General features: G+C 53.2%; 3 long non-coding RNA genes across 6 annotated transcripts; 1 reads left to right on the top strand and 2 right to left on the bottom strand.

Moving 5' to 3' along the window:
- Positions 1-24,482: 24,482 nt before the first annotated feature.
- LOC140405611 (uncharacterized) lies at positions 24,483-29,955 on the top strand. The gene is made up of 2 exons (XR_011938713.1): positions 24,483-24,638; positions 29,808-29,955. It is a non-coding gene; the product is annotated as an uncharacterized lncRNA (long non-coding RNA).
- Positions 28,769-29,077, bottom strand: LOC140405610 (uncharacterized). The gene is made up of 2 exons (XR_011938712.1): positions 28,982-29,077; positions 28,769-28,948 (listed from the first exon to the last, which is right to left on the bottom strand). It is a non-coding gene; the product is annotated as an uncharacterized lncRNA (long non-coding RNA).
- LOC140405612 (uncharacterized) lies at positions 29,766-62,352 on the bottom strand. Of its 4 annotated transcripts, none has more exons than XR_011938715.1 (5): positions 62,237-62,352; positions 61,567-61,700; positions 61,121-61,227; positions 59,804-59,909; positions 29,766-29,898 (listed from the first exon to the last, which is right to left on the bottom strand). It is a non-coding gene; the product is annotated as an uncharacterized lncRNA (long non-coding RNA). The 4 variants fall into 4 exon arrangements; XR_011938716.1 differs by lacking the exon at positions 62,237-62,352 and adding an exon at positions 61,865-61,988; XR_011938717.1 differs by lacking the exon at positions 62,237-62,352 and having other exon boundaries at positions 61,535-61,978.
- Positions 62,353-70,267: the final 7,915 nt, after the last annotated feature.

The raw sequence follows: 70,267 nt of genomic DNA, 5'->3' as shown, positions 1-70,267 counted from the left end.
TATTTACAGTGTGCCCTGGGTAGTTTACCATTATTTACAGTGATCCCTGGGTAATATATCATTATATACAGTGGTCCGTGTGTAGTGTATCATTATTTACAGTGGTCTCTGGGTAGTGTATCATTATATACAGTGGTCCCTGGGGAGAATATCATAATATACAGTGGTCCCTGGGTAGAATATCCTTATATACAGTGGTCCCTGGGTAGAATATCATTATGTACAGTGGTCCCTGTGTAGTTTACCATAATTTACAGTGGTCCCTGTGTAGTATATCATTAGATACAGTGGTCGCTGGGTAGTGTATCATTATTTACAGTGGTCTCTGGATAGTGTATCATTGTATACAGTGGTCCCTGGGTAGAATATCATTATATGCAGTCGTCCCTGGATAGTGTATCATTATATACAATGTTCCCTGGGTAGAATATCATTATTTACAGTGTTCCCTGGTTAGAATATCATTATTTACAGTGGTCCCTGGTGAGAATATCATTATTTACTGTGGTCCCTGGGAAGCATATCGTTATTTACTGTGGTCCCTGTGCAGTATATCATTATGCACAGTGTTCCCTGGGTAGAATACCATTATATACAGTGGTCCCTGGTTAGAATATCATTACTTACAGTGTTCCCTGGGTAGAATATCATTATTTACAGTGGACCCTGGTTAGAATATCATTATTTACAGTGTTCCCTGGGTTGTATATCATTATTTACAGTGGTCTCTGTGCAGAATATAATTATTTACAGTAGTCCCTGGGCAGTCTGTCATTACTTACAGTGGTCCCTGGTTAGAATATCATTATTTACAGTGTTCCCTGGGTAGAAAATCATTAATTACAGTGGTCTCTGGTTAGAATATCATTATTTACAGTGTTCCCTGGCTAGAATATCATTATTTACAGTGTTCCCTGGGTAGAATATCATTATTTGCAGTGTTCCCTGGTTAGAATATCATTATTTACTGTGTTCCCTGAGTAGAATATCATTACTTACAGTGGTCCTTAGGTAGTATACCATTATTTACAGTGTTCCCTGGGTATGATATCATTCTTTACAGTGGTCCCTGGGTAGAATACCATAATTCACATTGGTCGCTGGGTATTATATCATTATCTACAGTGGTCCCTGGGTAGAACATCATTATTTCAAGTGGTCCTTTGGTAGTATATCATTATTTACTGTGGTCCCTGTGCAGTATGTCATTATTTACAGTGGTCCCTGGGTAGAATATCATTATTTACAGTGGTCCCAGGGTATTATATCATTCTTTGCAGTGTTCCCTGGGTAGAATATTATTATTTACAGTGGTCCCTGGGTATTACATCATTATATACAGTGGTCCCTGGATGGAATATCATTATTTTACTCTGGTCCCTGGGTAGTATGTCATTATTTACTGTGGTGCCTGAGTAGAATATAATTAATTACAGTGGTCGCTGGGTCTTATATCAGTATTTACAGTTGTCTCTGGGTTGTATATCCTTATCTTCAATGGTCCCTGGGTATTATATCATTATTTACAGTGGTCCCTGGGTAGAATATCATTTTTCCAGGGGTCGCTGGGGAGCATATCATTATTTACAGTGGTCCCTGGGTAGAATATCATTATTGTCAGCGGTCCCTGGGTAGTATATCATTATTTACGGTGGTCTCTGTGTAGTATCTCATTATATACAGTGGTCCCTGTGGAGAATATCATTATTTACAGTGTTCCCTCGGTAGAATGTCATTATTTACAGTGTTCCCTGGGGGGTATATCATTCTTTACAGTGGTCCCTGGGTAGAATATCATAATTTACATTGGTCCCTGGGTTTTATATCATTATCTACAGTGGTCCCTGAGTAGAATATCATTATTTACAGTGGTCCCTGGGTAGAACATCATTATTTCAAGTGGTCCTTTGGTAGTATATCATTATTTACTGTGGTCCCTGTGCAGTATGTCATTATTTACCGTGGTCCCTGTGCAGTATGTCATTATTTACCGTGGTCCCTGGGTAGAATATCATTATTTACAGTGTTCCCTGGGGGGTATATCATTCTTTACAGTGGTCCCGGGGTAGAATATCATAATTTACATTGGTCCCTGGGTATTATATCATTATTTACAGTGGTAACTGGGTAGAACATCATTATTTCAAGTGGTCCTTTGGTAGTATATCATTATTTACTGTGGTCCCTGTGCAGTATGTCATTATTTACCGTGGTCCCTGGGTAGAATATCATTATTTACAGTGGTCCCAGGGTATTATATCATTCTTTGCAGTTGTCTCTGGGTTGTATATCCTTATCTTCAATGGCCCCTGGGTATTATATCATTATTTACAGTGGTCCCTGGGTAGAATATCATTTTTTACAGGAGTCCCTGGGGAGTATATCATTATTTACAGTGGTCCCTGGGTAGGATATCATTGTTTACGGTGGTCTCTGTGTAGTATCTCATTATTTACAGTGGTCCCTGGGGAGAATATAATTATTTACAGTGGTCCCTGGGTAGAATATAATTATTTACAGTGTTCCCTGGGGAGTATATCATTATTCACAGTGGTGAATGGGTAGAATATCATTATTTACAGTGGTCCCTGGGTAGAATATTATTATTTACAGTGGTCCCAGGGTATTATATCATTATTTGCAGTGGTCCCTGGGTAGAATATTATTATTTACAGTGGTCCCTGGGTATTACATCATTATTTACAGTGGTCCCTGGGTAGAATATTATTATTTACAGTGGTCCCTGGGTATTACATCATTATTTACAGTGGTGCCTGGATGGAATATCATTATTTACTGTGGTCCCTGGGTAGTATGTCATTATTTACTGTGGTGCCTGAGTGGAATATAATTAATTACAGTGGTCGCTGGGTCTTATATCATTATTTACAGTGGTCCCTGGGTAGAATATCATTATTGTCAGCGGTCCCTGGGTAGTATATCATTATTTACGGTGGTCCCTGGGGAGTATATCATTATTTACAGTGGTACCTGGATAGAATATTATTATTTACAGTGGTCCCTGGGTAGAATATCATTATTTACAGTGGTCCCAGGGTATTATATCATTCTTTGCAGTGGTCCCTGGGTAGAATTTTATTATTTACAGTGGTCCCTTGGTATTACATCATTATTTACAGTGGTCCCTGGATGGAATATCATTATTTACTGTGGTCCCTGGGTAGTATGTCATTATTAACTGTGGTGCCTGAGTAGAATATAATTAATTACAGTGGTCGCTGGGTCCTATATCATTATTTACAGTTGTCTCTGGGTTGTATATCCCTATCTTCAATGGTCCCTGGGTATTATATCATTATTTACAGTGGTCCCTGGGTAGAATATCATTTTTTACAGGGGTCCCTGGGGAGTATATCATTATTTACAGTTGTCCGTGGATAGAATATCATTATTGTCAGCGGTCCCGGGGTAGTATATCATTATTTACGGTGGTCCCTGGGTAGAATATCATTATTTACAGTGTTCCCTGGGGAGTATATCATTATTCACAGTGGTAACTGGGTAGAATATCATTATTTACAGTGGTCCCTGGGTAGAATATTATTATTTACAGTGGTCCCTGGGTATTATATCATTATTTACAGTGGTCCCTGGATGGAATATCATTATTTACTGTGGTCCCTGGGTAGTATGTCATTATTTACTGTGGTGCCTGAGTAGAATATAATTAATTACAGTGGTCGCTGGGTCTTATATCATTATTTACAGTTGTCTCTGGCATGTATATCCTTATGTTCAATTTCCCTGGGTATTATGTCATTCTTTACAGCGGTCCCTGGGTAGAATATCATTTTTTACAGGGGTCGCTGGGGAGTATATCATTATTTACAGTGGTCCCTTGGTAGAATAACATTATTGTCAGCGGTCCCTGGGTAGTATATCATTATTTACGGTGGTCTCTGTGTAGTATCTCATTATTTACATTGGTCCCTGTGGAGAATATCATTATTTACAGTGTTCCCTGGGTAGAATATCATTATTTACAGTGTTCCCTGGGGAGTATATAATTATTTACAGTGGTCCCAGGGTATTATATCATTCTTTGCAGTGGTCCCTGGGTAGAATATTATTATTTACAGTGGTCCCTGGGTATTACACCATTATTTACAGTGGTCCCTGGATGGAATATCATTATTTACTGTGGGCCCTGGGTAGTATGTCATTATTTACTGTGGTGCCTGAGTAGAATATAATTAATTACAGTGGTCGCTGGGTCTTATATCATTATTTACAGTTGTCTCTGGGTTGTATATCCTTATCTTCAATGGTCCCTGGGTATTATATCATTATTTACAGTGGTCCCTGGGTAGAATATCATTATTTACTGTGGTCCCTGGGGAGTATATCATTATTTACAGTGGTCCTTGGGTAGAATATCATTATTTTCAGCGGTCCCTGGGTAGTATATCATTATTTACGGTGGTCTCTGTGTATTATCTCATTATTTACAGTGGTCCCTGGGGAGAATATCATTATTTACAGTGGTCCCTGGGTAGAATATCATTATTTACAGTGTTCCCTGGGGAGTATATCGTTATTCACAGTGGTAACTGGGTAGAATATCATTATTTACAGTGGTCCCTGGGTAGAATATTATTATTTACAGTGGTCCCAGGGTATTATATCATTATTTTCAGTGGTCCCTGGGTAGAATATTATTATTTACAGTGGTCCCTGGGTATTACATCATTATTTACAGTGGTCCCTGGGTAGAATATTATTATTTACAGTGGTCCCTGGGTATTACATCATTATTTACAGTGGTGCCTGGATGGAATATCATTATTTACTGTGGTCCCTGGGTAGTATGTCATTATTTACTGTGGTGCCTGAGTGGAATATAATTAATTACAGTGGTCGCTGGGTCTTATATCATTATTTACAGTGGTCCCTGGGTAGAATATCATTATTGTCAGCGGTCCCTGGGTAGTATATCATTATTTACAGTGGTACCTGGGTAGAATATTATTATTTACAGTGGTCCCTGGGTAGAATATCATTATTTACAGTGGTCCCAGGGTATTATATCATTCTTTGCAGTGGTCCCTGGGTAGAATTTTATTATTTACAGTGGTCCCTTGGTATTACATCATTATTTACAGTGGTCCCTGGATGGAATATCATTATTTACTGTGGTCCCTGGGTAGTATGTCATTATTAACTGTGGTGCCTGAGTAGAATATAATTAATTACAGTGGTCGCTGGGTCCTATATCATTATTTACAGTTGTCTCTGGGTTGTATATCCCTATCTTCAATGGTCCCTGGGTATTATATCATTATTTACAATGGTCCCTGGGTAGAATATCATTTTTACAGGGGTCCCTGGGGAGTATATCATTATTTACAGTTGTCCGTGGATAGAATATCATTATTGTCAGCGGTCCCGGGGTAGTATATCATTATTTACGGTGGTCCCTGGGTAGAATATCATTATTTACAGTGTTCCCTGGGGAGTATATCATTATTCACAGTGGTAACTGGGTAGAATATCATTATTTACAGTGGTCCCTGGGTAGAATATCATTATTTACAGTGGTCCCAGGGTATTATATCATTCTTTGCAGTGGTCCCTGGGTAGAATATTATTATTTACAGTGGTCCCTGGGTATTATATCATTATTTACAGTGGTCCCTGGATGGAATATCATTATTTACTGTGGTCCCTGGGTAGTATGTCATTATTTACTGTGGTGCCTGAGTAGAATATAATTAATTACAGTGGTCGCTGGGTCTTATATCATTATTTACAGTTGTCTCTGGGTTGTATATCCTTATGTTCAATTTCCCTGGGTATTATGTCATTCTTTACAGTGGTCCCTGGGTAGAATATCATTTTTTACAGGGGTCGCTGGGGAGTATATCATTATTTACAGTGGTCCCTTGGTAGAATAACATTATTGTCAGCGGTCCCTGGGTAGTATATCATTATTTACGGTGGTCTCTGTGTAGTATCTCATTATTTACATTGGTCCCTGTGGAGAATATCATTATTTACAGTGTTCCCTGGGTAGAATATCATTATTTACAGTGTTCCCTGGGGAGTATATAATTATTTACAGTGGTCCCAGGGTATTATATCATTCTTTGCAGTGGTCCCTGGGTAGAATATTATTATTTACAGTGGTCCCTGGGTATTACACCATTATTTACAGTGGTCCCTGGATGGAATATCATTATTTACTGTGGGCCCTGGGTAGTATGTCATTATTTACTGTGGTGCCTGAGTAGAATATAATTAATTACAGTGGTCGCTGGGTCTTATATCATTATTTACAGTTGTCTCTGGGTTGTATATCCTTATCTTCAATGGTCCCTGGGTATTATATCATTATTTACAGTGGTCCCTGGGTAGAATATCATTATTTACTGTGGTCCCTGGGGAGTATATCATTATTTACAGTGGTCCTTGGGTAGAATATCATTATTTTCAGCGGTCCCTGGGTAGTATATCATTATTTACGGTGGTCTCTGTGTATTATCTCATTATTTACAGTGGTCCCTGGGGAGAATATCATTATTTACAGTGGTCCCTGGGTAGAATATCATTATTTACAGTGTTCCCTGGGGAGTATATCGTTATTCACAGTGGTAACTGGGTAGAATATCATTATTTACAGTGGTCCCAGGGTAGAATATCATTATTTACAGTGGTCCCAGGGCATTATATCATTCTTTGCAGTGGTCCCTGGGTAGAATATTATTATTTATAGTGGTCCCTGGGTATTACATCATTATTTACAGTGGTCCCTGAATGGAATATCATTATTTTACTGTGGTCCCTGGGTAGTATGTCATTATTTACTGTGGTGCCTGAGTAGAATATAATTAATTACAGTGGTCCCTGGGTCTTATTTCATTATTTACAGTTGTCTCTGGGTTGTATATCCTCATCTTCAATGGTCCCTGGGTATTATATCATTCTTTACAGTGGTCCCTGTGTAGAATATCATTTTTTACAGGGGTCGCTGGGGAGTATATCATTATTTACAGTGGTCCCTGCGTAGAATAGCATTATTGTCAGCGGTCCCTGGGTAGTATATCATTATTTACGGTGGTCTCTGTGTAGTATCTCATTATTTACAGTGGTCCCTGTGGAGAATATCATTTTGTACAGTGTTCCCTTGGTAGAATATCATTATTTACAGTGTTCCCTGGGGAGTATATAATGATTTACAGTGGTACCTGGCTGAATATCATTATTTACAGTGGTCCCTGGGTAGAATATCATGATTTACAGTGGTCCCAAGGTATTATATTATTCTTTGCAGTGGTCCCTGGGTAGAATATTATTATTTACAGTGGTCTCTGGCTATTACATCATTATTTACAGTGGTCCCTGGATGGAATATCATTATTTACTGTGGTCCCTGGTAGTATGCCATTATCTACTGTGGTGCATGAGTAGAATATAATTAATTACATTGGTCGCTGGGTCTTATATCATTATTTACAGTTGTCTCTGGGTTGTATATCCTTATCTTCAATGGTCCCTGGGTATTATATCATTATTTACAGTGGTCCCTGGGTGGAATATCATTTTTTACAGGGGTCCGTGGGGAGTATATCATTATTTACAGTGGTCCCTCGGTAGAATATCATTATTGTCAGCGGTCCCGGGGTCGTATATCATTATTTACGGTGGTCTCTGTGTCATGTCTCATTATTTACAGTGGTCCCTGGGTAGAATATCATTATTTACGGTGGTCCCTGGGTAGAATATCATTATTTTCAGTGTTCCCTGGGGAGTATATCATTATTCACAGTGGTAACTGGGTAGAATATCATTATTTACAGTGGTCCCTGGGTAGAATATCATTATTTACAGTGGTCCCGGTGAAGAATATAATTATTTACAGTGGTCGCTGAGTACTATATCATTATTTACAGTGGTCCCTGGATGGAATATCATTATTTACTGTGGTCCCTGGGTAGTATGTCATTATTTACTGTGATGCCTGAGTAGAATATAATTAATTACAGTGGTCGCTGGGTCTTATATCATTATTTACTGTTGTCTCTGGGTTGTATATCCTTATCTTCAATGGTCCCTGGCTATTATATCATTCTTTACAGTGGTCCCTGGGTAGAATATCACTATTTACAGTGTTCTCTGGGGAGTATATCATTATCTTCAATGGTCCCTGGGTATTATATCATTATTTACATTGGTCCCTTGGTAGAATATCATTATTTACTGTGGTCCCTGGGTGTTATATCATTATTTACAGTGGTCCCTGGATGGAATATCATTATTTACTGTGGTCCCTGGGTAGAATGTCATTATTTAGTGTGGTGCCTGAGTAGAATATAATTAATTACAGTGGTCGCTGGGTCTTATATCATTATTTACAGTTGTCTCTGGGTAGTATATCCTTATCTTCAATGGTCCCTGGGTATTATATCATTATTTACAGTGGTCCCTGGGCATCCACAGCCCAGCCCTCCCTACCCAGCCCTTCCCACGGCATCCACAGCCCGTCCCTCCCCACCCAGCCCTTCCAACGGCACCCACAGCCCTCCGCCACCCAGCCCTTCCCACGGCACCCACAGCCCTCCGCCACCCAGCCCTTCCCCCGGCACCCACAGCCCTCCGCCACCCAGCCCTTCCCACGGCACCCACAGCCCTCCGCCACCCAGCCCTTCCCACGGCACCCACAGCCCTCCGCCACCCAGCCCTTCCCACGGCACCCACAGCCCGGCCCTCCGCCACCCAGCCCTTCCCACGGCACCCACAGCCCTCCTCCACCCAGACCTGCCCACGGCACCCACAGCCCTCCGCCACCCAGCCCTTCCCACGGCACCCACAGCCCTCCGCCACCCAGCCCTTCCCACGGCACCCACAGCCCGGCCCTCCGTCACCCAGCCCTTCCCACGGCACCCACAGCCCTCCCCCACCCAGCCCTTCCCACGGCACCCACAGCCCGGCCCTCCGCCACCCAGCCCTTCCCACGGCACCCACAACCCGGCCCTCCGCCACCCAGCCCTTCCCACGGCACCCACAGCCCTCCGCCACCCAGCCCTTCCCACGGCACCCACAGCCCGGCCCTCCGCCACCCAGCCCTTCCCACGGCACCCACAGCCCGGCCCTCCGCCACCCAGCCCTTCCCACGGCACCCACAGCCCTCCGCCACCCAGCCCTTCCCACGGCACCCACAGCCTGGCCCTCCGCCACCCAGCCCTTCCCACGGCACCCACAGCCCTCCGCCACCCAGCCCTTCCCACGGCACCCACAGCCCTCCGCCACCCAGCCCTTCCCACGCCATCCACAGCCCTCCCCACCCAGCCCTGCCCACGGCACCCACCGCCCGGCCCTCCCCCACCCAGCCCTTCCCACGGCACCCACAGCCCGGCCCTCCGCCACCCAGCCCTTCCCACGGCACCCACAGCCCTCCCCACCCAGCCCTGCCCACGGCACCCACAGCCCTCCGCCACCCAGCCCTTCCCACGGCACCCACAGCCCGGCCCTCCGCCACCCAGCCCTTCCCACGGCACCCACAGCCCTCCCCACCCAGCCCTGCCCACGGCACCCACAGCCCTCCGCCACCCAGCCCTTCCCACGGCACCCACAGCCCGGCCCTCCGCCACCCAGCCCTGCCCACGGCACCCACAGCCCTCCGCTCCGCCAGCCACCCGAGTGGAGATTGGCGGAGGTGCGGATTCCTGAGCAGCGCCTCCCTTCCGACAGCCGCCACTCCTGACGGGGGAGAGCTGCGGCGCCTGGAGACCGTGTTCCAGACTTTGAGGAGGTCCTGGTACAAGACGGGCAGCGCCAACAGAGAGTTCCGAAGACCCTGCTGGTCCACAGACAGGAGCTGCACGTCGTAGTTCAGGCCGAGCCCCTGGGGGGAGAAATCCGTCGCCAGGGCCCCACCGTGGAGGAGGCTCAGCGTACAGGTAACGCTGCAGAGTCTGAGGGTGGAAAGTGGCAGTCTGGGTGCGGAGGCACACCAGCGCCTGACCGCCCTCCGCCATCGGGAGACTCCAGACCTCCGCAGCGACCCCGTGCAGTCGATTGTCCCGGAGGAACCGAAGCCGGGCTCTCTGGATGGTGGGACAAAGCCAGGGGGGGGGAGTCAGTGACCAGCCGGGACCACAGCATGGAGGCGATCAGCTGGTTTATGACGAGAACTCGGCCCCTGTGGGACAGCACTCGGAGCCGTCCTGTCCAGCGTCCCAGGCCAGCGGTGACCTTGGTCTCCAGCTCCTGCCCGTTCGCCGGCCAGGCTCCCTCTGCCGGGCAAAGATGGACTCCCAGGTCGAGGCTGTTGGTCCGACTCCAGCTGAAGGGCCCGAGCTCCTCCGGGAGGGGGTCCATCTGCCACGGACCGACCAGGAGTCCGGAACATTTGGCCCAGTTGATCCGTGCGGAGGACGCGGCGGAGTAGACAGCTTGGCTCTCTCGCATCCTCCGGGGGTCCCCGGGGTCAGTGACCATGAGGAACACGGCATCAGCGTCCACCGAGAGGACCACCCCCCCGTCCGGCTCGCGTAGAACCAGCCCCGTGAACCCCCTCCGCAGGAGGCACAGGAAAGGCCCCACGCAGAGGGAATAATGTTGGCCGGACAGGGGGCAGCCCTGACGCACTCCTCTCCCAAAGCGAAGGGGCGCCGTCAGGGACCCGTTAACCTTAATCAGACTCTCCGAGGCGGCGGACAGTAACCGGATCCGGGGGACAAAATACCACCCGAACCCGACAGCTCGCAGAGTCCCGAGCAAATCCCCGGGCCCCACCCTGTCGAACGCCTTCTCCTGGTCAAGAGACAGGGAGGCGCTCGACATACCAGTCCTCTGGGTAAAGTGAATAATGTCCTGGGCCAGGTGGATATTGTCATAGATTGTGCGGTCCGGGACTGTGTAGGACTGGTCAGGGTGGATCATGTGGTCCAGCTCGGGGCCAAGGCGTAAACACAGCACCTTGGCAAAGATTTTATAGTCCGTGCTGAGGAGGGAGACCGGTCGCCAGTTCTTATGTCGGCGGAGATCCCCCTTCTTGGGCAGCAGGGCAATGACGGCCCTGCGCCACGAAAGGGGCATCTCCCCGGTCGCGGTACATTCCCCCAGGACCCCCGTATAGTCACTCCCCAGGACGTCCCAGCACGCCCTGAAGAACTCCACGGTCAGCCCGTCCAGCCCTGGGGATTTGCCCCGTGAGAGGCTGTCCAGGGCGCCGGTCAGCTCTTGGAGGTTGATGGCATTATCGAGCTTCCCGGCGCCCTCCGGGCCCACCTGCGGCAGGTCCTCCCACAGAACTCTGCAAGCGTCCTCGCTGGACGGATCCGGAGAGAAGAGGTCGGAGTAAAAATCCCTGATCAGGGTCCTGACCCCCTCCGGATCCGAGACGAGGGGGCGGTCGTCGGTCAACAGCGTAGAAACCTGCCGACGGGCCCCGCGTCCTCTTTCCAGCGAGTAGAAGAAGCGGGAGCCGCGGTCCATGTCCGTTAGGAGACGGATCCGCGACCTCACGTACGCGCCGCGGGACCCGGCCAGTTGCAGGCCCCGCAGTGCGCCCCTCTGCTCCCTATACACCAGCCCCAGGGCCGGGCCTCATCGGGCTGAGCGAGACGTGACTCCAGATCGAGGAGTTCCTCAGCCAGGTTGGCGATCGTGGAGTTCCGCCCCGCCGGAGACCCCTCCGTGTACCCCTGACAGACGGCACGGTTCTGGGCCTTGCCCACATCCCACCGTAGCCTCAAGGAGGGGAAGCCACCCCGCTCCCTTCTCCAGCCGGACCAGAAACGGCAGAACGAGTCCAGGAACCGCTCGTCCTCCAGCAGCAGGTTGTTAAAGTGCCAGTACGCGGACCGTGTCTGAGCGCGGGACGGGGCGAGACCCGCCCACACCAGGTGGTGATCCGAGCTCGGCACCTGCTCCATGGAGGCCGTCGGAACGCTGCGCAAGTACGTCTTGGAAATGTAAAGACGGTCGATTCTGGACGCTCTGAACGGGGGCCGCACAGAGGTGCGCCCCCGCAATTCAGGATGGAGAGTCCACCAGACATCCACCAAGTCAAAGGACCTAACCAGGTCCCTCAACTTCACCACCACCGCCGAGCGGCCCTGGACTTCACCACGGTCCTTGTCCTGGAGGGTGCAATTAAAATCCCCTCCGAGGACGATGCACTTGCCCACCGGGATGGTGCTAAGAAGGGTGGACACCTTTTGGAAGAAAGTCGCCTGCTGCGGTCCGGCCACGGGAGCGGATACATTTACAAAGTGAATCACCGCTGCCCCGAAACGGGCCTTTAGGTGCAGCAGACGGCCTGGCACCGGCTCCTGGACCCCCAAGATCTCCGGCTGAAAATGTGGAGCCAACAAGATAGCCACCCTGCCCGAACGTGGGGCCAGGTGACTCATGAAGACTCCTCCTTGCCCCTCCAGGGTCCACTGAGCTTCGTCACCCGGGTGGCCTGGGTTTCCTGCAGGAAGCACACCCCGTACTTTCCGTCCCGGAGGATAGACAGGAGCTGGAACCGGTGGTGCGCGTGGCTGCTGCCGTTGATGTTGAGGCTGGCCATGGTTACCTCCATGTCAGCAGCAATAGTTATCCATCCCCTTTAGTGCTCAGAGTGGGGGTACCGCCCCCTCCACTCCCTCAGGAGTCCCACAAGGAACTGAGCAGCTTGGCGCTGCTCCTCCTGGTCTTGATCGAACTCCCGGGCCTCTCTGACATAGGCCCGGGCGGAGCCAAGGAGCAGCCCCAGGTTTCCCCAGCTGTCCAGGGCCAGCCGCACACAGTCCGGGTGACCGTGATGTTTACCCAGAAATGTCCGGCGTTCCCCAGGGGGGACGAGGGGAGACTCGGTGCCGGGTGTGAGGGTGCCCTCTGCCTCTGCAGAGCGTGTCTAAATCCTCCTCCTCACCCGCCACCGAGCAGCCTTCCTCCTCCAAACGGTCACCTCCCGAGTTCGAGTCCCCCGCCACATGGAGTATGGCGGGCGGCACGGGCCCACCGGCTAACCCTTGGCCCGAGTCGACCCCACCCCCCAGGGTCGTCCTCAGGCAGGTCCCTCGCAGGATCCTCCCGCGGCTCAGGGCCCGTGGACGGCGCCTCCACCAACGCCGGCGACTCCGGGACCTCGGAGAGGCCCCCCGGAAACATGTCCGGCTTGAAAACAGGGCTCTCCGGCGTCGCCCGCCCGGGTGTAGAGGGCGGGGAGCCTTCCCCGTCCACGGCCCACAGCGGCACGATGAGCGGTCGCTGCTGCTGCCGGCCCCAGGCGATGGTGAAGAGGAGGCGTCCGGGGAGGAAACTTGCACCGGGCGGGACGGGCCCCCAGGGGCTTCGTCTCCGCTCGACCCCGGGTCCTCCTGCTCGGGGGGCGACAGCTGCTCGAGTGGCTCGGGGGCCTCGGAGGCCCCCCCGGCCTTGCTTCTCTTCATTGTGTGCCCCGGGCCAGGCGTCAGGGGATGGGCACCAACACGGGAGAGATGGGGCAGGAGGAGCTCGGTGGGGAGGGAGGGCGGGACGTTTGATAGAACAACACGTTCTGCGGTGGCCTCCATCGTCTCCACCGCCACGTGTGTCCCGCCCACCGTGAGCCCCCTTTCCAGGGCCCGGTGGGCCGCCTGCTCGGCCCGCAGGAAGAACCCGGCCTTGCCGTACATCCGCGAGGCGGCTACGATGGCCGAGGGGCCGACAGCCCCGCCCATCGCACGGGTGCCCGCCTCAATGGTCATGGTAGGGTGGGCATAGCACTTCACCCCCAGCTGCCGCGTGAGCAGGCGGGAGGGCGAGGGCACCGCGGGGGCAGCGGAGCGACGGGAGGCTGCCGCCCCCACATAATGTCTTGTCCGCCCTGCCCCCGGCAGTGGAGGATGCCCCCGAGGTGCTGGCCAGAGGGTGGGAGGACAGGAGGCTGGGCCTGCAGCCCCGAATGGTCCCGCTCCCACCTCAAGCAGAGGGGTGGGAGGACAGGAGGCTGGGCCTGCAGCCCTGGGTGGTCCCACTCCCACCTCAGGCAGAGGGGTGGGAGGACAGGAGGCTGGGCCTGCAGCCCTGGGTGGTCCCACTCCCACCTCAGGCAGAGGGGTGGGAGGACAGGAGGCCGGGCCTGCAGCCCTGGGTGGTCCCACTCCCACCTCAGACAGAGTGGTGCGATGTTAGGAGGCCGGGCCTGCAGCCCCGAATGGTCCCAGTCCCACCTCAGGCAGAGGGGTGGGAGGACAGGAGGCTGGGCCTGCAGCCCTGGGTGGTCCCACTCCCACCTCAGGCAGAGGGGTGGGAGGACAGGAGGCCGGGCCTGCAGCCCTGGGTGGTCCCACTCCCACCTCAGACAGAGGGGTGGGAGGACAGGAGGCCGGGCCTGCAGCCCTGGATGCTCCCACTCCCACCTCAGGCAGAGGGGTGGGAGGACAGGAGGCCGGGCCTGCAGCCCTGGATGGTCCCGCTCCCACCTCAGGCAGAGGGGTGGGAGGACAGGAGGCTGGGCCTGCAGCCCTGGATGGTCCCATTCCCACCTCAGGCAGAGGGGCGGGAGGACAGGAGGCTGGGCCTGCAGCCCTGGATGGTCCCACGCCCACCTCAGGCAGAGGGGTGGGAGGACAGGAGGCTGGGCCTGCCGCCCTGGATGGTCCCAGTCCCACCTCAGGCAGAGGGGTGGGAGGACAGGAGGCTGGGCCTGCAGCCCTGGATGCTCCCACTCCCACCTCAGGCAGAGGGGTGGGAGGACAGGAGGCTGGGCCTGCAGCCTGGATGGTCCCAGTCCCACCTCAGGCAGAGGGGTGGGAGGACAGTTGGCTGGGCCTGCAGCCCTGGATGGTCCCAGCCCCACCTCAGGCAGAAGGGGGGGGGGGGGGGAGGACAGGAGGCTGGGCCTGCAGCCCCAGGCGGTCCCACTCCCACCTCAGTCAGAGGGGTGGGAGGACAGGAGGCCGGGCCTGCAGCCCTGGATGGTCCCACTCCCACCTCAGGCAGAGGGGTGGGGGGACAGGAGGCCGGGCCTGCAGCCCTGGATGGTCCCACTCCCACCTCAGGTAGAGGGGTGGGGGGACAGGAGGCCGGGCCTGCAGCCCTGGATGGTCCCACTCCCACCTCAGACAGAGGGGTGATCAAACCGTGATCTTTATCAAAGATGAGAAGGAGGAAACAGTGGAAGTTTAAACTGGACAGATATTTCACAGCTGGATTCACACAATACAGACAGCAATGTATCGTAGATTTTGGAAGTTCCACACATGTTGTCAAGTGCAGGACGTGGGGTCCCTCAATGTTTCAATCTTGCTGAGAGACTGTCAGCCCACAGGGACAACATTTCTGTTTAATAGGACTGATGGACAAGTTAAAATAGTTCCGTTTCAAAGTTTAAAATAACCAGTCATTGCTCTGTGCAGCTTTCGGAATCTGTCAGTGGAATTTACTTCATGCAGGCAAGTTTAACAAGTGTATGGGGAACTGATTAGAAGTTTTGATGGAGATATTCCTGCATTATGGAAATGTGTGAGATCTATTTCGGGTTGGGAAATGGATTGAGGATCAAAGGAAGCAGTTGTTTTTTTAACTACATTAGACTGAGAGCCTTGAAGATTCACAACTTCCATGTGCTGTGAGAAAGGATTGATTAACCAAGGCCTATTATTCAAATACTTCAGACAAGTGAGTAAGCTACAGGAACATTGAATATACAGACAGAGACAAGCAGACACCTGTAATCGGAGCTTAAACTTCACGTTTGAATGTGAAGGGCTGAAATAAACAAGAGTCCACCCTGGGATTCGGTGCAATTTGAGTTCTGCTTTTCCAAAAAATAAAAATAACTGTCTGCAATGAAAAATGCCTTGGACAGGACAGAGGGATTTTGACTCTGTATTTAACCCCAGACAGTATTTGTGTTGTGAGTGTTTGATGGGCAGTGCAGATGAAGCTTTACTCTGAAACACTGGAATTCAGTCTCAGGGCTGATTTATTCAAAATGCTTCAGAATAATAATTGATGTTGTACATCTCGTGTGTGTCTCAGTGACAGCTCTGAAAATGTACAGCACAATCTCATCCTGTTTCTGTGTGTCTCTCTGAAATTAGCTGGTCCATTTCCTAAATTACTCCTGACTAGATTTCAAAAGGGCTCCATTGCCTGTGAAGCAGTTTGTGATACCCAAAGGTTATGAAAAGTGCTTTCGAAAAGTCTGTCCCCAAGCTGCTGTGAGGATGTTCAGAGTCAGTGTGTGTCTTGGGTCACACACAGGCCAGATACACCTCTCCAAGTTAAAGGTGGAGAATGGATCTCGCTCCATTTGAAAGCTGTATTGACCCAGTCTGTCTGAGTTTGAGTATCTGTGTTTCTGTACACGTGTGTGTGTGTGTGTTGGGGGGGGGGGGGGGGGCGTTTATATGTGGCATTCTTTACGCGGCACTGGAAGTTACACGGTAGCACAGTGGTTAGCACTGCGGCCTCACAGCTCCAGGGTCCCAGGTTCGAATCCCGGCTTGGGTCGCAGTCTGTGCGGAGTCTGCACGTTCTCCGCTTGTCCGCGTGGGTTTCTCCCGGGTGCTCCGGTTTCCCCCCTGACGTCCCAAGGACGTGCTGTTTAGTGAATTGGACATTATGTATTCTCCCTCAGTGTACCCAAACAGGCGCCAGAGTTTGGAGACTAGGGACTTTTCTCAGTAACTTCATTGCAGTCTGTGACTGTGTGTCTGTGTGTGTCTGTGTGTGTGTGTGCCTGTGTGTGTGTGTGCCTGTGTGTGTGTATGCCTGTGTGTGTGTGTGTGTGTCTGTGTGTGTGTGTGCCTGTGTGTGTGTGTGTATCTGTGTGTGTGTGTGCGTGTGTGTGTGTGTGCGTGTGTGTGCGTGTGTGTGTGTGTGCCTGTGTGTGTGTGTGTATCTGTGTGTCTGTGTGCCTGTGTGTGTGTGTGTCTGTCTGTCTGTGTGTGTGCCTGTGTGTGTGTAACTGTGTGTGTGTGTGTGTCTGTGTGTGTGTGTGTGTGTGCCTGTGTGTGTGTGTGTATCTGTGTGTGTGCGTGTGTGTGTGTGTGTGTGTGTGTGTGTGTGTGCGTGTGTGTGCGTGTGTGCCTGTGTGTGTGCCTGTGTGTGTGTATGCCTGTGTGTGTGTATGCCTGTGTGTGTGTGTGTGTGTGCGTGTGTGTGTGTGTGTGTATGCCTGTGTGCGTGTGTGTGTGTGTGTGCGTGTGTGTGTGTGTGTGCCTGTGTGTGTGTGTGCCTGTGTGTGTGCCTGTGTGTGTGTGTATGCCTGTGTGTGTGTGTGTGTGTGTGTGTGTGTGTATCTGTGTGTCTCAGTTTGACTTTGTTTAGTACTGATTGAAGATAATGAGATAGAAAGTTTGATAGAAAGTTTGGCAGCATTGTCGGTGTAAACAATAATGACAGAGGCAGTGTGAACCCTGAAGAGAGCGCCATACCTGGGCCCACTCCCCTATCCCGTCGCTGTCACCCCACCTAACCTGAACATCTTTAGATACTGTGGGCAATTTGGATTTATCACGGCCAACCCACCTAACCTGCACGTCTTTGGACGGTGGGAGGAAACCGGAGCACCCGGAGGAAACCCACGCAGACACGGGGAGAACGTCCAGACTCCGCACAGACAGTGACCCAAGCCGGGAATCGAACCTGGGACCCTGTAGCTGTGAGGCAGCAGTGCTAACCACTGTTCAATCCCGGCTCTGGGTCACTGTCCGTGTGGAGTTTGCACATTCTCCCCGTGTTAGCCTGGGTCTCACCCCCACAACCCAAAGATGTGCAGGGCAGGTGGATGGGCCGCGCTAAGCTGCCCCTGAATTGGAAAAACTGAACTGGGCTCTGAATTTATTGTAAAAATCTTTTTATTGCCGTTTCCACAATTCTGTGCATTGCGGCTAGTTTACATTTCTCAGAGAGTGAAAAGGCTTTCTCTTACGTTTCTATCGTTACAAACTGTTGCCGTTCAGTTCGGCGTGTCTGCCCCCCCCCCCAACCCCCCCTTTCCCTAACCCTTCCCCTCTCTCCCCCGCAGACCCTCCGTGATGCCCTTCCTGGCCGACCTGGTGTGTGACCCCCTGCTCCTTGTTTACCCCCTTACCCCCCCTTCTTTTCTCCCTCCATCGGATTCAGCCGTGTTCTTTCAGTGGATTGGGGGGGGGGGGGTTCCCCCTCCCCATCTCTCTCGGTGGAGGGAGGGTCCCCCTCTCCATCTCTCTCGGTGGGGGGGGGGCCCTCTCCATCTCTCTCGGTGGGGGGGGCCTCTCCATCTCTCTCGGTGGGGGGGGGGGCCCTCTCCATCTCTCTCGGTGGGGGGGGGGGGCCCTCTCCATCTCTCTCGGTGGGGGGCGTTCCCCCCTCTCCATCTCTCTCGGTGGGGGGGGGATGTTCCCCCCTCTCCATCTCTCTCGGTGGGGGTGGGGGATCCCCCCTCTCCATCTCTCTCGGTGGAGGGAGGGGTCCCCCTCTCCATCTCTCTCGGTGGGGGGTGTTCCCCCCTCTCCATCTCTCTCGGTGGGGGGGTGTTCCCCCCTCTCCATCTCTCTCGGTGTGGGGGGGGTTCCCCCTCTCCATCTCTCTCGGTGGGGAGGGAGTTCACCCCTCTCCATCTCTCTCGGTGGGGGGGGGATGTTCCCCCCTCTCCATCTCTCTCGGTGGGGGGCGGATGTTCCCCCCTCTCCATCTCCCTCGGTGGGGTGGGGGTTCCCCCCTCTCCATCTCTCTCGGTGGGGGGGTGTTCCCCCCTCTCCATCTCTCTCGGTGTGGGGGGGTTCCCCCCTCTCCATCTCTCTCGATGGGGGGTGTTCCCCCCTCTCCATCTCTCTCGGTGGGGGGGGGGATGTTCCCCCCTCTCCATCTCTCTCGGTGAGGGGGGATGTTCCCCCCTCTCCATCTCCCTCGGTGGGGTGGGGGTTCCCCCCTCTCCATCTCTCTCGGTGGGGGTTGTTCCCCCGTCTCCATCTCTCTCGGTGTGGGGGGGGGGTTCCCCCCTCTCCATCTCTCTCGGTGGGGAGGGAGTTCACCCCTCTCCATCTCTCTCGGTAGGGGGGCGGACCCCCTCTCCATCCCTCTCGGTGGGAGGTGGTTCCCCCTCTCCATCTTTCTCGGTGGGGAGGGTTCCCCCCTCTCCATCCCTCTCAGTGGGGGGGGGGGTTTCCCCCTCTCCATCCCTCTCGGTAGGGGGGATCCCCCCTCTCCATCGGGGGGTTCCCCCCTCTCCATCTCACTCGGTGGGGGGGGGGGCTTCCCCCTCTCCATCCCTCTCGGTGGGGGTGGTGGTTCCCCCTCTCCATCTCTCTCGGCGGGGGTGGGGGTTCCCCCCTCTCCATCCCTCCCGGTGGGGGGGTTCCCCCCTCTCCATCTCACTCTGTGGGGGGGGGGGGGGCTTCCCCCTCTCCATCCCTCTCGGTGGGGGGGGGGTCCGCCCTCTTGATCTCTCTCGGTGGAGGGGGGGTCCCCCTCTCCATCCCTCTCAGTGGGGGGTGGGGTTCCCCCCTCTCCACAACTCTCGGTGGGGGGGGGGGATTCCCGCCCTCCATCTCTCGGTGTGGGGGTTCCCCCCTCTCCACCTCTCTCGGTGGGGGGGGGGGGGGGTCCCCCTCTCCGTCTCTCTCGGTGGGGGGTCCCCCCTCTCCATCACTCTCAGTTGGGGGGGGGGGGTGTTACCCCCTCTCCATCTCTCTCATAGAACATTACAACGCAGTACAGGCCCTTCGGCCCTCGATGTTGCGCCGACCTGTGAAACCACTCTAAAGCCCATCGACACTATTCCCTTATCGCCCATATGTCTATTCGATGACCATTTGAATGTCCTTAGTGTTGGCGAGTCCACTACTGTTGCAGCAGGGTATTCCACGCCCTTACTACTCTCTGAGTAAAGAACCTACCTCTGACATCTGTCCTATATCTATCTCCCCTCAATTTAAAGCTATGTCCCCTCGTGCTAGACATCACCATCTGAGGAAAAAGGCTCTCACTGTCCACCCTATCCAATCCTCTGATCATCTTGTATGCCTCAATTAAGTCACCTCTTAACCTTCTTCTCTCTAACGAAAACAGCCTCAAGTCCCTCAGCCTTTCCTCATAAGATCTTCCCTCCATAACCAGGCAAGATTGGTAAAGGTGTGTGTGTGATTCAGACATTCCCCACTAGGTGGAGTTTGGTAAAGGTGTGTGTGATTCAGACATTCCCCACTAGGTGGAGTTTGGTAAAGGTGTGTGTGTGATTCAGACATTCCCCACTAGGTGGAGATTGGTAAAGGTGTGTGTGTGTGATTCAGACATTCCCCACTAGGTGGAGATTGGTAAAGGTGTGTGTGTGATTCAGACATTCCCCACTAGGTGGAGTTTGGTAAAGGTGTGTGTGTGATTCAGACATTCCCCACTAGGTGGAGATTGGTAAAGGTGTGTGTGTGATTCAGACATTCCCCACTCGGTGGAGTTTGGTAAAGGTGTGTGTGATTCAGACATTCCCCACTAGGTGGAGTTTGGTAAAGGTGTGTGTGTGATTCAGACATTCCCCACTAGGTGGAGATTGGTAAAGGTGTGTGTGTGTGATTCAGACATTCCCCACTAGGTGGAGATTGGTAAAGGTGTGTGTGATTCAGACATTCCCCACTAGGTGGAGTTTGGTAAAGGTGTGTGTGTGATTCAGACATTCCCCACTAGGTGGAGATTGGTAAAGGTGTGTGTGTGATTCAGACATTCCCCACTAGGTGGAAATTGGTAAAGGTGTGTGTGTGATTCAGACATTCCCCACTAGGTGGAGTTTGGTAAAGGTGTGTGTGTGATTCAGACATTCCCCACTAGGTGGAGTTTGGTAAAGGTGTGTGTGTGATTCAGACATTCCCCACTAGGTGGAGTTTGGTAAAGGTGTGTGTGTGATTCAGACATTCCCCACTAGGTGGAGATTGGTAAAGGTGTGTGTGTGATTCAGACATTCCCCACTAGGTGGAGTTTGGTAAAGGTGTGTGTGTGATTCAGACATTCCCCACTAGGTGGAGTTTGGTAAAGGTGTGTGTGTGATTCAGACATTCCCCACTAGGTGGAGTTTGGTAAAGGTGTGTGTGTGATTCAGACATTCCCCACCAGACGGTCTCTCTCTCTCTCTCTCTCTGTGCCTCTGCAGAGCTGCTTGTCAGAGGCAGAAAAATGCAGCATTTGATCTTCTGAATCTCTTGCCACCGAGTTGTTTATGATTGTGAAATCTGTAAAGGTTTCTGCCGGTAATGTCTGTGGACGGACTAAACATGTAACCCAGACACACACACTCGCCCCCACACACAACAAGTAGGTCGGCTTGCAAATGTTAGCTCCATTTGTAAAAGCATCAGAACTTTTGGAAGAAATTGATTCAAGTGAAAGTCAGATTTAATGTAATAGTAATCAGCAAATGTGGGTAAGGTACGTGAGCATGTGCGAGTGTGTAAGTCTGTGTGTGAGCGCTTGTGTGTGAAGATTGATGTGAGTGTGTGTAAGTGAGTGTGTGAGAGCTTGTGTCCATCTGCGTATGCGAGGATATGACTGCATGTGTGTGTGAAAATGTATGTGCCTGGCCAGCACGTGAGCAGTGCACGTGAGCGTATGTATGTGTGTGTGAGTGCTTGTGTGTGGCTGTGTGTGTGTGAATATGTTTGTGTGACTGGGTGTCGATGAAGATCTGTGAGTGTGATATTCTAACCATAGCCAGCAGCAAGTAGGGATGGATTATAAAATGCTGTCCCTGTCCCAAACAGAGGGGACTGCAACCTGTGGAACAATGAATAATAGAAAGCAGCCCTGATGTGGAGATGCCGGTTTGGGACTGTCCTGGGCTCAGTGAGAAGTCTAACAACACCAGGTTAAAGTCCAACAGGTTTGTTTTGATTCACTAGCTTTCGGAGCGCTGCTCCTTCCTCAGGTGGATGAAGAGGTGTTGTAAGACTTCTTCCAATAAAAGGCAGGTTAGAGTCCTGTCTCCTGCTGCGGTGTCTGTGAGTATATTGAGGGTGTGTGTGACCAGCCCAGCTCCTGAGCAGAGGGCTGAAGACTCTGTTTCTACTGAGTTATGTTCGCAGCAGCATGTTTAAATGGAAATGAGTGAGGATGACTCTCCCACAGGGAGAGTCCAGCAGAGTGACTTTGCCACAGTGACAGGGGTCCACACATATCCGAGCTGTCAGCACACAGTCTGGGAGGCAGGGAAGTGAGGGATATAACATTTTCAAATCAAACTCCAAAGACACCAGAAGCTGAGTGGAGCTGACACTCGTTCACTCGCTGCCAAAGTCTCCGGGAGGTGGCTGCAAGTTGCTGTGGACGGAGAGCTGTCAGTCTGTGTGTCACACAGCACACATGGGAGAATGTTGGGTAGTAAATGAAGGTTGTTAACCGAACCAATGGGTCAGTGTATTGGAGTCCCTTGCAGTGCCGCACACACTATATTCACATGGAGCGAACTTTCGGGGCAATGTGATCGTCATGGAATAAAGCCTCACAGATTTCAGGGCTAAATCGCTGGCTTAGAATGCAGACCAAGGCAGGCCAGCAGCACGGTTCAATTCCCGTACCAGCCTCCCCAAACAGGACATTGAAGCCTACTTGTTTCAGTAAGCGATTTTCATTTTTACTTTTCAAATGAGTCGCCTGGATTGCGAGTCACACAGGAGCTGTTGTGTAGCTGAGTGTGCGTGTGGGGTAGTTTACAGAGAGCTGGGCCTGGATTGCCTGTGGCACAGGAGTTGTTGTGTAGCTGAGTGTGTGTGGGGTACAGTTTATAGAGAGCTGGGCCTGGATTGCCTGTGACACAGGAGCTGTTGTGTAGCTGAGTGTGTGTGTGGGGTAGTTTACAGAGAGCTGGGCCTGGATTGCCTGTGGCACAGGAGTTGTTGTGTAGCTGAGTGTGTGTGGGGTACAGTTTATAGAGAGCTGGGCCTGGATTGCCTGTGACACAGGAGCTGTTGTGTAGCTGAGTGTGTGTGTGGGGTAGTTTACAGAGAGCTGGGCCTGGATTGCCTGTGACACAGGAGTTGTTGCGTAGCTGAGTGTGTGGGGTACAGTTTACAGAGAGCTGAGCCTGGATTGCCTGTGACACAGGAGTTGTGTAGCTGAGTGTGTGTGTGGGGTACAGTTTATAGAGAGCTGGGCCTGGATTGCCTGTGACACAGGAGTTGTTGTGTAGCTGAGTGTGTGTGGGGGGTACAGTTTACAGAGAGCTGGGCCTGGATTGCCTGTGACACAGGAGCTGAGTGTGAGTGGGGTACATTTTATAGAGAGCTGGGCCTGGATTGCCTGTGACACAGGAGTTGTGTAGCTGAGTGTGTGTGGGGGGTACAGTTTACAGAGAGCTGAGCCTGGATTGCCTGTGACACAGGAGTTGTTGTGTAGCTGAGTGTGTGTGGGGGGTACAGTTTACAGAGAGCTGGGCCTGGATTGCCTGTGACACAGGAGCTGAGTGTGAGTGGGGTACATTTTATAGAGAGCTGGGCCTGGATTGCCTGTGACACAGGAGTTGTTGTGTAGCTGAGTGTGTGTGGGGGGTACAGTTTACAGAGAGCTGGGCCTGGATTGCCTGTGACACAGGAGCTGAGTGTGAGTGGGGTACAGTTTATAGAGAGCTGGGCCTGGATTGCCTGTGACACAGGAGTTGTTGTGTAGCTGAGTGTGAGTGCGGGATACAGTTTACAGAGAGCTGAGCCTGGATTGCCTGTGACACAGGAGTTGTTGCGTAGCTGAGTGTGAGTGTGGGGTACAGTTTACAGAGAGCTGGGCCTGGATTGCCTGTGACACAGGAGTTGTTGCGTAGCTGAGTGTGTGGGGTACAGTTTACAGAGAGCTGGGCCTGGATTGCCTGTGACACAGGAGCTGAGTGTGTGTGGGGTACAGTTTACAGTTTACAGAGAGCTGAGCCTGGATTGCCTGTGACACAGGAGCTGTGTGTGTGAGGTACAGTTTACAGAGAGCTGAGCCTCCTGTCTCTCTCTGAGGCTACTTGTTTAAGCATCAGATCTCTCCCCTTTGCTCAGCGAGTGCTAAGATTCTGAAATGTGTAACGTTTTCCAGCTCTAAACTGTAGCGATTGCCTAAATGCACACACACAGGGACACACACACGGACACACACACACACAGACACACGTGAGCTCCCGCTGTAAAAGCAGCAAGAGTGTTTGGAAGAAATGGATGTCTGTGGAAACTTAACATAAAGCAGCAAATCAGGATTGGCTGTACCTTCTGTAGTCGAAGATGATCAAGCTGCAATGGCCAGTTGTAGATGGTGTTCATTGGAATCTGCATTGTGGCTGAGGTGCTGAGGTGAGGGGCAAGAGAGAGAGAGAGAGACACAGCCCTGGGATAATCCATTGAGCAGGGGTTGACAACACACCCTCCCAATCTCTGAGGTTTCTCTTGGTCTGGCCCAGACCTGGAGGAGGTGTGTTCAGGTGAGGGTAACCGTGAGCTGGTTGGGTATCATTAGTGGGGAGGTGGGGATTCTTTTTGTGACTCATTTGGGGTATTTAAAGAGTAGGGATCCATTTTCTCTCTCTTCACCATGTGGACTTGGTAAGTATAGGTGTCTTCGCTCTGTGTGTGTGAATGTGTGTGTGAGCATGGAGTCCCAGCTCTGATATTTTACACCCCACAGTACACTCCTGACTGAGATCTCTCTCCCCACCACCGAGGCTGAGCTGAGGGTGAATCAAGCCATGGAGATCACGTGGAAAGGTGAGTATGAAACTCCAATTTCTGTCTCTTTGATTCCTGCCTCATTCTGCTATTGACTCTGTCTCTTTTCAATCCACTCTCTCTCTCTCTCACTGCATTCCACCCAATCTCTCTCTCTCCCTGACTTTTTCCAGTTTCAATCTCTGTCTTTAATTGCATTATGATGTACGATCCAGCTTTTCTCCACGCTGACTTTCTCACCGTCTCTGTCTTTGTCTCTGTCTCTCTCTCTGTCTTTGTCTCTGTCTCTCTCTCTGTGTCTTTGTCTCTGTCTCTCTCTCTGTCCTTCTTTCTCTCTCTCTGTCCTTTCTCTCTCTCTGTCCTTCTTTCTCTCTCTCTATCCTTCTTTCTCTCTCTCTGTCCTTTCTCTCTGTCCTTCTTTCTCTCTCTCTGTCCTTTCTCTCTCTCTGTCCTTCTTTCTCTCTCTCTGACCTTCTTTCTCTCTCTCTGTCCTTCTTTCTCTCTCTCTGTCCTCCTTTCTCTCTCTCTGTCCTTCTTTCTCTCTCTGTCTTTCTCTCTCTGTCTTTCTCTCTCTCTCTCTCTTTTTTCTCTCTGTCTCTCTCTGTCCTTCTTTCTCTCTCTCTGTCCTTTCTCTCTCTCTGTCTTTCTCTCTCTCTCTCTCCTTTTTCTCTCTGTCTCTCTCTGTCCTTCTTTCTCTCTCTCTGTCCTTTCTCTCTCTCTGTCCTTTCTCTCTCTCTGTCCTTTCTCTCTCTCTGTCCTTTCTCTCTCTCTGTCCTTCTTTCTCTCTGTCCTTCTTTCTCTCTCTCTGTCTTTCTCTCTCTCTGCCTTTCTCTCTCTCTGCCTTTCTCTCTCTCTGCCTTTCTCTCTCTCTGCCTTTCTCTCTCTGTCCTTCTCTCTCTGTCTTTCTCTCTCTCTGCCTTTCTCTCTCTCTGCCTTTCTCTCTCTCTGCCTCTCTCTCTCTCTGCCTTTCTCTCTCTCTGCCTCTCTCTCTCTCTGCCTTTCTCTCTCTCTGCCTTTCTCTCTCTCTGCCTTTCTCTCTCTGCCTTTCTCTCTCTCTGCCTTTCTCTCTCTGCCTTTCTCTCTCTCTGCCTTTCTCTCTCTCTGCCTTTCTCTCTCTGTCCTTCTCTCTCTGTCTTTCTCTCTCTCTGCCTTTCTCTCTCTCTGCCTCTCTCTCTCTCTGCCTTTCTCTCTCTCTCTGCCTTTCTCTCTCTCTGCCTTTCTCTCTCTCTGTCCTTCTCTCTCTGTCTTTCCTTCTCTCTCTGTCTTTCCTTCTCTCTCTGTCTTTCCTTCTCTCTCTCTGTCTTTCCTTCTCTCTCTCTGTCTTTCCTTCTCTCTCTCTGTCTTTCCTTCTCTCTCTCTGTCTTTCCTTCTCTCTCTCTGTCTTTCCTTCTCTCTCTCTGTCTTTCCTTCTCTCTCTCTCTGTCTTTCCTTCTCTCTCTCTCTCTGTCTTTCCTTCTCTCTCTCTCTGTCTTTCCTTCTCTCTCTCTCTCTGTCTTTCCTTCTCTCTCTCTCTCTGTCTTTCCTTCTCTCTCTCTCTTTCTCTGTCTTTCCTTCTCTCTCTCTCTCTCTGCCTTTCTCTCTCTCTGCCTTTCTCTCTCTCTGCCTTTCTCTCTCTCTGCCTTTCTCTCTCTCTGCCTTTCTCTCTCTGTCCTTCTCTCTCTGTCTTTCTCTCTCTCTGCCTTTCTCTCTCTCTGCCTCTCTCTCTCTCTGCCTTTCTCTCTCTCTCTGCCTTTCTCTCTCTCTGCCTTTCTCTCTCTCTGTCCTTCTCTCTCTGTCTTTCCTTCTCTCTCTGTCTTTCCTTCTCTCTCTCTCTCTGTCTTTCCTTCTCTCTCTCTCTCTGTCTTTCCTTCTCTCTCTCTCTTTCTCTGTCTTTCCTTCTCTCTCTCTCTCTCTGCCTTTCTCTCTCTCTGCCTTTCTCTCTCTCTGCCTTTCTCTCTCTCTGCCTTTCTCTCTCTCTGCCTTTCTCTCTCTCTGCCTTTCTCTCTCTCTGCCTTTCTCTCTCTGTCCTTCTCTCTCTGTCTTTCTCTCTCTCTGCCTTTCTCTCTCTCTGCCTCTCTCTCTCTCTGCCTTTCTCTCTCTCTCTGCCTTTCTCTCTCTCTGCCTTTCTCTCTCTCTGTCCTTCTCTCTCTGTCTTTCCTTCTCTCTCTGTCTTTCCTTCTCTCTCTCTCTCTGTCTTTCCTTCTCTCTCTCTCTCTGTCTTTCCTTCTCTCTCTCTGTCTTTCTCTGTCTTTCCTTCTCTCTCTCTCTCTCTGCCTTTCTCTCTCTCTGCCTTTCTCTCTCTCTGTCTTTCTCTCTCTGTCTTTCTCTGTCTTTCTTTCTCTCTCTCTCTCTCTGCCTCTGTCTTTCTCTGTCTTTCTTTCTCTCTCTCTCTCTCTGCCTCTCTCTCTCTCTGCCTTTCTCTCTCTCTGCCTTTCTCTCTCTCTGTCTTTCTCTCTCTGTCTTTCTCTCTCTCTGTCTTTCTCTCTCTGTCTTTCTCTCTCTCTGTCCTTTCTCTCTCTCTCTCTTTCTCTCTCTCTGCCTTTCTCTCTCTCTGCCTTTCTCTCTCTGTCCTTCTCTCTCTGTCCTTCTCTCTCTGTCCTTCTCTCTCTGCCCTTCTCTCTCTGCCCTTCTCTCTCTGTCCTACTCTCTCTGTCCTACTCTCTCTGTCCTTCTCTCTCTGCCCTTCTCTCTCTGCCATTCTCTCTCTGTCCTTCTCTCTCTGTCCTTCTCTCTCTGTTCCTTCTCTCTCTGTTCCTTCTCTCTCTGTCTGTCTTTCCTTCTCTCTCTCTCTGTCTTTCCTTCTCTCTCTCTCTGTCTTTCCTTCTCTCTCTCTCTGTCTTTCCTTCTCTCTCTCTCTGTCTTTCCTTCTCTCTCTCTCTGTCTTTCCTTCTCTCTCTCTCTCTGTCTTTCCTTCTCTCTCTCTCTCTCTGTCTTTCCTTCTCTCTCTCTCTCTCTGTCTTTCTTTCTCTCTCTCTCTCTGTCTTTCTTTCTCTCTCTCTCTGTCTTTCTTTCTCTCTCTCTCTCTGTCTTTCTTTCTATCTCTCTCTCTGTCTTTCTTTCTCTCTCTGTCCTTTCTCTCTCTCTGTCTTTCTCTGCCCCCCCCCCCCCCCCGGCTGGGTTCGGCCCCCCCCCGCCCCCTTGCTGGATTCTGCCCCTCCTGCTGGGTTCTGTTCCCCCCCGCCAATTTTATCCCCCCCCCGCCAATTTTATCCCCCCCGCGCCAATTTCCCCCCCCCCCCCCCGCCAATTTTACCCCCCCCCGCCAATTTTATCCCCCCCTCAAATTTGCCCCCCGGCCAAAATTAATACCCCCCCCCAAATTTAAGCCCCCTCAAATTTGCCCCCCCCCGGCAAAATTATTCCCCCCCCCTCATTTTTTTTCTACAAATATTCCCCCCTCAAATTTGCCCCCCCGGCCGAAATTATTTCCCCCCCAATTTTATGCCCCCTCAAATTGCCCCCCCCTCAAATTTGCCCCCCTCAAATTTGCCCCCCTCAAATTTGCCCCCCCCTCAAATTTGCCCCCCCTCAAATTTGCCCCTCAAATTGCCCCCCCCCCTCAAATTGCCCCCCCCTCAAATTTGCCCCCCAGCCAAAATTATTTCCCCCCCAATTTTATGCCCCCTCAAATTGCCCTCCCTCAAATTTCCCCCCCCTCAAATTGCCCCCCCCTCAAATTGCCCCCCCCTCAAATTTGCCCCCCTCAAATTGCCCCCCCCTCAAATTTGCCCCCCAGCCAAAATTATTTCCCCCCCAATTTTATGCCCCCTCAAATTGCCCTCCCTCAAATTTCCCCCCCCTCAAATTTCCCCCCCCTCAAATTGCCCCCCCCTCAAATTTGCCCCCCCCCTCAAATTTGCCCCCCAGCAAAAATTATTTCCCCCCCAATTTTATGCCCCCTCAAATTGCCCCCCAGCCAAAATTATTTCCCCGCCAATTTTATGCCACCTCAAATTTGCCCCCCCTCAAATTGCCCCCCCTTCAAATTACCCCCCTCAAATTTGCCCCCCGGCAAAAATTATTTCCCCCCCCAATTTTATACCCCCCTCAATTTGCCCCCCCCCCGTTATTTTTTTTTTCTACAAATATTCCCCCCCAAATATTTTCAACCCTATTATACTCCCCTCCCCCCCACACATTCTTCCCCAAAAATATCCCCCCTGGATAAAATACATAATCCTCGGGTCAGGTTGGTTGTTTACACATTTTATTGCCAATGTAGATACTGAGCTGGGGGGGGTTCCGTTCGCCCCCTTACAAAACCCTGACCCACATGGGGAGAGTTTAAATGAAATGAAGGTGCAAATCTACTATTTAATTTATTAAACACACCAGACCCCTCCTGCTCCCCACTTCTCCTTAATCCCTTCCTGAGGCTTCGTTCTCTCCTGCCCCTTAATCACCTGAGGCTACGTTCCCTCCTGCCCCACCTCCTTAATCCCTTCCTGAGGGGGTGTTCCCTCCTGCTCCCCACCTCCTTAATCACCTGAGGCTGCGCTCCCTCCTGTTCCCACACTCCACCTCCTTAATCACCTGAGGCTGCGCTCCCTCCTGCTCCCACACTCCACCTCCTTAATCACCTGAGGCTGCGCTCCCTCCTGCTCCCACACTCCACCTCCTTAATCACCTGAGGCTGCGCTCCCTCCTGCTCCCACACTCCACCTCCTTAATCACCTGAGGCTGCGCTCCCTCCTGCTCCCACACTCCACCTCCTTAATCACCTGAGGCTGCGCTCCCTCCTGCTCCCACACTCCACCTCCTTAATCACCTGAGGCTGCGCTCCCTCCTGCTCCCACACTCCACCTCCTTAATCACCTGAGGCTGCGCTCCCTCCTGTTCCCACACTCCACCTCCTTAATCACCTGAGGCTGCGCTCCCTCCTGCTCCCACACGACATCTTGTTCACTGGAATAACTCACCCAACCCTCAGTGTGAAAATGTCACCGGTCTCCCACTCCCCCCAGAGACACTGACTCCTGCCTCTCCCCCCCCACCCCCGCCCCCCCCAGAGACACTGAGACTCCTGCACCCCCCCCCGCCCCCCAGAGACAGAGACTCCTGCACCCCCCGCCCCCCCAGAGACACTGAGACTCCTGCACCCTCCCCCCCCACCCCCCCCCCCCCGCTTCCAAAAAAACAAAAGAGCCCAACACTTGAGTACCCATCAGAATAATGAAACCCCAATAATGACGGACAAAGACACATTGACATTTATTCTGTTTCTCTCAGGTTCGAACTCCTGTCTGAGGATTCCTCGCCGAGGAAGGATTCTCTTTGTGTCGTCCAAGCTTCAAAATCAACTCTCCTCGGGAAGAGAAAGCTGGAAATTGATTACAGCAAAGCATTATTGAAATAATAAAGGCACAGCAACATCCTGGGACTGCCCCCAATCTGTTTTATAAAACCCATTTTATAAACACGGCCGAACGCTGCAACAGTTTAGTTGTTTCAAAAAAATATATTTTTATTGATAACAATAACAAAAGCAATAACAACATAACCATCAACATAGTAAAGGAGATATTTCCCACCCAACCCCTCCTGTACATCCCTTAACCATATTGCACTTCCCCCCCCCCCTTCAGAGTGCTGCTTCTGCCGACACTTTAATTCGCCCCCAGAAAGTCGACGAACGGCTGCGTCCTCCGAGAGAACCCCAGCATTGACCCCCTCAAGGCAAACTTTATTTTCTCCAGCTTGAGGAACCCAGCCATGTCACTGAGCCAAGTCTCCACGCTCGGGGGCTCCGAGTGCCTCCACATTAAAAGGATCCGTCTCCGGGCTACCAGGGAGGCAAAGACCAGAACGTCGGCCTATTTCACTCCCTGTACTCCGGGTTCTTCTGACACTCCAAAGATCGCCACCTCCGGACTCGGCACCGCCCGGGTGTCGAGCACATTGCTCGAGCAAAACCCTCTAAGCTTCGGGCATGCCCAAAACATGTGGACGTGGTTTGCTGGGCTTCCCGCACGTCTCGCACATCTATCGTCTACCCCGAAAAACTTGCTCATCCTCGCCACCTTCATGTGTGCCCGGTGTACCACCTTAAACTGTACTAGGCTGAGCCTGGCACATGATGAGGAGGAATTAACCCTGCGGGCATCCGCCCACAGACCCGCCTCTAACTCCCCACCTAACTCCTCCCACTTGCCCTTCAGTTCCTCCACCGGGGTCTCCTCCGCCTCCAACAAATCCTGATAGATATCCGACACTTTCCCCTCCCCCACTCTCCCTGCTCACTCCAGGACTGGTGTTTACCCTTTTCCCCCTCTGTCTTCCCCCCCACCCTCTTCCCCCTCTGTCTTCCCCCCACCCTCTACCTCTCTGTCTCCCTCTCCCCCTCTGTCTCCCCCCCCAATATCTCCCCCTCTGTCCCCCCTCCCCCCCTCAGACTCCCCCTACCCTGCAAGTTTCCCCAATCTCCCTGCATATTTCAGCTTCTAATTCCTGTTGACTGTTTGGGTACAATCCCAATGAGGTCACCATCCCATCCTTGGTTCCACCCACAAAACATCACTGGATGATTCCTCGGTTATTTCATCTCTTGACTGCTGCCGTGACGCTCCCCTTACTGAAAAAGGCAACTCCCCTTTCCTGCACCTCTGTCCCTCCTGGAGCAATTGTACCTATCGTGTCTATCCAGCTCTCTGCCATTGCTGAGGACTGCGACCCTTTCAGCCGCTCTGCTTTACAATTACAACACTGAGGGAGCACCCGATACCCAATTACAACACTGAGGGAGCACCCGATACCCAATTACAACACTGAGGGAGCACCCGATACCCAATTACAACACTGAGGGAGCACCCGATACCCAATTACAACACTGAGGGAGCATTCAATACCCAATTACAACACTGAGGGAGCACCCGATACCCAATTACAACACTGACGGAGCACCCGATACCCAATTACAACACAGAGGGAGCACCCGATACCCAATTACAACACTGACTGAGCACCCGATACCCAATTACAACACTGAGGGAGCACCCGATACCCAATTACAACACTGAGGGAGCACCCGATACCCAATTACAACACTGAGGGAGCACTCAATACCCAATTACAACACTGACGGAGCACCCGATACCCAATTACAACACAGAGGGAGCACCCGATACCCAATTACAACACTGACTGAGCACCCGATACCCAATTACAACACTGAGGGAGCACCCGATACCCAATTACAACACTGAGGGAGCACCCGATACCCAATTACAACACTGAGGGAGCACTCAATACCCAATTACAACACTGACGGAGCACCCGATACCCAATTACAACACTGAGGGAGCACCCGATACCCAATTACAACACTGAGGGAGCACTCAATACCCAATTACAACACTGACGGAGCACCCGATACCCAATTACAACACTGAGGGAGCACCCGATACACAATTACAACACTGACTGAGCACCCGATACACAATTACAACACTGAGGGAGCACCCGATACCCAATTACAACACTGAGGGAGCACCCGATACCCAATTACAACACTGAGGGAGCACCCCATACCCAATTACAACACTGACTGAGCACCCGATACCCAATTACAACACTGAGGGAGCACCCGATACCCAATTACAACACTGAGGGAGCACCCGATACCCAATTACAACACTGAGGGAGCACTCAATACCCAATTACAACACTGACGGAGCACCCGATACCCAATTACAACACAGAGGGAGCACCCGATACCCAATTACAACACTGACTGAGCACCCGATACCCAATTACAACACTGAGGGAGCACCCGATACCCAATTACAACACTGAGGGAGCACCCGATACCCAATTACAACACTGAGGGAGCACTCAATACCCAATTACAACACTGACGGAGCACCCGATACCCAATTACAACACTGAGGGAGCACCCGATACCCAATTACAACACTGAGGGAGCACTCAATACCCAATTACAACACTGACGGAGCACCCGATACCCAATTACAACACTGAGGGAGCACCCGATACACAATTACAACACTGACTGAGCACCCGATACACAATTACAACACTGAGGGAGCACCCGATACCCAATTACAACACTGAGGGAGCACCCGATACCCAATTACAACACTGAGGGAGCACCCCATACCCAATTACAACACTCAGGGAGCACCCGATACCCAATTACAACACTGAGGGAGCACCCCATACCCAATTACAACACTCAGGGAGCATTCAATACCCAATTACAACACTGAGGGAGCACCCGATACCCAATTACAACACTGAGGGAGCACCCGATACCCAATTACAACACTGAGGGAGCACCCGATACCCAATTACAACACTGAGGGAGCACCCGATACCCAATTACAACACTGAGGGAGCACTCGATACCCAATTACAACACTGACGGAGCACCCGATACCCAATTACAACACTGAGGGAGCACCCGATACCCAATTACAACACTGAGGGAGCACCCGATACCCAATTACAACACTGAGGGAGCACTCAATACCCAATTACAACACTGACGGAGCACCCGATACCCAATTACAACACTGAGGGAGCACCCGATACCCAATTACAACACTGACTGAGCACCCGATACACAATTACAACACTGAGGGAGCACCCGATACCCAATTACAACACTGAGGGAGCACCCGATACCCAATTACAACACAGAGGGAGCACCCGATACCCAATTACAACACTGACTGAGCACCCGATACCCAATTACAACACTGAGGGAGCACCCGATACCCAATTACAACACTGACTGAGCACCCGATACTCAATTACAACACTGAGGGAGCACCCGATACCCAATTACAACACTGACTGAGCACCCGATACCCAATTACAACACTGACTGAGCACCCGATACCCAATTACAACACTGAGGGAGCACCCGATACCCAATTACAACACTGAGGGAGCACCCGATACCCAATTACAACACTGAAGGAGCACCCGATACCCTATTACAACACTGAGGGAGCACCCGATACCCAATTAGAACACTGACTGAGCACCCGATACCCAATTACAACACTGACTGAGCACCCGATACCCAATTACAACACTGAGGGAGCACCCGATACCCAATTACAACACTGAGGGAGCACCCGATACCCAATTACAACACTGAGGGAGCACCCGATACCCAATTACAACACTGAGGGAGCACCCGATACCCAATTACAACACTGAGGGAGCACAATTATTAATTACAACACCGATTTAGCTCCTGCTACTCAATTACAGCACAGATGGAGCATCTTTACTTCATTACAACAATGTGGGACGAGAGAATTTTACTGTCAAAAACTCATTAAAGTCAAAGATAATGTCTCCCGAGCCAATGGCTCCAGGATTGCCGCTGTTTCCTCATTCAGTATTAATCCTGACGCTTCCCCTTCCATCAGTCACCTCTCCCTCTCTCACAAACACTCGGAAGTCAGTATGTTCCATGGTACAGTGGCAGCGCACAGTCCGATCCCACAAACTCCCTAGAACATTTACCTCTCTCCAAACAAACTACCCCCTCTTACTCCACTTCAATATGTCCCTCATCCTCGCACAGCAGGATCCCACACACACACTGCAATGTGGTATCCGTGGGCAGGGTGGGTACAGAGGGATATGGGGCAAATGCGGGCAAGTGGGACTAGCTTAGTGATAGAAACTGGGCGGCACGGACAAGCTGGGCCGAAGGGACCGTTTCCATGCTGTAACATCTTTCACTCTGTGACTGGCCTCCAGTCGCACAAACAGCCTTCTCCCACCTCCCTCTGTCTCCTATCACTAACTCAGTTCTGCTTCCAAGTTACCCCATCTCCCATGTGCATTTGACTTCTTTGTCAGTCTCCCATGTGGGGCCTTGTCAGAGGCTTGGCTGCAACCCAGATAAACTACATCAACTGCACCACCCTCATCTGGTCACCTCCTCCAATAATTCAGTCCCATTGGTTCAGCACGGCCTCCCTCTGCCACGCTGACTATTCCTGATCAAAGCTCGCCTCTCCCAAGTGGAGAGTGATTCTCCAGCCCCACCGCCCCACGTCAATATTGCCCACAGCCTCGCACAGCAAGATCCCACACTGGAAACCGTCAGATCCAGTGTCTTTATCCCCCCTTCCCTTGACCCACCAACCAATGTCCACCTCTGCTTTGCTGTCTCTGGATCCCCCCTCCCACCCCATCGCCTCACTGGCTCTCTTTCACCCACACAGCCCCCAATATTCCCCACCCCCCAGTGTGGACAGTGTCGCCTTGCGGGGAACATGGGGCGGGTTGTGTGGGCGCAAGGGGAGGGGGTGGGGGGAGGGTGCTGGACCCTGACTCTACACCAGGAAACCCCCATCCACGATTCTTGTCTCTCCCTCCGCTCCCTCTGGCTTTGCACTCTCCTCTATCTCCGTCCTAATTGCACAATCAGATCCAATCACCCCTCCAGTCAGTGTACATGAGCAATGAAGGCAATTCTACACAGCAAGATCCCACTGGCAGTACCACCATGGTGCAGGACACCCCTCCCACACACTCTGTCTCTCTCCCCCACCCCTCCAGATCCCCTTCACATCCCCAGCCTTCAACTTCCATCACTTACCTCTGCCTCCATCTCTCTTTCTCTCATTTCATTTCTCTCTCTCTCTCTCTCTTTTCATTTCACTCCCTCTCTCACTTTTCATTTCTCTCCTTCCCTCTCTCTCATTTAATTTCTCTCCTTCCCTCTCTCTCATTTCATTTCTCTCCCTCCCTCCCTCTCATTTCATTTCTCTCCTTCCCTCTCTCTCATTTCATTTCTCTCTCTCTCCCTCTCTCTTTTCATTTCTCTCCCTCTCTCACTTTTCATTTCTTTCCCTCCCTCTCATTTCATTTCTCTCTCTCTCTCGCTCTCTCTATCCCTCTCTGAGCCTGATCTGCACAGAATCAGACCGCACAGAACAGGCCCTTCCACCCACCAAGCCTGGAGAGACAAGTGTAAATACTCGAATCTGCTCCAATCCCTCTGCCCAGCACTAGGCCCAGAGCCTTGAATGTTACCACACGTTGGGTGTCGCAACCGCCCAATTCTCTCCATCAGAGAGAAATCTGGAAGAGACTGAGAGGGAGAGAGGCTGAGAGGGAGAGGGGCTGAGAGGGAGAGAGGCTGAGAGGGAGAGAGGCTGAGAGGGAGAGAGACTGAGAGGGAGAGGGACTGAGAGGGAGAGAGACTGAGAGGGAGAGAGGCTGAGAGGGAGAGAGGCTGAGAGGGAGAGGGGCTGAGAGGGAGAGAGGCTGAGAGGGAGAGAGACTGAGAGGGAGAGAGGCTGAGAGGGAGAGGGGCTGAGAGGGAGAGGGACTGAGAGAGAGAGGGACTGAGAGGGAGAGGGGCTGAGAGGGAGAGAGGCTGAGAGGGAGAGAGGCTGAGAGGGAGAGAGGCTGAGAGGGAGAGAGACTGAGAGGGAGAGAGGCTGAGAGGGAGAGGGGCTGAGAGGGAGAGGGGCTGAGAGGGAGAGAGGCTGAGAGGGAGAGGGGCTGAGAGGGAGAGGGACTGAGAGAGAGAGGGACTGAGAGGGAGAGGGGCTGAGAGGGAGAGGGGCTGAGAGGGAGAGGGGCTGAGAGGGAGAGAGGCTGAGAGGGAGAGAGGCTGAGAGGGAGAGGGGCTGAGAGGGAGAGAGACTGAGAGGGAGAGGGGCTGAGAGGGAGAGGGGCTGAGAGGGAGAGAGGCTGAGAGGGAGAGGGGCTGAGAGGGAGAGAGGCTGAGAGGGAGAGGGGCTGAGAGGGAGAGAGACTGAGAGGGAGAGAGACTGAGAGGGAGAGAGACTGAGAGGGAGAGGGGCTGAGAGGGAGAGGGGCTGAGAGGGAGAGGGGCTGAGAGGGAGAGAGGCTGAGAGGGAGAGAGGCTGAGAGGGAGAGGGGCTGAGAGGGAGAGAGACTGAGAGGGAGATGGGCTGAGTGGGAGAGAGGCTGAGAGGGAGAGAGGCTGAGAGGGAGAGGGGCTGAGAGGGAGAGAGGCTGAGAGGGAGAGGGGCTGAGAGGGAGAGGGGCTGAGAGGGAGAGAGGCTGAGAGGGAGAGGGGCTGAGAGGGAGAGAGACTGAGAGGGAGAGGGGCTGAGAGGGAGAGGGACTGAGAGGGCGAGGGGCTGAGAGGGAGGGGCTGAGAGGGAGAGGGGCTGAGAGGGAGAGGGGCTGAGAGGGAGAGGGTCTGAGAGGGAGAGGGTCTGAGAGGGAGAGGCTGAGAGGGAGAGGGGCTGAGAGGGAGAGGCTGAGAGGGAGAGGGGCTGAGAGGGAGAGGGGCTGAGAGGGAGAGAGGCTGAGAGGGAGAGGGGGCCCCCCTCCTTGTGGTGTTGGGTGTTCTAACACACAGAAGAGCCAACACAGTTGCATATGGTACAACACTTGTTTATTTAAACTCACTATTTACAACTTGGTCTTTGCACTCTGCACGTGGGGGGCTCCCTGCTTGTGGTGTTTCAACAGCTCTTTCATGCTTCCTTCTCCCCAGACCTACTGACCTCCAGGTGTCGTGCTCGTGCTTTTTATGTGGTTGGTGTTCTTGTCTGTGATTGGTTGTGGTGTTGTGTACTCTGATTTGCCTGTTAGTGTGTCCATCATGATGTGTGTGTTTGAATATCATGACATCCCCCCTTTTTACAAAGATATGTGCCTACGTGGTAATAAATATGATCGTGACGTGAGTGCATCTAAGAGTGTGTGTGTGTCGTGTGCAGCATGTGTCTATGACGGAACTATGTACATGGGGCGATGTCGAGTGCGTCACATGAATCCAGTTGTACCATAACATAACAGAAATGCGAACGAGAGAAGAAGAAAAAAAATTTTGAACAGTTGTCCAGTCAGACGACATCTGGAACGATAAACAACAACAGGTTATCATGTAAAATTGTCCAACTTATTAAACATATGAACTGTATTATAAGTCCATTCTAATGGGTTTGCGACGAATTCGGGTTGACCGCCTTAAGGGTGGATCAAGAACCACCGGCTGCTGTGCAGGCATGGCCATGGGTGGCGATGGAAAGGGCGTGATGTGCGGCAGCTCCACAAAGTCATCCTCGGAAGCCTGTTGAGGATCTGGCGTGTTGTGTGGCTGTGAACGTGGAAGTCGGCGAAGGGCGCGCCGATTGCGGCGACGCACGGAACCATCCGGCATGCGAACCAGGAACGAGCGGGGAGCCACTTGTCGGAGGACTTCGGCCGGTGCTGACCAGCCACCATACGGTTGATGGACGCGTACTTTGTCTCCGGAGGACAGGGGGGGCAGGTCCGTCGCTCGTGTGTCGTACCGACCTTTCTGGCGATCACGCTGCAGTTGCATGTCCCGAAGAACCGCCTCATGGTCTGTTGTCGGTGCCAGGACGGAAGGTACCGTCGTCCTGAGGGAGCGACCCATTAGTAGCTGCGCTGGCGAGAGGCCCGTGGATAACGGGGCCGATCGATAGGCCAGCAAGGCAAGGTTGAAGTCCGATCCGGCATCAGCCGCCTTGCACAGGAGCCGCTTTGCGATGTGGACACCCTTTTCAGCCTTCCCGTTCGATTGTGGATGCAGAGGGCTGGATGTCACATGAGTGAAACCATATGCTGCGGCAAAGGACGACCATTCACGGCTGGCAAAACAAGGTCCATTGTCTGACATGACAGTCCTTGGAATGCCATGGCGAGCAAACGTTTCCTTGCAGGCCCCAATGACTGCGGACGACGTCAGATCATGGAGAGGCATGACTTCCGGGTAGTTTGAGAAGTAGTCTATAATAACAATGTAATCTCTGCCGAGCGCGTGAAATAGGTCAACACCCACCTTCGCCCAGGGGGACGTCACCATCTCGTGTGGTAGAAGTGTTTCCGGAGGTTGCGCCGGCTGAAACCTCTGACAGGTTGTGCAGTTGAGCACCATGTTGGCTATGTCTTCATTAATACCCGGCCAATATACCGCCGCCCGGGCCCTTCGTCTGCATTTTTCGACACCCAAGTGGCCTTCGTGTAGTTGACGAAGAATCATCTGGCGCACACTGTGTGGAATGACGATCCTATGCGATTTCATAAGGACCCCGTCTATATTGGTGAGATCATCTCGCACATTGTAAAACTGGGGGCACTGCCCTTTTAGCCACCCTTCCGTCATGTGGCGCATCACTCGCTGCAGCAGAGGGTCAGTCGCCGTCTCTGCGCGTATGTGGGCCAGACAAGGATCATCAGCTGGCATATTTGCTGCTGTCAGAGTCACGTGTGCCTCAATTTGACGCACGAACCCCTCCGCATCTGGTGGTGTGCTCACTGCTCGGGAAAGAGTGTCCGCCACTATGAGTTCCTTCCCCGGAGTGTAGATCAGTTCAAAATCGTACCTCCTGAGTTTGAGTAAGATGCGCTGGAGGCGAGGAGTCATGTCGTTCAGGTCTTTGTTAATGATGTTGACCAGGGGGCGGTGGTCAGTTTCGACCGTGAATCGTGGCAGGCCATACACATAGTCGTGGAACTTGTCCAGTCCAGTTAACAAGCCCAGGCATTCTTTTTCGATTTGCGCGTAGCGCTGTTCGGTAGGGGTCATGGCTCGTGAGGCATACGCAACCGGGGCCCATGATGACGTGCTGTCTTTTTGCAGGAGTACCGCTCCAATACCAGATTGGCTGGCGTCTGTTGAGATCTTTGTAGGGCGAGTCGCGTCAAAGAAGGCCAGCACTGGTGCCGTGACCAGTTTGTGCTTGAGCTCCTCCCATTCCTGCTGATGCGACTGGTGCCAGTTGAATTCCGTCGATTTTTTTACGAGATGGCGCATGTTTGTTGTATGAGAAGCCAGGTTGGGAATGAACTTCCCAAGGAAGTTGACCATGCCCAGGAATCTTAAGACAGCCTTCTTGTCAGCCGGTCGTGGCATGGCTGTGATGGCGCTAACCTTGTCTGCATCGGGACGGACCCCGGACCTTGAGATGTGGTCCCCGAGGAATTTCAGCTCCGTCTGGCCGAAAGCACACTTCGCACGGTTGAGACGCAGGCCATTTTGCCGTATGCGGGTGAAGACACGTCGAAGACGATGCATGTGTTCCTGCGGAGTGGTGGACCAAATGATGATATCGTCCACATATACACGTACCCCTTCGATGCCTTCCATCATCTGCTCCATAATGCGGTGGAATACTTCAGATGCCGAAATGATGCCGAATGGCATCCGGTTGTAGCAGAATCTGCCAAAAGGGGTGTTGAATGTGCATAGTCTTCGGCTGGCCGGGTCCAGTTGGATCTGCCAGAATCCTTTGGACGCATCCAATTTAGTGAATATGTTGGCTCGCGCCATCTCGCTGGTGAGGTCTTCTCGTTTTGGGATGGGATAGTGTTCCCGCATGATGTTGTTGTTCAGATCTTTTGGATCTATACATATACGGAGCTCGCCAGAGGGCTTCTTTACACAGACCATGGAGCTGACCCATGGCGTGGGCTCCGTGACCTTGGATAGGACCCCTTGGTCCTGAAGAATCTGCAGTTGTGCCTTGAGGCGGTCTTTGAGAGGCGCAGGAACCCTGCGAGGTGCGTGAACGACAGGGATGGCGTCCGGTCTGAGTCGAATCTTGTACGTGTGTGGCAATGTCCCCATGCCTTCAAAAACCTCCTGGTTGTGAGCGAGGAGGGAATGGAGATTCGCGTGGAACTCAGCATCCGGGAAGTCGGATATCTCATCTGGAGAGAGAGACATGATGCGCTGTACCAGGTGAAGGACCTTACACGCTTGTGCGCCCAGTAACGAGTCCTTTGATGAGCCCACAACTTCGAAGGGGAGTGTGGCCGTGTACCCCTTGTGAGTCACCTGTAGCTGGCAAGATCCTACGGACGGGATAACGTTCCCGTTATAGTCAACCATCTTAAGCCGGGATGGTGTGATGAGTGGTTTGACCTTCATGGCCTGGACTGCAGAGTAAGCAATCAGGTTGGCGGATGCGCCGGTGTCCAGACGGAAGGCGACGCGCGATCGGTTGACCGTCAGGGTGGCACACCACTCATCGTCTGGATTGATGGCATTGACCTTGTTGACATCAATGACGGCAACTCTGAAGTCATCCTGGTCATCTGCATCACTTAACTGGAAGTCTTGATGCGTGGGCTGGACGGTCCTGACTCGTGTGCGAGGTTGTCGAGGATGCGCCGGATCCATGGGTTGAGCCGCACGACAGCGGGCTGCGTAGTGGCCTATCATGGCACATCTGTTGCACTGTTGGTATTTTGCAGGACATTGCCCTTTTAAGTGTAGACCTCCACACTTGCTGCACGTCATGACGTCACGGCGTTCGTTGCGCCACTGCGCATGCGCAGTGCGATCTTGCGGTGGGCGCGCCTGCGCAGTGCGTCCCTCGTTGTGGCCGTTATTCTTGGCGCGCACCTGCGCGGGAGACCGCGAAAAGCGCGGGAAGCGGCCGCTGTCGTCCGGGCCGTGGGGCGGGAAGAAATCGACGGCCTGGATGCGTTCAACGTCGTGGGCGGCCTGGCTTGCCGATTCGACGGCTGGGGACCCCCTCCGTGCCAACTCGGACGCCTGAAATCGGGCAAAACGGCAGGTCGCATTTTCGTGGAGGACACAGGCTTCCACAGCAGACGCTAAGGTGAGGCTCTTTATTTTAAGAAGCTGCTGGCGTAGGCCACTGGAGGCAACGCCAAAAACAATCTGGTCCCTGATCATGGACTCTGTGGTGGTGCCGTAACCGCAGGACTGCGCTAGAATCCGGAGGTGCGTCAAAAAGGGTTGAAAAAGCTCCTCCTTACCTTGCAGGCGTTGCTGAAAGATGTATCTTTCGAAAGTTTCGTTTACTTCAGTTTGGAAGTGCTGGTCCATTTTGAGGATGACCGTGTCATATTTGGCCTGGTTTTCGCCTTCCTCGAACACCAGTGAATTAAAGACATCATTTGGGTGGGGGCCTGCGTAGAAGAGGAGCATTGCAATCTTCGAATCATCCGAGACATTCTGTTTTTCGGTGGCACGGATGTACAGGTCAAATCGCTGCCTGTAGAGCTTCCAGTTGGTGCCTAGGTTCCCCGTGACTTGCATCGGCTGCGGTTTGCCGGTGTGGTCCATGTCCAGAATGGCAGGTTGGTAGGCAGGTATCGATCCACTCCTGTACCATGTGGTGTTGGGTGTTCTAACACACAGAAGAGCCAACACAGTTGCATATGGTACAACACTTGTTTATTTAAACTCACTATTTACAACTTGGTCTTTGCACTCTGCACGTGGGGGGCTCCCTGCTTGTGGTGTTTCAACAGCTCTTTCATGCTTCCTTCTCCCCAGACCTACTGACCTCCAGGTGTCGTGCTCGTGCTTTTTATGTGGTTGGTGTTCTTGTCTGTGATTGGTTGTGGTGTTGTGTACTCTGATTTGCCTGTTAGTGTGTCCATCATGATGTGTGTGTTTGAATATCATGACACTCCTTACACTCTGTCTCTTTCCACTACCCTTCCTGAGCCCCTCACACCCCCCCTCCCAGCCCCTCCCTGTTCAGCTGCCCTTCCCTCCCTCCATTTCCCCATCTCTCTCTCTCTCTGCCTGCCTCTCCCTCTCCCAGCCTCCCTCTTTCCCTCAATCTTTTACATTTACAGTCAGCTCGCGGGTGTTTGTAAGTAATAGGGAGCCAGACCAGGCGAGTACACAGCTCGATCCCACACATACACACAAGCTGCTCACGGACAGAGGAACAATTTAAACACTGAAACCAGGAGCAGGCCATTCGGCCCTTCCAAGCTGCTCTGCCATTCATCATCACGGCTGACCATCCGACTCAGTAACCTGTGTGTCCCCCCCCCCCCCACATCCTCTGATCCTCCCCAGAGCTGTATCCTTCTTTAAAACAAGCTGCACAGCAACATTATCCAGGGTGGATCTTTATAAACACAAAATTCTCAGATTCACAAATGTGGACAGGCAGACAGAGAGAGAGAGAAATCCAGTCAACACCTCAATAAACTCAAAATGCTTCCTGCACATTGCACTGAATCCCTCAATTCATCCCCGTGTGGGGAAAACTGGCAGCAGAATTATCCAGCAATAAAACGTCACCTTAAACAATTTTCAATTCCCGTCCCTCTCCCACCAGCTTCACAAGTGGGGGATGGATTTAAAACCCAGCGGCTGCTTCTTTCGGGAGGCACTTTCCGGGTCATCTCTGCCCAGCAAGACTCCAAGGCACCGTTACCAATCTCCGTCCCCTTCTCTCCCTCCCTCCCCCTTTACTGTATTCTCTCTCTCTCTCCTTTCCCTTTCTCTCTCTCCTTTCCCATTCTCTCTCTCTCCTTTCCCTTTCTCTCTCTCCTTTCCCATGCTCTCTCTCCTTTTCCTTTTTCTCTCTCATTTTCCTTTCTCTCTTTACTTTTCCATTCTCTCCCTCCTTTCCCATTCTCTCTCTCTCTCCTTTCCCATTCTCTCCTTTCCCATTCTCTCTCCTTTCCCTTTCTCTCTCTCCTTTCCCTTTCTCTCTCTCCTTTCCCATTCTCTCTCTCCTTTCCCATTCTCTCTCTCCTTTTCCTTTCTCTCTCTCATTTTCCTTTCTCTCTTTCCTTTTCCATTCTCTCTCTCCTTTCCCATTCTCTCTCTCCTTTCCCATTCTCTCTCTCTCTCCTTTCCCATTCTCTCCTTTCCCATTCTCTCTCTCCTTTCCCATTTTCTCTCCTTTCCCATTCTCTCTCCTTTCCCATTCTCTCTCTCCTTTCCCATTCTCTCTCTCTCTCCTTTCCCATTCTCTCCTTTCCCATTCTCTCTCTCCTTTCCCATTCTCTCTCTCCTTTCCCATTCTCTCTCTCTCTCCTTTCCCATTCTCTCTCTCCTTTCCCATTCTCTCTCTCCTTTCCCATTCTCTCTTCTTTTCCTATTCTCTCTCTCCTTTCCCATTCTCTCTCTCTCTCCTTTCCCATTCTCTCCTTTCCCATTCTCTCTCTCCTTTCCCATTCTCTCTCTCTCTCCTTTCCCATTCTCTCTCTCCTTTCCCATTCTCTCCTTTCCCATTCTCTCTCTCCTTTCCCATTCTCTCTCTCTCTCCTTTCCCATTCTCTCTCTCCTTTCCCATTCTCTCCTTTCCCATTCTCTCTCTCCTTTCCCATTCTCTCTCTCCTTTCCCATTCTCTCTCTCCTTTCCCATTCTCTCTCTCCTTTCCCATTCTCTCTCTCCTTTTCCTATTCTCTCTCTCCTTTTCCTTTCTCTCATTTTCCTTTCTCTCTCTCATTTTCCTTTCTCTCTTTCCTTTCCCATTCTCTCTCTCCTTTCCCACTTCTCTCTCTCCTTTTCCTTTCTCTCTCTCATTTTCCTTTCTCTCTCTCATTTTCCTTTCTCTCTTTCCTTTCCCATTCTCTCTTCTTTCCCATTCTCTCTCTCCTATCCCATTTCTCTCTCCTTTCCCATTTCTCTCTCTCTCCTTTCCCATTCTCTCTCTCCTTTCCCATTCTCTCTCTCCTTTCCCATTCTCTCTCTCCTTTCCCATTAATTCCAGTAAAACACGGGCAATGTGCGATTGGTAAATTGAACCAGGCCCCAATCGCGGCCTTTTCCGTTCCAGGCCCTTTGTGAGAGCTGGATTAAAATGTCCTCGGAAAATCTCCTGTCATCCCATTTAGAATAAGTGTCCCACCACACTGGACGTGTTTAATTTTCATGATTACAGAACTAAAACCCAAAACACCAGTCAATGTACTAATGACTAAAGTTACAATGAAGACCATTCTGCACAGCAGGATCCCACGGGCAGCCCCACAACGGAGGAGGACTCAACCGCTCCAAGATCCAGTATCAATTACCCCAACTGAGTCCCCAACGTTCCCCACCCCTCTCAGTTTGGTTCTCCCTCACCCTGTTTCTCCCCCCGCCCTTTCTCACTGTCGATTGAGGTTTAAGGTGTGGACACCATGGAGGGGTGAGGAATGTGGGGTGGGGAGGTGGGGGTCTGTGCCCTGGCTGTGCAGCAGAGACCCCCATCCAACAATCTCCTCTTCCCTCTCCCTGCCCCTCTGGCTTCTCTCTCTCTCTCTCTGTCTCACTCTGTCTATCTCTCTCTGATACTTCACACGCTGAAGACAAAGATGGGAGGGAGAGAGAGACAGAAACAGACAGAGAGAGAGAAACAGACAGAGGGACAGAAATAGGCAGAGAGAAAGGGGAAAATGGAAAGTCAGTACATCACTAAAACTCAAATCCAAATATTTCCTGTGCATTTTACTCAAACCTGGATTTATTGCAATGTCAGCTGTGTTGAGCCCTTTAAGACATGTGACACACATTACACACAGAGACAGGCAGAAAGAGAGTGACACAATGACACACAGACAGGCAGGCAGAGACAGGGAGTGAGAGAGATGTAAAGAGAGACAGGCAGTCAGAGAGAGGGAGAGACAGACCGACAGGGGGAGAGAGACAGAAGATAGAGGCAGAGGGAGAGAGGAAAACAGTGACTAACAGAACCAGGCAGTCAGAGAGAGGGAGAGACAGACCGACAGGGGGAGAGACACAGACAGAGACAGAAGATAGAGGCAGAGGGAGAGAGGAAAACAGAGACTAACAGAACCAGGCAGTCAGAGAGAGGGAGAGACAGACCGACAGGGGGAGAGACACAGAAGATAGAGGCAGAGGGAGAGAGGAAAACAGTGACTAACAGAACCAGGCAGTCAGAGAGAGGGAGAGACAGACCGACAGGGGGAGAGACACAGACAGAGACAGAAGATAGAGGCAGAGGGAGAGAGGAAAACAGTGACTAACAGAACCAGGCAGTCAGAGAGAGGGAGAGACAGACCGACAGGGGGAGAGACACAGACAGAGACAGAAGATAGAGGCAGAGGGAGAGAGGAAAACAGTGACTAACAGAACCAGGCAGTCAGAGAGAGGGAGAGACAGACCGACAGGGGGAGAGACACAGACAGAGACAGAAGATAGAGGCAGAGGGAGAGAGAATGAGAGGGAGAGGGGCTGAGAGGGAGAGGGGCTGAGAGGGAGAGGGGCTGAGAGGGAGAGGGGCTGAGAGGGAGAGGGGCTGAGAGGGAGAGGGGCTGAGAGGGAGAGGGGCGTAGAGGGAGAGGGGCGTAGAGGGAGAGGGGCGTAGAGGGAGAGGGGCGTAGAGGGAGAGGGGCTGAGAGGGAGAGGGGCTGAGAGGGAGAGGGGCTGAGAGGGAGAGGGGCTGAGAGGGAGAGGGAGAGGGGCTGAGAGGGAGAGGGAGAGGGGCTGAGAGGGAGAGAGGCTGAGAGGGAGAGGGGCTGAGAGGGAGAGAGGCTGAGAGGGAGAGAGGCTGAGAGGGAGAGAGGCTGAGAGGGAGAGAGGCTGAGAGGGAGAGGGGCTGAGAGGGAGAGAGACTGAGAGGGAGAGGGGCTGAGAGGGAGAGGGGCTGAGAGGGAGAGGGGCTGAGAGGGAGAGGGGCTGAGAGGGAGAGAGGCTGAGAGGGAGAGAGGCTGAGAGGGAGAGAGGCTGAGAGGGAGAGGGACTGAGAGGGAGAGAGACTGAGAGGGAGAGGGACTGAGAGGGAGAGAGGCTGAGAGGGAGAGGGACTGAGGGAGAGGGGCTGAGAGGGAGAGGGACTGAGAGGGAGAGAGGCTGAGAGGAAGAGGGGCTGAGAGGCTGAGAGGGGCTGAGAGGGAGAGGGGCTGAGAGGGAGAGGGGCTGAGAGGGAGTGGGGCTGAGAGGCTGAGAGGGGCTGAGAGGGAGAGGGGCTGAGAGGCTGAGAGGGAGAGAGGCTGAGAGGGAGAGAGGCTGAGAGGGTGAGAGGGAGAGAGGCTGAGGCTGAGAGGGAGAGGGGCTGAGAGGGAGAGGGGCTTGAGAGGGAGAGAGACTGAGAGGGAGAGAGAATGAGAGGGAGAGGGGCTGAGAGGGAGAGGGGCTGAGAGGGAGAGAGGCTGAGAGGGAGAGGGGCTGAGAGGGAGAGGGGCTGAGAGGGAGAGGGGCTGAGAGGGAGAGGGGCTGAGAGGGAGAAGGGCTGAGAGGGAGAGGGGCTGAGAGGGAGAGGGGCTGAGAGGGAGAGGGGCTGAGAGGGAGAGGGGCGTAGAAGGAGAGGGGCGTAGAGGGAGAGGGGCTGAGAGGAAGAGGGGCTGAGAGGAAGAGGGGCTGAGAGGGAGAGGGGCTGAGAGGGAGAGGGGCTGAGAGGGAGAGGGGCTGAGAGGGAGAGAGGCTGAGAGGGAGAGGGGCTGAGAGAGAGGGGCTGAGAGGGAGAGAGGCTGAGAGGGAGAGGGAGAGGGGCTGAGAGGGAGAGGGGCTGAGAGGGAGAGGGAGAGGGGCTGAGAGGGAGAGGGGCTGAGAGGGAGAAAGGCTGAGAGGGAGAGGGAGAGGGGCTGAGAGGGAGAGGGGCTGAGAGGGAGAGGGGCTGAGAGGGACAGAGACTGAGAGGGAGAGGGGCTGAGAGGGAGAGAGGCTGAGAGGGAGAGGGGCTGAGAGGGAGAGAGGCTGAGAGGGAGAGGGGCTGAGAGGGAGAGAGGCTGAGAGGGAGAGGGGCTGAGAGGGAGAGAGACTGAGAGGGAGAGGGGCTGAGAGGGAGAGGGGCTGAGAGGGAGAGGGGCTGAGAGGGAGAGGGACTGAGAGGGAGAGGGGCTGAGAGGGAGAGGGGCTGAGAAGGAGAGAGGCTGAGAGGGAGAGGGGCTGAGAGGGAGAGAGACTGAGAGGGAGAGGGGCTGAGAGGGAGAGGGGCTGAGAGGGAGAGAGGCTGAGAGGGAGAGAGGCTGAGAGGGAGAGAGGCTGAGAGAGAGAGGGGCTGAGAGGGAGAGAGACTGAGAGGGAGAGGGGCTGAGAGGGAGAGGGGCTGAGAGGGAGAGAGGCTGAGAGGGAGAGAGGCTGAGAGGGAGAGAGGCTGAGAGGGAGAGAGGCTGAGAGAGAGAGGGGCTGAGAGGGAGAGAGGCTGAGAGGGTGAGAGGGAGAGAGACTGAGAGGGAGAGGGGCTGAGAGGGAGAGGGGCTGAGAGGGAGAGAGACTGAGAGGGAGAGGGACTGAGAGGGAGAGAGGCTGAGAGGGAGAGGGACTGAGGGAGAGGGGCTGAGAGGGAGAGGGACTGAGAGGGAGAGAGGCTGAGAGGAAGAGGGGCTGAGAGGCTGAGAGGGGCTGAGAGGGAGAGGGGCTGAGAGGGAGAGGGGCTGAGAGGGAGAGAGGCTGAGAGGGAGAGGGGCTGAGAGGGAGAGGGACTGAGAGGGAGAGAGGCTGAGAGGGAGAGGGACTGAGAGGGAGAGAGGCTGAGAGGGAGAGGGGCTGAGAGGGAGAGGGACTGAGAGGGAGAGAGGCTGAGAGGAAGAGGGGCTGAGAGAGAGAGAGGGGCTGAGAGAGAGAGAGGCTGAGAGGGAGAGAGGCTGAGAGGGAGAGGGGCTGAGAGGGAGAGGGAGAGGGGCTGAGAGGGAGAGGGGCTGAGAGGGAGAGGGGCTGAGAGGGAGAGGGGCGTAGAGGGAGAGGGGCGTAGAGGGAGAGGGGCTGAGAGGGAGAGGGGCTGAGAGGGAGAGGGGCTGAGAGGGAGAGGGGCTGAGAGGGAGAGAGGCTGAGAGGGAGAGGGAGAGGGGCTGAGAGGGAGAGGGAGAGGGGCTGAGAGGGAGAGAGGCTGAGAGGGAGAGGGGCTGAGAGGGAGAGAGGCTGAGAGGGAGAGGGGCTGAGAGGGAGAGAGGCTGAGAGGGAGAGGGGCTGAGAGGGAGAGAGACTGAGAGGGAGAGGGGCTGAGAGGGAGAGGGGCTGAGAGGGAGAGGGGCTGAGAGGGAGAGGGGCTGAGAGGGAGAGGGGCTGAGAGGGAGAGAGGCTGAGAGGGAGAGAGGCTGAGAGGGAGAGAGGCTGAGAGGGAGAGGGACTGAGAGGGAGAGAGACTGAGAGGGAGAGGGACTGAGAGGGAGAGAGGCTGAGAGGGAGAGGGACTGAGGGAGAGGGGCTGAGAGGGAGAGGGACTGAGAGGGAGAGAGGCTGAGAGGAAGAGGGGCTGAGAGGCTGAGAGGGGCTGAGAGGGAGAGGGGCTGAGAGGGAGAGGGGCTGAGAGGGAGAGGGGCTGAGAGGCTGAGAGGGGCTGAGAGGGAGAGGGGCTGAGAGGCTGAGAGGGAGAGAGGCTGAGAGGGAGAGAGGCTGAGAGGGTGAGAGGGAGAGAGGCTGAGGCTGAGAGGGAGAGGGGCTGAGAGGGAGAGGGGCTTGAGAGGGAGAGAGACTGAGAGGGAGAGAGAATGAGAGGGAGAGGGGCTGAGAGGGAGAGGGGCTGAGAGGGAGAGAGGCTGAGAGGGAGAGGGGCTGAGAGGGAGAGGGGCTGAGAGGGAGAGGGGCTGAGAGGGAGAAGGGCTGAGAGGGAGAGGGGCTGAGAGGGAGAGGGGCTGAGAGGGAGAGGGGCGTAGAGGGAGAGGGGCGTAGAGGGAGAGGGGCGTAGAGGGAGAGGGGCTGAGAGGGAGAGGGGCTGAGAGGGAGAGGGGCTGAGAGGGAGAGGGGCTGAGAGGGAGAGAGGCTGAGAGGGAGAGGGGCTGAGAGAGAGGGGCTGAGAGGGAGAGAGGCTGAGAGGGAGAGGGAGAGGGGCTGAGAGGGAGAGGGGCTGAGAGGGAGAGGGAGAGGGGCTGAGAGGGAGAGGGGCTGAGAGGGAGAAAGGCTGAGAGGGAGAGGGAGAGGGGCTGAGAGGGAGAGGGGCTGAGAGGGAGAGGGGCTGAGAGGGACAGAGACTGAGAGGGAGAGGGGCTGAGAGGGAGAGAGGCTGAGAGGGAGAGGGGCTGAGAGGGAGAGAGGCTGAGAGGGAGAGAGGCTGAGAGGGAGAGGGGCTGAGAGGGAGAGAGGCTGAGAGGGAGAGGGGCTGAGAGGGAGAGAGACTGAGAGGGAGAGGGGCTGAGAGGGAGAGGGGCTGAGAGGGAGAGGGGCTGAGAGGGAGAGGGACTGAGAGGGAGAGGGGCTGAGAGGGAGAGGGGCTTGTGGTGTTGGGTGTTCTAACACACAGAAGAGCCAACACAGTTGCATATGGTACAACACTTGTTTATTTAAACTCACTATTTACAACTTGGTCTTTGCACTCTGCACGTGGGGGGCTCCCTGCTTGTGGTGTTTCAACAGCTCTTTCATGCTTCCTTCTCCCCAGACCTACTGACCTCCAGGTGTCGTGCTCGTGCTTTTTATCTGGTTGGTGTTCTTGTCTGTGATTGGTTGTGGTGTTGTGTACTCTGATTTGCCTGTTAGTGTGTCCATCATGATGTGTGTGTTTGAATATCATGACATCCCCCCTTTTTACAAAGATATGTGCCTACGTGGTAATAAATATGATCGTGACGTGAGTGCATCTAAGAGTGTGTGTGTGTCGTGTGCAGCATGTGTCTATGACGGAACTATGTACATGGGGCGATGTCGAGTGCGTCACATGAATCCAGTTGTACCATAACATAACAGAAATTCGAACGAGAGAAGAAGAAAAAAAAATTTTGAACAGTTGTCCAGTCAGACGACATCTGGAACGATAAACAACAACAGGTTATCATGTAAAATTGTCCAACTTATTAAACATATGAACTGTATTATAAGTCCATTCTAATGGGTTTGCGACGAATTCGGGTTGACCGCCTTAAGGGTGGATCAAGAACCACCGGCTGCTGTGCAGGCATGGCCATGGGTGGCGATGGAAAGGGCGTGATGTGCGGCAGCTCCACAAAGTCATCCTCGGAAGCCTGTTGAGGATCTGGCGTGTTGTGTGGCTGTGAACGTGGAAGTCGGCGAAGGGCGCGCCGATTGCGGCGACGCACGGAACCATCCGGCATGCGAACCAGGAACGAGCGGGGAGCCACTTGTCGGAGGACTTCGGCCGGTGCTGACCAGCCACCATACGGTTGATGGACGCGTACTTTGTCTCCGGAGGACAGGGGGGGCAGGTCCGTCGCTCGTGTGTCGTACCGACCTTTCTGGCGATCACGCTGCAGTTGCATGTCCCGAAGAACCGCCTCATGGTCTGTTGTCGGTGCCAGGACGGAAGGTACCGTCGTCCTGAGGGAGCGACCCATTAGTAGCTGCGCTGGCGAGAGGCCCGTGGATAACGGGGCCGATCGATAGGCCAGCAAGGCAAGGTTAAAGTCCGATCCGGCATCAGCCGCCTTGCACAGGAGCCGCTTTGCGATGTGGACACCCTTTTCAGCCTTCCCGTTCGATTGTGGATGCAGAGGGCTGGATGTCACATGAGTGAAACCATATGCTGCGGCAAAGGACGACCATTCACGGCTGGCAAAACAAGGTCCATTGTCTGACATGACAGTCCTTGGAATGCCATGGCGAGCAAACGTTTCCTTGCAGGCCCCAATGACTGCGGACGACGTCAGATCATGGAGAGGCATGACTTCCGGGTAGTTTGAGAAGTAGTCTATAATAACAATGTAATCTCTGCCGAGCGCGTGAAATAGGTCAACACCCACCTTCGCCCAGGGGGACGTCACCATCTCGTGTGGTAGAAGTGTTTCCGGAGGTTGCGCCGGCTGAAACCTCTGACAGGTTGTGCAGTTGAGCACCATGTTGGCTATGTCTTCATTAATACCCGGCCAATATACCGCCGCCCGGGCCCTTCGTCTGCATTTTTCGACACCCAGGTGGCCTTCGTGTAGTTGACGAAGAATCATCTGGCGCACACTGTGTGGAATGACGATCCTATGCGATTTCATAAGGACCCCGTCTATATTGGTGAGATCATCTCGCACATTGTAAAACTGGGGGCACTGCCCTTTTAGCCACCCTTCCGTCATGTGGCGCATCACTCGCTGCAGCAGAGGGTCAGTCGCCGTCTCTGCGCGTATGTGGGCCAGACAAGGATCATCAGCTGGCATATTTGCTGCTGTCAGAGTCACGTGTGCCTCAATTTGACGCACGAACCCCTCCGCATCTGGTGGTGTGCTCACTGCTCGGGAAAGAGTGTCCGCCACTATGAGTTCCTTCCCCGGAGTGTAGATCAGTTCAAAATCGTACCTCCTGAGTTTGAGTAAGATGCGCTGGAGGCGAGGAGTCATGTCGTTCAGGTCTTTGTTAATGATGTTGACCAGGGGGCGGTGGTCAGTTTCGACCGTGAATCGTGGCAGGCCATACACATAGTCGTGGAACTTGTCCAGTCCAGTTAACAAGCCCAGGCATTCTTTTTCGATTTGCGCGTAGCGCTGTTCGGTAGGGGTCATGGCTCGTGAGGCATACGCAACCGGGGCCCATGATGACGTGCTGTCTTTTTGCAGGAGTACCGCTCCAATACCAGATTGGCTGGCGTCTGTTGAGATCTTTGTAGGGCGAGTCGCGTCAAAGAAGGCCAGCACTGGTGCCGTGACCAGTTTGTGCTTGAGCTCCTCCCATTCCTGCTGATGCGACTGGTGCCAGTTGAATTCCGTCGATTTTTTTACGAGATGGCGCATGTTTGTTGTATGAGAAGCCAGGTTGGGAATGAACTTCCCAAGGAAGTTGACCATGCCCAGGAATCTTAAGACAGCCTTCTTGTCAGCCGGTCGTGGCATGGCTGTGATGGCGCTAACCTTGTCTGCATCGGGACGGACCCCGGACCTTGAGATGTGGTCCCCGAGGAATTTCAGCTCCGTCTGGCCGAAAGCACACTTCGCACGGTTGAGACGCAGGCCATTTTGCCGTATGCGGGTGAAGACACGTCGAAGACGATGCATGTGTTCCTGCGGAGTGGTGGACCAAATGATGATATCGTCCACATATACACGTACCCCTTCGATGCCTTCCATCATCTGCTCCATAATGCGGTGGAATACTTCAGATGCCGAAATGATGCCGAATGGCATCCGGTTGTAGCAGAATCTGCCAAAAGGGGTGTTGAATGTGCATAGTCTTCGGCTGGCCGGGTCCAGTTGGATCTGCCAGAATCCTTTGGACGCATCCAATTTAGTGAATATGTTGGCTCGCGCCATCTCGCTGGTGAGGTCTTCTCGTTTTGGGATGGGATAGTGTTCCCGCATGATGTTGTTGTTCAGATCTTTTGGATCTATACATATACGGAGCTCGCCAGAGGGCTTCTTTACACAGACCATGGAGCTGACCCATGGCGTGGGCTCCGTGACCTTGGATAGGACCCCTTGGTCCTGAAGAATCTGCAGTTGTGCCTTGAGGCGGTCTTGAGAGGCGCAGGAACCCTGCGAGGTGCGTGAACGACAGGGATGGCGTCCGGTCTGAGTCGAATCTTGTACGTGTGTGGCAATGTCCCCATGCCTTCAAAAACCTCCTGGTTGTGAGCGAGGAGGGAATGGAGATTCGCGTGGAACTCAGCATCCGGGAAGTCGGATATCTCATCTGGAGAGAGAGACATGATGCGCTGTACCAGGTGAAGGACCTTACACGCTTGTGCGCCCAGTAACGAGTCCTTTGATGAGCCCACAACTTCGAAGGGGAGTGTGGCCGTGTACCCCTTGTGAGTCACCTGTAGCTGGCAAGATCCTACGGACGGGATAACGTTCCCGTTATAGTCAACCATCTTAAGCCGGGATGGTGTGATGAGTGGTTTGACCTTCATGGCCTGGACTGCAGAGTAAGCAATCAGAGTTGGCGGATGCGTCGGTGTCCAGACGAGAAGGCGACGGCGCGCGATCGGTTGACCGTCAGGGTGGCACACCACTCATCGTCTGGATTGATGGCATTGACCTTGTTGACATCAATGACGGCAACTCTGAAAGTCATCCTGGTCATCTGCATCACTTAACTGAAGTCTTGATGCGTGGGCTGGACGGTCCTGACTCGTGTGCGAGGTTGTCGAGGATGCGCCGGATCCATGGGTTGAGCCGCACGACAGCGGGCTGCGTAGTGGCCTATCTGTTGCACTGTTGGTATTTTGCAGGACATTGCCCTTTTAAGTGTAGACCTCCACACTTGCTGCACGTCATGACGTCACGGCGTTCGTTGCGCCACTGCGCATGCGCAGTGCGATCTTGCGGTGGGCGCGCCTGCGCAGTGCGTCCCTCGTTGTGGCCGTTATTCTTGGCGCGCACCTGCGCGGGAGACCGCGAAAAGCGCGGGAAGCGGGCCGCTGTCGTCCGGGCCGTGGGGCGGGGAAGAAATCGACGGCCTGGATGCGTTCAACGTCGTGGGCGGCCTGGCTTGCCGATTCGACGGCTGGGGACCCCCTCCGTGCCAACTCGGACGCCTGAAATCGGGCAAAACGGCAGGTCGCATTTTCATGGAGGACACAGGCTTCCACAGGCAGACGCTAAGGTGAGGCTCTTTATTTTAAGAAGCTGCTGGCGTAGGCCACTGGAGGCAACGCCAAAAACAATCTGGTCCCTGATCATGGACTCTGTGGTGGTGCCGTAACCGCAGGACTGCGCTAGAATCCGGAGGTGCGTCAAAAAGGGTTGAAAAAGCTCCTCCTTACCTTGCAGGCGTTGCTGAAAGATGTATCTTTCGAAAGTTTCGTTTACTTCAGTTTGAAAGTGCTGGTCCATTTGAGGATGACCGTGTCATATTTGGCCTGGTTTGTCGCCTTCCTCGAACACCAGTGAATTAAAGACATCATTTGGGGTGGGGGCCTGCGTAGAAGAGGAGCATTGCAATCTTCGAATCATCCGAGACATTCTGTTTTTCGGTGGCACGGATTGTTACAGGTCAAATCGCTGCCTGTAGAGCTTCCAGTTGGTGCCTAGGTTCCCCGTGACTTGCATCGGCTGCGGTTTGCCGGTGTGGTCCATGTCCAGAATGGCAGGTTGGTAGGCAGGTATCGATCCACTCCTGTACCATGTGGTGTTGGGTGTTCTAACACACAGAAGAGCCAACACAGTTGCATATGGTACAACACTTGTTTATTTAAACTCACTATTTACAACTTGGTCTTTGCACTCTGCACGTGGGGGGGCTCCCTGCTTGTGGTGTTTCAACAGCTCTTTCATGCTTCCTTCTCCCCAGACCTACTGACCTCCAGGTGTCGTGCTCGTGCTTTTTATCTGGTTGGTGTTCTTGTCTGTGATTGGTTGTGGTGTTGTGTACTCTGATTTGCCTGTTAGTGTGTCCATCATGATGTGTGTGTTTGAATATCATGACAGGGCTGAGAAGGAGAGAGGCTGAGAGGGAGAGGGGCTGAGAGGGAGAGAGACTGAGAGGGAGAGGGGCTGAGAGGGAGAGGGGCTGAGAGGGAGAGAGGCTGAGAGGGAGAGAGGCTGAGAGGGAGAGAGGCTGAGAGAGAGAGGGGCTGAGAGGGAGAGGGGCTGAGAGGGAGAGAGGCTGAGAGGGTGAGAGGGAGAGAGACTGAGAGGGAGAGGGGCTGAGAGGGAGAGGGGCTGAGAGGGAGAGAGACTGAGAGGGAGAGGGACTGAGAGGGAGAGAGGCTGAGAGGGAGAGGGACTGAGGGAGAGGGGCTGAGAGGGAGAGGGACTGAGAGGGAGAGAGGCTGAGAGGAAGAGGGGCTGAGAGGCTGAGAGGGGCTGAGAGGGAGAGGGGCTGAGAGGGAGAGGGGCTGAGAGGGAGAGAGGCTGAGAGGGAGAGGGGCTGAGAGGGAGAGGGACTGAGAGGGAGAGAGGCTGAGAGGGAGAGGGACTGAGAGGGAGAGAGGCTGAGAGGGAGAGGGGGCTGAGAGGGAGAGGGACTGAGAGGGAGAGAGGCTGAGAGGAGAGGGGCTGAGAGAGAGAGAGGGGCTGAGAGAGAGAGAGGCTGAGAGGGAGAGAGGCTGAGAGGGAGAGGGGCTGAGAGGGAGAGGGAGAGGGGCTGAGAGGGAGAGGGGCTGAGAGGGAGAGGGGCTGAGAGGCTTGAGAGGGAGAGAGGCTGAGAGGGAGAGAGGCTGAGAGGGTGAGAGGGAGAGAGGCTGAGGCTGAGAGGGGCTGAGAGGGAGAGGGGCTGAGAGGGAGAGAGACTGAGAGGGAGAGGGACTGAGAGGGAGAGAGGCTGAGAGGGAGAGGGGCTGAGAGGGAGAGAGGCTGAGAGGGAGAGGGGCTGAGAGGCTGAGAGGGAGAGAGGCTGAGAGGGAGAGGGGCTGAGAGGGAGAGGGGGCTGAGAGGGAGAGAGGCTGAGAGGGAGAGAGACTGAGAGGGAGAGGGGCTGAGAGGGAGAGAGGCTGAGAGGGAGAGAGGCTGAGAGGGAGATGGGCTGAGTGGGAGAGAGACTGAGAGGGAGAGGGGCTGAGAGGGAGGGACTGAGAGGGGAGAGGGGCTGAGAGGGAGAGAGACTGAGAGGGAGAGAGGCTGAGAGGGAGATGGGCTGAGTGGGAGAGAGACTGAGAGGGAGAGAGGCTGAGAGGGAGAGGGGCTGAGAGGGGAGAGGGGCTGAGAGGGAGAGGGGCTGAGAGGGAGAGGGACTGAGAGGGAGAGGGGCTGAGAGGGAGAGGGGCTGAGAGGGAGAGAGACTGAGAGGGAGAGGGGGCTGAGAGGGAGAGAGGCTGAGAGGGAGAGAGGCTGAGAGGGAGAGGGGCTGAGAGGGAGAGGGGCTGAGAGGGAGAGAGGCTGAGAGGGAGAGAGACTGAGAGGGAGAGAGAGAGACAGAGAGACTGACTGAGAGAGAGACTGAGAATGTGACAAGCAGAAACTCAGTAAAAGTCGATTCAAACGGTCCCCTGGCTTTCACAAGGAACCGTGACATTAATCACAGTACAACACGGGCACTGCGCGATTGGGAAATTGTCTGATTAAATGGAAGCCCCTCTTTAAAAACTGACAGTGGGGCAGAGGGGGGGGGAGCCTGGAGACATTGGAGAACTCGGTGAGCTGAATTAACCCCCTCCCACCCCCCCCCCCCCCCCCCCCCCCCCCCCTCCATCAGCAACACTTCACTAATCAGTCCGTCTTCAGCACAGGAGATATTCCTTACACAGCCTCACATTTATAAATTCAATCCCAGCACCTCGGCAACATTATGAAAGTCGATACGTTCATGTTTACATGTTGCAGTGTGCACAGCAGGATCCCATAAATAATAAACATGATGGAGACAGGAGCCCAGTCCGTATCCTGCGTCTCTCTTAACCTCCCACTCAACCGCCCCCCTCCGCACACACCCCACACCCCCACACACATTCGCCACCCCCACTAGCCTCCCCATTCAAATAACGACAAATCACGTTGGTGTTTTTATCATTTTATTGGAAGAGGAAATATAGAGGGAAATAGCTGGAGAGAGAGGCTCGGTGAGGGGAGGGGGATGTGGTGGGGAAGAGTGAGACAGGCAATTTCTCCCACGCTCCCTCTCTTTCTCTCTCAGGTCTTCTTTCCCTCTGGAGGCATTTTCAAATCGACTGTCTCAGGACAGGAAAGGGCTGTCTCAGGACATTTTCAAATCGACTGTCTCAGGACAGGACAGGGCTGTCTCAGGACATTTTCAAATCGACTGTCTCAGGACAGGACAGGGCTGTCTCAGGACATTTTCAAATAGACTGTCTCAGGACAGGACAGGGCTGTCTCAGGACATTTTCAAATCGACTGTCTCAGGACAGGACAGGGCTGTCTCAGGACATTTTCAAATCGACTGTCTCAGGACAGGACAGGGCTGTCTCAGGACATTTTCAAATCGACTGTCTCAGGACAGGACAGGGCTGTCTCAGGACATTTTCAAATCGACTGTCTCAGGATTGTGTAAAATCGCACTTTCTAAAAGATAATGTGACTGGGCCGTGACTGTGCACAGCAGAACCCCCACCCCCAGACCCTGTGCCTGATCACCCCCTCACCCCACCCCACATCTCTCCCCCCGTTTCCCCTGGCCCTCCCTTTTCTCTCACCCCCTCTCTTTTTCACTCCTCGCTCCCACCGCCCTCTCTCTCTTTCTCTCTCCCCTTTTTTCACTCTCTCCCTCCACCCTCTAACTTTCTCTGTCCCCCTCCCCTTTTCACTTTATCTCCTTCCACCCTCTTGTCGTTCTCTCTCCCTCTTTTTCACTCCCTCTCCCTCCACCCTGTCTTTCTCTGTCCTCCCCTCTCTTTTTCATTCTCTCTCCCTCAACCCTGTCTTTCTCTGTCCCCCTCCCCTTGTCACTATATCTTTCTCCCTCCACTCTCTCTCTCTTTCTCTCTCCTCCTCTTTTTCACTCCCTCTCTCCCACCGCCCTCTCTCTGTCTTTCTCCCTCCCCCTCTTTTTCACTCTCTCTCCCTCCACCCTCTGTCTTTCTCTGTCCCCCTCCCCTTTTCACTATATCTCTTTACCTCCACTCTCTCTCTCTTTCTCTCCCTGCCCTCTCTTTTTCACTCTCTTTCTCCCTCCACTCTCTCGACAAATCACATTGGGGTTCTCTGTAACATTTAGTCCAAGATGAAATGTGGAAAGAAATGGCTGGAAAGTAGGAGAGAGAGAGATAGAAAGCTGGGGTGACTGAGGCAGGGACATTTAACCCCAAACCCCCCTCAGAAATCCTTCCTATCCCACCGCCCTGTCTAAAACACAAACACCACCATTGACAAACCTGTACCCAGGCTGCGGCCTATTCATTCCAGACCCATTCCCGACTGCTGCACATTCAGTGAGCCAGTTTAATATTAAATTGTGCGTGGTCACTAAGTTGACATTTCAGGAAAGGCTGCAGGCCACTGATGCACAGCAGGATCCCACAACCAGCGATGTGATCCTGACAGGGTGGGACAGGCAGGTGAGCGGGGGGATGGGGGAGAGACATATTCCTTCCCTTGCCTGCTATATTCTTTCCTCCATCTCTTCCCCCCCCGCCCCCAAAATACCCCCACCCCTGAATACCACGGGTATTGGGAGTCTGGAGCCACATCCACTGTCCCCAGAAAGTTACACTTCCCTCTTTAAACTGGGAAACCAGCTGCCTGGTCCGTCCGGAGACTTTTTACAATCACCCTCCCAGCATTTATTTCCATTTATTTCCCAAATCAGGGTATCCCCAGAAAGATGTGATGAGGCTCCCCATTGCAGTTTGTGGGAAGGTTTCATTGATTGAAGGTTTAAAGAGACACTAAAAAGCTGGAGAGAGATGGACAGATAGCGGCAGAATGCTGGAGAGACAGAGAGAGAGAGAGAGAGGCAAGAATGGAAAGAAGGCAGAAAGGGAGAGAAAGCCTCTCTTTTTCACTACCTCCCTCTCCCTCCAACCTCTCTCTCTCACATCTCCCTCCTACCCCCCCCCCCCCCCCCTCCCACGACCCCACTCTCTCTCTCTCTCTCTCATCCCAGTAGTTGGGAAGGAGAGAGAGAGAGAGGATCACACACAGGAATCCAACAATCACTACCACAGCAAACTGAATTCAAATGGCCCCCTGCCAATTTCATTTCACCCTCACATTTAAGTCTCGGCCTAAAACACAGGCTTTATTCCAGAATTACACCCCCTTCAAGTTTAAGGGACTATAATTCCAGATTACTTTACAGTCGATGGATTCAGTATTAAAGTGACCCCACTGTTGGTTCATTTCAGGAATTCTGCAGGCAACTTGTGCACGGGGAGACCCCAAAAATGGTGACACTTTCCAAATTGAGTTCCGAGTTTCTGATGGTGGATTTCTCTCTCAGCAGCGATGAGATCATGGCTGAATATCCCGTCAGTGCACGCAGAAAGGGTTCATTAACTCTCTCGTTCCCAAGCACTCAAGTTTAAGACTTTAAAATTCGAGACCTTCGAACCCACTTTGCAGTCCGTGAGCTATTTCATTAAAAAAAAAGTAGGTACTCTATATTTATTTATTTATTTTTATAAATTTAGAGTACCTAATTCATTTTTTCCAATTAAGGGACAATTTCACGTGGCCAATCCACCTACCCTGCAAATCTTTGGGTTGTGGGGGCGAAACCCACTCAAACACAGGAAGAGAGCTATTTTATTTTCAGAGTTGTGGTCACTGTTGCTGCGCGGGCAAAGGCCACAGGCCTGTGAGTGAACAGCAAGATCCCACAGCAGCAGCAATCTGGACCTAACCAGATGGGACACTGTCCTTCTCCCCCCCCCCCTCCTCACTCCTGCTGGGAGCCCCATTCCCCACTGCACCTAACACCAGCCCCCCACCCACCCCCCCGCCGTGTCATGTGTGGATTGGAACATCCCTGGAGAAGTCCCTTCAGTTTCTGAAAGAGTTAAACTGCCTCTTAAAACGAAGAAAAACCTTTTTAAAACAAAATCCATTGGCACACAGAAAGATCCCAGAAGGTGCAGTCGGCAGTGTTGAGTGTCGTTGACATTTGCTACCAGGTTGCAGAGAGTGGCTGAGACAGTGAAATCCCCCCCCCCCCCCCCGCCCCCCCACCCCCCCCCCCCCCCACCACACATACCCGGGATGCTCAGAATTAACATAACCCCTGTTATTTTGGAACAAAATTAGACAGCTTTATATTCCAGATTTGTATTTTACTCTTTGCGGCCCACCAAAGGGTTAATGTGTTTGTGTCGAAGTGCAAGGCCGGGGCGGCAATAAAGAGACAACTCACGTGAGTGCGGCCTGTGGAGTAGGCCTCAGTCCATCCACTTGTCCTCTGGAGAATAGCCTTTGTCCAAAGATTCCTGGTCGCATTGCAGTCTTCAAAGTTCAAATTCCTGGGAAAAAGAGGGAGAAAATTAACTAAAACGCAGGAAAATGTTTACACTTGTAGCACAGCAAGAGGCCAAGATTCCCCCTCTCAGTCACACAAACTCTCAGCAACATCCACCTACACTAATCTCAGTTATAAACCACAGAATAAAAAAGATTGAGAGACAGTTCCCACTTCCCTTGTCTTTCTCTTTCTCTCTCTCTCGCTATCTCATTCGGTCCCACTATCCCTCTCATTCATATTTCTGTCTCCCTCGTTATCCCTCATCAGCCTCCCAGCATTTAGTTCTATTTGTTTCTCTAATCAGGATATCCCCAGAAAGATGTGATGAGACTCCCCATTGCAGTTTGTGGGGTGGTTTTCTTAGATTAAAGGTTTAAAGAGACACTAAAAAGCTGGAGAGAAATGGACAGATAGTGGCAGAAAGCTGGGGAGACAGAGAGAGAGAGAGAGAGGGGCAAGAATGGAAGGAAGACAGAAAGGGAGAGAAAGCCTCTCTTTTTCACGACCTCCCTCTCCCTCCACCATCTCTGTCTTTCTCCTCTCCCTCTCTCTAATCTCTATTACCCCCCAGCCCCACACTCTTTCTGTACTTCTCTCTCTCTCTCTTTCTATCATCCTAATAGTTGGGAAGGAGAAAGAGAGAGAGAGACAGGATCACACACAGGAATCCAACATTCACAACCACAGCAAACTGAATTCAAATGACCTCCTGCGAATTTAATTTCACTCTCATACTTGTGCCTCGGCCTAAAATACAGGCTTCATTCCAGAATTAGACCCGCTTCAAGTCAAGGGACTTTAATTCCGGGCAATCGAGATTACTTTACAGTCAATGGGTTCATTTAAAAGTGACCCCGCTATCGTTAATTTTGTGAATTATGCCGGCAACCTGGGCACAGGGAGAGCCCAACAAATGATGACCACTTTCAAAATTGAGTTCAGAGTTTCTGATCTGAGATTTCTCTCTCTCTCTCTACCAGATTACAGAGAGTGGCTGAAACAGTGAAATGCCCCCCCCCCCTCCCCACACACACACCGCACCCCATACCCCCACCCCTGGGACGCTCAGAATTAATATAACCCCTGTTATTTTGGAACAAAATTAGACAGCTTCATATTCCAGATTTGTATTTTACTCTTTGCCGCCCACCTAAGGTTTAATGTGTTTGTGTCTAAGTGCAAGGCCGGGGCTGCAATAAAGAGACAACTCACGTGAGTGCGGCCTGTGGAGTAGGCCTCAGTCCATCCATCCATGCTCGGGAGAAATACCCTTACCCAAAGATTCCTGCTCACATTGCAGTCTTTCAAAATTCAAATTCCTGGGAAAAAGAGGGAGAAAATTAACTAAACCACAGGAAAAGATTGAAACTATTTAATACAGCGAGAGCCCAGGGTCCCCTTTTCAGTTTTACAACCCCTCAGCAACATCCGAATACAAATAAGTCACAGCTTTCAACCAGAGGTTAAAAAAGATTGAGAGACAATTAATACTCAAAATCTTTTTATTGTCACAATTAGGCTGACATTAATACTGCAATGAAGTTACTGTGAAAATCCCCTTCTCTTGTGTTTCTCGCTGTCTCTCTATCCCTCTTATACATATTTCTGTCTCCTTCCCTCCCTCACTCTTTTTGATCCCTCCAATATTAAAATTAAACCTCAGTCAGGGTAATAACCCGGGTGAAGCCTGCGGAACAGGCCTCAGCCAGCGCTCCCTCGGGAAGAATTCACCCTCCCTCGTCCTCCTCACTGGATTCCCGACTTTCTTCCAGTTCTCCAAATAAAAACGCCTCTGGAGAAAAAAAGGAGATAACATTGATTATAAAGGCAATAACAGGGACATTTTAATAAAATATTCAAAACAGCACAACAGGAGTTCAACATCTCCAATCTCGAGTCAATCAGTAACATGTCAACAGCCAAAATGCACAGCTCAAAACAGGCAGATTGACACACCCAGCGACACACACACACACACACACTGAAGCAGAGGGGTAATGTTTTGAGTGTAGTGAGTTTTTGGTTTGTGAACTGAAGTCCCTCAGACACAGATATATCCTCAGTGAGCTGTGAGCAGACTCCACCCCTAGTCTCTGCCATGTGTGGAATGTCTGTCTCAGACCACAGCTCTCTATTGACATGTAAATGCCGTACAAGAGATACTGATCTCCTTGCTGCTCAGCCCCACACACACAGAATGTGACTTCAGCTAACCCTTGGCCTTCCCCACACCAGTGTTGTTCACTGAGCAGGACAGAAAAAATTGAATTAAATGTAATTATTAGACAGGGACGTTCTTATTTTCTCTACCCAAGTGGATAACCTCACATTTATCCACGTTGTACTGCATCTGCCATATCTCTCACTCACTCCCCTCCAATAGGATTGAATCGTAATTTAAAATAGTATTGGGAAATGATTAGAAACAGTTTGGACTGAGATCTCCTCAGTGACCTGTGTGCAGACCCCACCCCCGACTTTCTGTGAGGAATGCCCCCCTCGGTGTGGTTCCTGTGTCTGCTAAGGAAGACACTTGTCCTGTCTATGGTTATGTTAATACAGCAGTTAGCAACAGATTCTGTCCTGTCATTATTTCTGTCTTTGGTTTAACATTTGTTTACCTCTGAATTTCTGACATGTTTGGAATGACTATTCGTCTGTCGCCTTAGGAAGGCTCTCCATAGAATGAGTAAAAAGCAGCAAGAAATCACAGAATGTGAGTTAAACACAACTTCATTTCTGCCTCCATTTGGAGAGAAGATTCCTGGCCACAAAAACAAAGCTCATTGCAAAGTTTCACTTCATATTTTACATGTTGTTCACAGACAGATTTCTTCAATGAGCTGCTCTATAAATCTGGATTCAATTTGACTTTTTCTCACTGTGAGATGAAAAGTTTATTCCTGAATCAGTACACGGTCATCGGCAACAACATAATTTTATTAGACAGTGAGGATCAATGGGATTTTTCACTGAAATCCTCTGATGTCAATTCCTGAGATTAGAATTTGTAATGAAACAATTTGGATTCAATGAAAACGGTCAGTTTAATAACCCCAATGTCCTGACTGCCTCACGTCCTGGCACCCTCACACCCTCATGTCCCCTAACTCTCAATCCCTGACCCACTCACGCCTCCGAAACCTCAGATCCTGACCTGCTGTGTACCTCTTTCTGTGTGTGCGTCCCTTAATCTGTCTGTGTGCCCACCTCTCACTGTCCCTCTCTGTATCCCTCTCTCCCTCTGTGTCCCTCTCTCTCGCTGTCTGTGTCCTTCTATCTCACTCTATCCCTCTCTTTCACTGCGTACCTCTTTCTATCTGTCTCACTCTCTCTGTGTCCCTCTCCCTCTATGTGTCCCCGTCTCTCTGTCTCTCTCGCTGTGTTCCTCGCTCTCTCGCTGTGTCCTTCTCTCTCTCGCTGTGTACCCGTCCCTCTCGATGTGTCCCCCTCTCTCTCTCGCTGCGTCCCTCACTCTCTCTCGCTGCTTCCCTCTCTCTCTCGCTGTGTCCCCCTCTCTCTCGCTGTGTTCCTCGCTCTCTCGCTGTGTCCCTCTCTCGCTCGCTGTGTACCCGTCCCTCTCACTGTGTCCCCCTCTCTCTCTCTCGCTGTGTTCCTCGCTCACTCGCTGTGTCCCTCTCTCTCTCGCTGTGTTCCCCGCTCTCTCGCTGTGTCCCTCTCTCTCTTTCGCTGTGTCATAGATTATCATAGAATTTACAGTGCAGAAGGTGGCCATTCGGCCCATCGAGTCTGCACCAGCTCTTGGAAAGAGCACGCCACCCAAGGTCAACACCGCCACCCTATCCCCATAACCCAGTAACCCCACAACGCTAAGGGCAATTCTGGACACTAAGGGCAATTTATCATGGCCAATCCACCTAACCTGCACATCTTTGGACTGTGGGAGGAAACCAGAGCACCCGGAGGAAACCCACGCAGACACGGGGAGGATGTGCAGACTCCGCACAGAGAGTGACCCAAGCCGGAATCGAACCTGGGACCCTGGAGCTGTGAAACAATTGTGCTATCCACAAGGCTACCGTGCTGTCCCTCTCTCTCTCGCTGTGTCCCTTGCTCTCTGTGTCCCTTGCTCTCTGTGTCCCTTGCTCTCTCCCTGTCCCCCTCTCTCTCGTTGTGTCCCTCTCTCTCTCTCGCTGTGTCCCTTGCTCTCTGTGTCCCTCACTCTCTGTGTCCCTCGCTCTCTCTGCGTCCCTCGCTCTCTCTGTGCCCCTCGCTCTGTCTGTGTCCCTCGGTCTGTGTCCCTCACTCTCTCTGTGTCCCTCAATCTCTGTGTCCCTCGCTCTCTCTGTGACCCTCGCTCTCTCTGTTTCCCTCGCTCTCTGTGTTCCTCACTCTCTGTGTTCCTCGCTCTCTCTGTGTGTCCCTCGCTCTCTATGTCCCTTGCTCTCTCTGTGTCCCTGGCTCTGTCTGTGTCCCTTGCTCTCTCTGTGTGTCCCTCGCTCTCTGTGTCCCTCGCTCTCTGTGTCCCTCGATCTCTCTGTGTCCCTCGCTCTCTCTGTGTCCCACACTCTCTCTTTGTCCCTCCCTTTCTGTGTGTCCCTCGCTCTCTCTGTGTCCCACGCTCTCTCTGTGTCCCTCGCTCTCTCAGTGTCCCTCGGTCTGTGACCCTCGCTCTGTCTGTGTCCCTCCCTTTCTGTGTGTCCCTCGGGCTCTCTGTGTCCCTCACGCTCTCTGTGTCCCTCGTGCACTGTGTCCCTCAATCTCTGTGTCCCTCGTTCTCTGTGTTAATCGCTCTCTGTGTCCCTCACTCTCTCTGTCCCTCGTTCTCTCTGTGTCCCTCACTCTCTGTTTACCTCACTCTCTGTGTCCCTCGCTCTCTGTGTCCCTTGTGCTCTGTGTCCCTCGCTCTTTGTGTCCCTCGCTCTCTCTGTCTCTCTCGCTGTGTTCCTCGCTCTCTCGCTGTGTCATCGCTCTCTCGCTGTGTACCCGTCCCTCTCGATGTGTCCCCCTCCCTCTCTCGCTGCGTCCCTCACTCTCTCTCGCTGTGTCCCCCTCTCTCTCGTTGTGTCCCTCTCTCTCGCTGTGTTCCTTGCTCTCTGTGTCCCTTGCTCTCTGTGTCCCTTGCTCTCTGTGTCCCTTGCTCTCTCTGTGTCCCCCTCTCTCTCGTTGTGTCCCTCTCTCTCTCTCTCGCTGTGTCCCTTGCTCTCTGTGTCCGTCACTCTCTGTGTCCCTCGCTCTCTCTGTGTCCCTCGCTCTCTCTCTGTCCCTCTTCCTCCATGTGTCCCTCGCTCTCTCTGTGTCCCTCGCTCTAGCTGTGTCCCTCGCTCTCGCTGTGTCCCTCGCTCTCTCTGTGTCCCTCGCTCTCCCTGTGTCCCTTGCTCTCTGTGTCCCTCGCTCTCTGTGTCCCTTGCTCTCTGTGTCCCTCGCTCTCTCTGTCCCTCGCTCTCTCTGTGTCCATCGCTCTCTCTGTGTCCCTCGCTCTCTCTGTGTTCCTCGCTCTCTCTGTGTGTCCCTCGCTCTCTCAGTGTCCCTCGGTCTGTGACCCTCGCTCTGTCTGTGTCCCTCCCTTTCTGTGTGTCCCTCGGGCTCTCTGTGTCCCTTGCGCTCTCTGTGTCCCTCGTGCACTGTGTCCCTCACTCTCTGTGTCCCTCGTTCTCTGTGTTAATCGCTCTCTGTGTCCCTCGTTCTCTCTGTGTCCCTCACTCTCTGTTTCCCTCACTCTCTGTGCCCCTCGCTCTCTGTGTTCCTCGTGCTCTGTGCCCCTCGCTCTTTGTGTCCCTCCCTCTCTCTGTCTCTCTCGACGTGTTCCTCGCTCTCTCGCTGTGTCCCTCTCTCTCTAGTTGTGTACCCGTCCCTCTCGCTGTGTCCCTCTCTCTCTCGCTGTGTACCCGTCCCTCTCGCTGTGTACCCCTCTCTCTCGCTGTGTTCCTTGCTCTCTCGCTGTGTCCCTCTCTCTCTCGCTGTGTACCCGTCCCTCTCGTTGTGTCCCCCTCTCTCTCTCTCTCGCTGTGTTCCTCGCTCACTCGCTGTGTCCCTCTCTCTCTCGCTGTGTACCCGTCCCTCTCGCTGTGTCCCCCTCTCTCTCTCTCGCTGTGTTCCTCGCTCACTCGCTGTGTCCCTCTCTCTCTCGCTGTGTACCCGTCCCTCTCGCTGTGTACCCCTCTCTCACGCTGTGTCACCCTCTCTCTCTCTCGCTGTGTTCCTCGCTCACTCGCTGTGTCCCTCTCTCTCTCGCTGTGTACCCGTCCCTCTCGCTGTGTACCCCTCTCTCACGCTGTGTCACCCTCTCTCTCTCTCGCTGTGTTCCTCGCTCACTCGCTGTGTCCCTCTCTCTCTCGCTGTGTACCCGTCCCTCTCGCTGTGTCCCCCTCTCTCTCGCTGTGTTCCTCGCTCACTCGCTGTGTCCCTCTCTCTCTCGCTGTGTCCCTCTCTCTCTCGCTGTGTCCCCCTCTCTCTCTCTCGCTGTGTTCCTCGCTCACTCGCTGTGTCCCTCTCTCTCTCACTGTGTACCCGTCCCTCTCGCTGTGTACCCCTCTCTCTCGCTGTGTTCCCCGCTCTCTCGCTGTGTCCCTCTCTCTCTTTCGCTGTGTCATAGATTATCATAGAATTTACAGTGCAGAAGGTGGCCATTCGGCCCATCGAGTCTGCACCGGCTCTTGGAAAGAGCACGCCACCCAAGGTCAACACCGCCACCCTATCCCCATAACCCAGTAACCCCACAACGCTAAGGGCAATTTTGGACACTAAGGGCAATTTATCATGGCCAATCCACCTAACCTGCACATCTTTGCACTGTGGGAGGAAACCGGAGCACCCGGAGGAAACCCACGCAGACACGGGGAGAACGTGCAGACTCCGCACAGAGAGTGACCCAAGCCGGAATCGAACCTGGGACCCTGGAGCTGTGAAACAATTGTGCTATCCACAAGGCTACCGTGCTGTCCCACTCACTCTCGCTGTGTCCCTCCCTCACTCGGTGTGCTCCTCTCTCTCTCGCTGTGCCCCTCTCTCTCTCGCTGTGGTCCTCTCTCACTCGCTGTGTCCCTCTCTCTCTCGCTGTGTCCCTCAATCTCTCGCCGTGTACCCGTCCCTCTCGCTGTGTCCCCCTCTCTCTCGTTGTGTCCCTCTCTCTCGCTGTGTCCCTTGCTCTCTGTGTCCCTTGCTCTCTGTGTCCCTTGCTCTCTCTGTGTCCCCCTCTCTCACGTTGTGTCACTCTCTCTCTCTCGCTGTGTCCCTTGCTTTCTGTGTCCCTCACTCTCTGTGTCCCTCGCTCTCTCTGTGTCCCTCGCTCTCTCTGTGTCCCTCGCTCTCTCTGTGTCCCTCTTCCTCCATGTGTCCCTCGCTCTCTCTGTGTCCCTCGCTCTCGCTGTGTCCCTCGCTCTCTCTGTGTCCCTCGCTCTCTCTGTGTCCCTCGCTCTCGCTGTGTCCCTTGCTCTCTGTGTCCCTTGCTCTCGGTGTCCCTCACTCTCTCTGTGTCCATCGCTCTCTCTGTGTCCCTCGCTCTCTCTGTGTCCCTCGCTCTCTCTGTGTCCCTCGCTATCTCTGTGTCCCTCTCCCTCCATGTGCCCATCGCTCTCTCTGTGTCCCTCGCTCTTGCTGGGTCCTTCGCTCTCGCTGTGTCCCTCGCTCTCTCTGTGTCCCTCGCTCTCGCTGTGTCCTTTGCTCTCTGTGTCCCTCGCTCTCTCTGTGTCCATCGCTCTCCCTGTGTCCCTCTCCCTCCATGTGTCCCTCGCTCTCTCTGTGTCCCTCGCTCTCGCTGTGTCCCTCACTCTCTTTGTGTCCCTCGCTCTCGCTGTGTCCCTTGCTCTCTGTGTCCCTCGCTCTCTGTGTCCCTCGCTCTCTGTGTCCCTCGCTCTCTCTGTGTCCCTCGCTCTCGCTGTGTCCCTCTCCCTCCATGTGTCCCTCGCTCTCTCTGCGTCCCTCGCTCTCTGTGTCCCTCGCTCTCTCTGTGTCCCTCGCTCTCGCTGTGTCCCTCTCCCTCCATGTGTCCCTCGCTCTCTCTGCGTCCCTCGCTCTCTCTGTGTCCCTCGCGCTCTCTGTGTCCCTCACTCTCTGTGTCCCTCGCTCTCTCTGGGTCCCTTGCTCTCCCTGTGTCCCTCACTCTCTGTGTCCCTCACTCTCTGTGTCCCTCGCTCTCTCTGTGTCCCTCACTCTCGCTGTGTCCCTTGCTCTCTCTGTGTCCCTCGCTCTCTCTGTGTCCCTCTCCCTCCATGTGTCCCTCTCCCTCCATGTGTCCCCCTCTCTTTGTCTCTCTCGCTGTGTCCCACTCTCTCCCTCTGTCCCACTCTCTCTCGCTGCGTTCCTCACTGTCCCTCTCTCTCAGTCCCTCTCACTTTGTGTCCCTCTTTCTCTGTGTCCCTGTCTTTCTGTCTCTCTCTCAGTGCCCCTCTCTCTCTGTGTCCCTCTCTCTCTGTCCATCGCTCTCTGTGTCCCTCGTGCTCCATGTGTCCCTCGCGCTCTCTGTGTCCCTCGTTCTCTCTGTGTCCCTCCCTTTCTGTGTGTCCCTCGCTCTCTCTGTGTCCCTCGCTCTCTGTGTCCATCACTCTCTGTGCCCCTCGCTCTCTCTGTGTCCCTCGCTCTCTCTGTGTCCCTCACTCTCTGTGTCCATCGCTCTCTCTGTGTCCCTCACTCTCTGTGTCCCTCGCTCTCTGTGCCCCTCGCTCTCTGTGTCCCTCGCTCTCTCTGTGTCCCTCACTCTCTGTGCCCCTCGCTCTCTCTGTGTCCCTCGCTCTCTCTGTGTCCCTCACTCTCTCTGTGTCCCTCCCTTTCTGTGTGTCCCTCACTCTCTCTGTGTCCCTCGCTCTCTCTGTGTCCCTCGGTCTGTGTCCCTCGCTCTCTCTGTGTCCCTCGCTCTCTCTGTGTCCCTCACTCTCTGTGCCCCTCGCTCTCTCTGTGCCCCTCGCTCTCTCTGTGTCCCTGGCTTTGTCTGTGTCACTCGCTCTCTCTGTGTGTCCCTCACTCTCTGTGCGCCTCGCTCTCTCTGTGTCCCTCACTCTCTCTGTGTCCCTCCCTTTCTGTGTGCCCCTCGCTCTCTCTGTGTCCCTGGCTTTGTCTGTGTCACTCGCTCTCTCTGTGTGTCCCTCACTCTCTGTCCCCCTCGCTCTCTGTGCCCCTCGCTCTCTCTGTGGCCCTCGCTCTCTCTGTGTCCCTCACTCTCTCTGTGTCCCTCTCTTTCTGTGTGTCCCTCGCTCTCTCTGTGTCCCTGGCTTTGTCTGTGTCCCTCGCTCTCTCTGTGTCCCTCGCTCTCTGTGTCCCTCGCTCTCTGTGTCCCTCGCTCTCTCTGTGTCCCTCCCTTACTGTGTGTCCCTCGCACTCTCTGTGTCCCTCACTCTCTAAGTGTCCCTCCCTTTCTGTGTGTCCCTCACTCTCTCTGTGTCCCTGGCTCTCTCTGTGTCCCTCGCTCTGTCTGTGTCACTCGGTCTGTGTCCCTCACTCTCTCTGTGTCCCTCACTCTCTCTGTGTCCCTCCCTTTCTGTGTGTCCCTCGTTCTCTGTGTCCCTGGCTTTGTCTGTGTCACTCGCTCTCTCTCTGTGTCCCTCGCTCTCTGTGCCCCTCGCTCTCTGTGCCCCTCGCTCTCAGTTTGTCCTTCGCTCTCTCTGTGTCCCTCACTCTCTCTGTGTCCCTCGCACTCTCTGTGTCCCTGGCTCTCTCTGTGTCCCTCGCTCTCTGTGTCCCTCGCTCTCTGTGTCCCTCACTCTCTCTGTGACCCTCACTCTCTGTGTCCCTCACTCTCTCTTTGTGTCCCTCGCTCTCTGTGTCCCTCACTCTCTGTGCCCCACTCTCTCTGTGTCCCTCACTCTCTGTGTCCCTCACGCTCTCTGTGTCCCTCGCTCTCTCTGTGTCCCTCGCTCTCTCTGTGTCCCTCGTGCTCTGTGTTACTCGCTCTCTGTGTCCCTCGCACTCTGTGTCCCTCACTCTCTGTATCCCTCGCGTTCTGTGTCCCTCGCTTTCTCTGTGTCCCTCGCGCTCTCTGTTTCTCACTCTCTGTGTCCCTCGCTCTCTCTAGGTCCCTTGCTCTCTCTGTGTCCCTCACTCTCTGTGTCCCTCGCTCTTTCTGTGTCCCTCGCTCTCGCTGTGTCCCTCGCTCGCTCTGTGTCCCTTGCTCTCGCTGTGTCTCTCGCTCTCTCTGTGTCCCTCTCCCTCCATGTGTCCCCCTCTCTTTGTCTCTCTCGCTGTGTCCCACTCTCTCCCTCTGTCCCACTCTCTTTCGCTGCGTTCCTCACTGTCCCTCTCTCTCAGTCCCTCTCACTTTGTGTCCCTCTTTCTCTGTGTCCCTCTTTCTCTGTGTCCCAGTCTCTCTGTCTCTCTCTCAGTGCCCCTCTCTCTCTCTGTCCCTCTCTCTCTGTCCATCGCTCTCTGTGTCCCTCGTGCTCTCTGTGTCCCTCGCGCTCTCTGTGT

Source organism: Scyliorhinus torazame, unplaced genomic scaffold, assembly GCF_047496885.1.
Source record: "Scyliorhinus torazame isolate Kashiwa2021f unplaced genomic scaffold, sScyTor2.1 scaffold_150, whole genome shotgun sequence".
Classification (NCBI taxonomy): Eukaryota; Metazoa; Chordata; class Chondrichthyes; order Carcharhiniformes; family Scyliorhinidae; genus Scyliorhinus; species Scyliorhinus torazame.
Note: the sequence above shows the minus strand (reverse complement) of the source record. Positions and strands in the feature narration are given on the sequence as shown.